Here is a 72,089-nt window from a genome sequence, read left to right as displayed (position 1 = left end):
TATATATATCTTATTAATGCTTCTATCTTCCTCACTAGCTGACCCTAAGAAATCACACCAGTCAACTCTAGTCAACAGTCCACTGTCAACTCGACTGGACTCGGCGAGTTCCCAGGCGACTCGGCGAGTCTGGTCGTCCTTCATTCCTCTAACATTCTCTTCTACTCGTCGAACACTCTCTCTGACTCAACGAGTTACTCCTGGAAGAATCGCGGGGCCACCCCGACTCTACTCGCCGAGTCTGAAGAACAAACTCGGCGAGTCCCAGTGAATCTTCAAGCTACTCGCCGAGTCTGATCATCCGACTCGGCGAGTCCACGCCATGCAGTCGATCGAACTGCTTCCTGAGATACATAGTTTCCCGAATATACAAACATGGATCCTTCTGGACCTCTAAGGGTCCTAATACAAGGTTATAAACATTGAATAACAACACCGCAATCCATCTAATCTCTAAATGGGTTTCACAACCCTAAATCCATATACACATCAATTACAGGAGGATGTAATCCGAGTTATTACCTGTATGATGCACCTTCCACGTCCCCAAACTCCAGAACTCGAACTCCCTGCAATTCCTTAAGTTAAAACCCTTCTCCTCCTTGCACAACAATTCCCTCAAGTTCACCAATGGACTTCAAGCTTGCTCTAACCGCCACAGCCGCCTGAAATCCTTCCCAATCGATCCAAAAGTCGTGCAACGACGACATAGTAACCCTTAAATACGACCCCATACGAAACGGCTAGGGTTTCCGCTGAACAGCGTCGACTCGCCGAGTCCATACCTGGACTCGTCGAGTCCAGTCGCGAACCCGCGACCAAATCTGCGACCCTACTCGGCGAGTCTGGCTCCAACTCGCCGAGTCTCTCCTTTAAAACACCCCAAAATGCAATTTAACAATACTTTGAGATTTTGGGCTGTTACAATTCTCCCCCACTAGAATTAGACTTCGCCCTCGAAGTCTCACTCTGAAAATAGTTCTGGATGCTGCTCCCGCATCACACGTTACGGCTTCCCTAAACACTTCCGATATCTTCCGAGGTTGTCACTGAATCAATACCAGAGGTACCTCCTTGTTCCTCAGAACTTGATCTTCCGATCCTTGATGGCCACTGGCCTCTCGGCGTAACACAGGCTCGCCTCCACCTATTCGTTCTCTAGTAGAACCACTGCTGACTCATCTACTACACACCTCTTCAATTGCGACACATAAAAGTGTCATGGATCCATCCCACTTCCGTTGGCAGCTCCAACCGATAGACCGCCTTTCCTACCTTCGCACCCTCACGCAAAGACCCAACATACCGGGGCCCCCATTTACCCCTCTTCCTGGAATACGAGTCGCCGACCTGAAACACATGCTCGCGACGGCGTCTGTCTGCATAACCTTCCTGTCAACTCTAAACGGTCTTTAACCTCTGGTTAACCTGATGCATCCGCTCTGTCGACCAAAACACGATCGATGCACTCCACCACTTCCTGCAACCGAGAATTACCCAAGACGCGACTCTGCTCTAAATCTCAATGATCACACAACCCCCAAGGGTTAGGAACCATAACTTACCGAATCCTCGATCTAAAGCCCATTCTATCCATTTCGGAACGACTGCGAGACCTATTCTCACTCTCAAAGCAACTCTCACGAGTTCTCTCCTTGTAACCACATACCCTGGCTGCATTAGCCCCAACATACCTTTCCCTTCCCTCACTTTGTGAAATCCGCTTGACAACCTTATCACTACTCCCTATATCACACATGCACTGGATCTGCTCGCAAGGACTCTCGGGTCCATGCATTACCTTTCCTCAACGAACGAGATTCCGACATCACCTTCCATGCAACAGCTCAAAGGGCGGCATACTAATGCTCTAATGATGGCTGTCAATATGGAACAACTCAACCAATGGTAATTACGTACCGCGACTTCCTCCGTCAGCTAATACACATGCCCGAAGCATGTCTTCAAACGTTCGCATCGTTCGCCCTCTCTAAAGTGTCCTCAGACGTCATCATGATAAGTTCCTCTCCACCCCTGGGCCCCCAACGGTCACCCATATCGCGATCCAACTACTCCACTGACTTTTCCCCCCGTAGCCGCTATCCCGACCCAGTGACACGTAAGTCACAAAATCTCCTTTTCCTCGAGAGAGAAAATACAATCCCACCGAGGATCGTCTCAACTCAAATCTCTGGTTTCTGCTGTGCCTCTTCCTTGCGTATCTCCCCGCATCTCCCGACAGAGACGCAGACCCCCGTCTCGCCCCGACTCAACATCCAAGCTCCAAAAACCCAATACCAGGACTACCCAAACTCGAAACTCTTCCACCTCATACGCTGCTCGAAAATATTCCAACATAAAAATTCTCTTGTCACCCAGTGAGTACTGCATCTCCACGCAGTATCGCAACACCCTCTGACTAGTGCGTACGCGACTCGAACATCCACCACAGACTATGGAGGCAATCAACATAACGAACGCCCATCTTGCGAAAATCCATCCTCTCAAATAATCTCCCTGAATGCCCATACCCGAAGACTCCTCCTAAATCCGCAGATACCTGATATGCCACACGTCAATTCAATTCGGGACTCCCGAATAACTCCAAAATAGAGATAACATACTCGACTATCCTCGAATACTGCCACCACCACTGATCTCCTGTCCCAAACATCATGTAAACACAAAGTACGCTCCTCCTGAACCCCATAATAAAATCTATATTTTCCCCCGCCTTACCACCTTGGTGTATCTAATTTCTCGATTGGAATACGAGATAACGTTGACGTACGAAATGCGCTGATAATTCTCCAATCCCTTTTTCCCCACACTCAAAATCCAAACAAAGATACGTATACCGACTCCAGGAGTTGACTGCCCAATCATTCTCTATCTTCTTGCAACAACACCAATCACCTGTCATGAATACGTTCGTTCTCCTCTTCAAGTACTTCCCGCATTAACTCACTCTGACCCCTTAACTCGATCATCGACACCTCTGGTCTCATGATTTCTTACTGCATATCTCTATACTCCGTTTATAACTACTCTTGCCAACACTTTGTTTTCCACATACCGCACCCGGTTCTCCCCCACTAGGGTTCGAACCGTCACTAGTTAGCATACCATCAACCCACAACTATCTTTCACCAGCGAAATTGTACCTGCTCCAGGAAAATGCTATGCAACGCCCAATAGTACCTCCCCTTGTGAAGTCAATCCACCCCTTATACTCTGAACCTCTGGTTAACTCCCAAGAACTTCTCATCACGGCTGTCTCTAATCGTTCCAAATCCCATACTAATCCAACATTAAGCATCTGCTCCGCTCGATAACATCTTTGACTCGTAGACTGCACCGCAAAATCATCGTTCCTCTCAGTTCAACTCATCAACCCATATCCAACGCCGAATTTGTCCCAAGAACAGGGACTCACTCTCAGCATAGACGAAACTCTCTACACTGCAAGACTCGACTGAACTCTTCACTGCTACCACTTTAACACAACCTGTCATTCTCAATTAGGTGTGGTGTGGTTCTCGACTACCTCAGTCCCAACTGACTGTCTGCTCACGGTAAATCACTGTCTCGCGGCACACCCGCTACCTGATGCTCTGAGGGAAGTCATTATCGATAACAACCTGCAGGGTGTACTCCCAAATCCAAAGCTGAAACACCAGACCTCTCGTGTCTTGCACACGAACATAAATGACGCCACCCACCTAGAAGGTGACCTCTCCTCTATCGACCGATTTCTCGACTCAGACCGAAATTTCCTCTCCCTTTAACCCCTACCACCATACTCCGATAGGTACTCGCCTTTCCCCTCAAGGAACGCCTCTCCATCCTCAATCATGGTTTACAGGCCTAGAACCCATAGCGTCCGATCTCTACCTCATCAATCCTAACCGGATAACAAGATAGTCACCAACATCATCCACTACGAACTATGATACTCATCCCATGACATCTCTTCTCAATTTGCTTCGGTGCATGGTGCCTGAACCATAGTATTACTCCTCAATCTATTCCGACGTATGGTACACGAACCATAACATCACTCCTCAATCTATCCCGATGTATGGTACCCGGACCATAACATCGCTCCGCAGTCCGCTCCGACGTATCGTATTCGAACCATAACATCACTCCTCAATCTGTTCCTTAGGACCTTCAGAATGCTCCCTGTATCAAGTATGGGTCCTCTGCTTTCAGTAGTACGGGCCCATACTACCTGCCACATCTACCCATACTTTCCACACGGACCATCCCAGAGTTCCTAAGTAGCTGATCGACCTGCTCTTTTCACCAATCCCATCTTGCATGCTCGCTCCCCAGCGAAATCCTCTACTCTACCCGCGCACCCATCTTGGCTAGGTTTAGTCCCTAGCCCCTTCCGCCGTCCTCCCACTTCTTTGCTATCAGCTGCTGAAGAGCTCCTAATGATGCCAAACATCTACCTCCTGAGTATCGTCATACTCACTTAGTAGCTGTCTCCCATCATCGAGAACTCCACAAAGCACGAAGCAAGCAGCATTCGAGCATCGAAGCATACATAGGACTCCCTAGCTGTGATAACTCCTCCTTCTCGGCTCATCCTCGGAAGTACCACGGTACTCTGTAGCTCTACCCCTCGTGCGTTCTAACTAGATACCCTCACTCGTCACATACACACAAAAGCATAACGCACATATAACAACAAACTCTAGGCTAAGGCATCACAAATCAGGCCACTCTAGTCCTAAGATATGAAATACCTAGCCTATCTTTAACATGCAATAATATCTCATAAGTGCATAATAAATATTTCATAACACAAAAGTAAGGGTATTTTGGGAAATCACCGTTTGGCTCTGGCTGATTGTACACACTGCTCTTTCTTGCTTCCTCTTTGAACTCTTATTCACTTTTAGAAAACTATTTTATTTGAAAACTTTTTCTTACCTCCTCAGTTTGAGTCCAGATTCACCCGTAGGCGCGTCCGAATCCCTCAAACCAAGGCTCTGATACCAATTTGTAACACCGTGATTTTCAAGACAAAAAAAAAATTCATTTTAAATAATCAATTTAATATTAAAACACTTGTGTAACATCTTATTCCCATTCGAATTACAAAACATAGATTCAGTTTCCTTATAATAGAAGACCAGGATCCTCCAAAATATAACTCTTTCTTCGGTGTGTACAATCGAACCGTTGCCATCCCGCGTTACTGTAGGAACCTGAAACAACAAACATAAACAACGTAAGCACGAAGCTTAGTGAGTTCCCCAATATACACCTTACGCACGTACGCCTTTCCAGGCCCTGACCTTCCGGTCCCCTGTACAATGCCTTCCGGCCCATGAGATAATCGCCTTCCGGCCCATAAGATATTTGCCTTCCGGCCCATAAGATAGTTGCCTTCCGGCCCATAAAATAATTGCCTTCCGGCCCATAAAATAATTGCCTTCCGGCCCATAAGATGTTTGCCTTCCGGCCCATAAATAATTGCCTTCCGGCCCATACACATATATAACACATAACTCAAATACTTTAACACATAAAGCACATATATCATATATCAACCTGCCTTCCGGCCCGTAACATACTCTAACACATAAAACTCATACAGCATATAACATACCTGACCTTTCTGTCACATAATACTTGTCACATAATACTTTGCCTTCCGGCCATACACAAACATGTAAATCGCACATAGCAGCTAACTTTCCATTTATAGCATATAAACATAGCACATAACATACTTGACCTTCCGGTCACACAATCAAACCCTTCCGGGTACAGTATAGTGAGAAAACTCACCTCGCGGTCTCTGGAAGATAGCAACTCCTGCAATCCCTTGCACTTGATCCTCCGAGCTACAAGCTCCCTGTAACATCATATATATATATCTTATTAATGCTTCTATCTTCCTCACTAGCTGACCCTAAGAAATCACACCAGTCAACTCTAGTCAACAGTCCACTGTCAACTCGACTGGACTCGGCGAGTTCCCAGGCGACTCGGCGAGTCTGGTCGTCCTTCATTCCTCTAACATTCTCTTCTACTCGTCGAACACTCTCTCTGACTCAACGAGTTACTCCTGGAAGAATCGCGGGGCCACCCCGACTCTACTCGCCGAGTCTGAAGAACAAACTCGGCGAGTCCCAGTGAATCTTCAAGCTACTCGCCGAGTCTGATCATCCGACTCGGCGAGTCCACGCCATGCAGTCGATCGAACTGCTTCCTGAGATACATAGTTTCCCGAATATACAAACATGGATCCTTCTGGACCTCTAAGGGTCCTAATACAAGGTTATAAACATTGAATAACAACACCGCAATCCATCTAATCTCTAAATGGGTTTCACAACCCTAAATCCATATACACATCAATTACAGGAGGATGTAATCCGAGTTATTACCTGTATGATGCACCTTCCACGTCCCCAAACTCCAGAACTCGAACTCCCTGCAATTCCTTAAGTTAAAACCCTTCTCCTCCTTGCACAACAATTCCCTCAAGTTCACCAATGGACTTCAAGCTTGCTCTAACCGCCACAGCCGCCTGAAATCCTTCCCAATCGATCCAAAAGTCGTGCAACGACGACATAGTAACCCTTAAATACGACCCCATACGAAACGGCTAGGGTTTCCGCTGAACAGCGTCGACTCGCCGAGTCCATACCTGGACTCGTCGAGTCCAGTCGCGAACCCGCGACCAAATCTGCGACCCTACTCGGCGAGTCTGGCTCCAACTCGCCGAGTCTCTCCTTTAAAACACCCCAAAATGCAATTTAACAATACTTTGAGATTTTGGGCTGTTACATGAACTCAGTATTTATGACTTCTAGAGTCTGACAGACGCAGGTTGTGATGACGCACCTGATAACTATTGAACTCACGACGTGAATATTGAGATTCACAACGTGAATCCAGAAAAATGGCCCTATAAATAAAATTCAAGGGGCAGCCGAGTTTGGTTGCTTAATCCCTTCTCTCCCACTCCCGATACCCTCTCTAAGCCCGTTACTAGTTATTGTCATTTGGATTCCTTTACTTTATTTGTCCGATGAGAAATGTGAAATGAAAGAAGGATCCTCCTGCTGGGATATTAGATCCTACTCTTTATCCACAGAAAATGGAGAGAGGAATTGATGTCTTTTTTGAATTCGGCGTCGGGACTGACGGGGCTCGAACCCGCAACTTCCACCTTGACCCCCCCCCCCCCGAAGCCCCGGTATCATCCCGAGACCCGAAGCCCGAAGATCGCTAGAAGAAAAGAATTTCTGAGCCGAAGCTTTGTTTGCGAGAAGCCCGGTGTGTGAAGATCTTCCAGATCTACCGAAGAATACTTTTTTTACAAGCCGTAGTGCTGTCCAAGCATCGTCTAATTAGGTGAGTGTATAGTCCCTTTCATAAACACAATTTTAATACAAGTATTGTTTTAATGTATTAAGTATATGTTTGGAGTGAGTGTGAAGTTACTTTCTTCTAACACATAGATATGAAGTATTTGCTATGAAATATGTGTTATGTGTTTATATATTGTTTGTTTATTTGAGATGGATGTTGGATGAATGTTTTATACAGGTTTGTATATGACTTAAACAATATATATAATTTATATCTACAAATATGTTGGGTAGAACATGGGTAGATGGAATAGTTGGTGGGTGATGAGAGATGGTATGAGTAAACCCTGGTGACTATAAGACGTAGTGCCTATTAGATAAACCCTGGCAACGATGTGAATTCGTGCCTGTTAAAGTGAACCTTGGTGACTATGGAGTTAGCGCATGTTAAGTGAACCTTGGTGACTATGGAGTTAGCGCCTATTAAAGTAAACCTTGGCGACTATGGAGTTAGCGCATGTTGAGTAAACCTTGGAGACCATGGAGTTAGCGCTTGTTGAGTAAACCTTGGTGACTATGGAGTTAGCGCATGTTGAGTAAACCTTGGCGACTATGGAGTTAGCACTTGTTGAGTAAACCTTGGTGACTATGGAGTTAGCGCCTGATAGCTATGGATTTAGTACCTGATAGATAAACTTTGGCAGCAATGGACTTCGTGCGAATTCCTTAGGTAAATCCTTAGGAACAAATGAATAAAGGATAGTTGATTCTTAGGGTAAAACCTTAAGAAATAAAGAATATAATGGGTATGGGTAATTGGGTTGATTGTTTGATGATTAAATATAATAATTATATTATTGTGGTTTGAAAACCCTATATGCTCACCAGGCTTCCAAGCCTGACCCAATCAGTTTTCTTTGCATTACAGGTAATGGTACAAGTGTTTAAGTTGGTGGACTTGACGAGAGATTTTGGATGATAGATCAGTAGTTATAAATAACTGTTGTAAGGTCTATTTTATACTGTTTATGATTTTGGTCTGTATCGGAACATGACATCCTGAGATTTTGCTATTTAATGAAAATGCATTTCTTTAAAGAAATGCTTTGATAAATTCTTATCACATTTTGTTTTGGGAACAAATTCCGCAATTGTTTTTTGTAAACGATTACTCTGATTTTAAAACAAAGCATAAACAAATCGGTTTTTTCTGGCCGTGAAAATGGGGATGTCACAATAAATCATAAAAAAATCAGTCTTTACTGACCATGAAAATGGGGATGTCACACATGTGTCAAGCACCCACGAGTTAGTATGTGATGAGTTTTTAGATATAATAGTGTAAATACATGCATGGGTGGGTTTGACCTTCCCATCCTTAACATCCTTCAAGTACTTGGGGCAGCTTCGCTTCCAGCGCCCCTTTTCATGGCAATAGAAACACTCTGCTTCTTTTGGGATGGTCGAGGGAGTAGTATAACCTCCTTTGGTTCCACATGAAGAGGATCCATTAAGAGACTTTCCCTTTGTGGATCTTGGAAGGAGTCTTCCTCTTCTTCCCCTTACCTTGCCTAATTTCCAGAACAGGTGCATTAGCAGTAGGAGTGGTTACAACGGATTTACCTTTCCGACCACTTTCGGCAGTCCTAAAAAGGCCCTGAAGCTTGCTCAGAGTGACTTCCTCCTTGTTCATATGATAGGTCGTGCAGAACTGATCATAACATGGAGGTAAGGAGTGTAGAATAATATCTATAGCCATGTCCTCATCAAATTTCACATTCAGTTTGAGCAGACGGTCCACAAACCTTTACATTTATTGCAAGTGGCCCGTGATGGGTTCACCATCCTTCATCTTTGTTGTAATCATGGAGCAGATGATTTCATACCGCTCTTGAAGAGCACTCTGATGGTATCTTTCCAACAGGTCCTGGTGCATCTCAAAAGGGTACAAGTCCTCATAGGACTTTTGGAGTTCAGGAGACATGGTAGCAAGCATGGTACAAGCTACCTTGGTGGCATCTTTCTCACATGCCCTGAAATCAACAATCTCCTGAGGAGTAGCAGTAGACTCATCGATTTCCTCAAGATCCTTTTTAAGGACATATTCCTTGTCCTCGTAGCGAGTGACCATCCTGATGTTCCTAATCTAATCATAGAAATTATTCCCATCAAAGATGATTCTCCCACAAAGCTTCATGAGAGAGAAGGAGCCGGTAGGGTTTAAGCCAAAAGCATTGTTGGAAGACATCTGAAAAGAAAGAAAGACAAAGTTTAGATTAGGTAAAGAGTCCTTAATATAACACCAAAAATGAAATATTAAGGCTATGACCCAACAAAATATTTTACAATTTGGAAGAGGTATGTCGTAATCTAACTTGCAAAATATTCAAAGGTAGGTAAATGACGATTTACCAACATCCACCATGAAAACGAAATTTGTTAATTAAGTTTTAATTGGATTTGAAACTCCTAGATCCTTTGAGATTCATTGAACAATTCAATGGTATGTTTAAATCTCGATTATGCCCTTCAGTTTTGTGACTGAGATACCGATGATCACAAACAAGGTGTGAATAACCATGTAAATGTACTTGGTACTCTCAATTTCAATTATCACCTTAATCAATGTGCCGGTTAACCACACACGCTCCATTGACCTTATGATAAACATTAAGCTACCTTTTTCCACCCTTACTGGTCCAAGTTAATGTGCCAGTTAACCACACATGCTCCGTTAACGACTTGATAAGGTGCAAAGTGTAATTTCATGGATTAGCATCAATTTCACATTTAATCAATTTCACATTTTCCTAAAGTAACTAAGAAAGGGAATTTATAAAAGGTTTAGTTACTTTATTAATATCATTATACTTTTAATGAGAATTATAGTCTTTGTCCTACCCGTTCGAATAACGACCCTCCACCAATCAAGGAAGCGGTGGGTGAGAGTGGATACCCATTAAACCACTATTTTATAGGTTGTAACCTTATACCCCCCCCCCCTTTTATAGATTGGTTTCGTGAATGAGGCCTACTAACAGTAAAACCGACTTGTCTTTATATATATATATATATATATATATATATATATATATATATATATATATATTAAACATATAATATTATAATAGTATAAGGGTTGGATTTTAACTTTTAAAATTCTAAGTGTTTGGATTAAAAGTTTCATTTAGTGAGACTTTACAAATTCCAAAACTTGATGGCAAGTTTTGAAACTTGTCAAAAATCTTCAAGTCCATAACATATGTGTTTAATGACATCTTTATTAAAAAAAAACCTTTCATGTTCCATAACATCCATCACTTGAGGACCAGTTATGGAGTCCATTAAAATCATTTAAAATATTATTTAACTAACACAATAAGCAAATAATTCATAGAAGATTCAATCAAACTCAAATGAACAAGACAATTCAAATCAAAACAAATTTCATGTAATTAGCCTAACCAAGTAAACTGATACAAAACATGAAACTTTTGACAATTATCTTTTAAATTGGATTAGCATGATCATTACCACATCAAAAATAGGTTTATAAGTTCAAAAACAGTTTAGGGTAATGATCCTAGTCAAATTCCAGTCTTAAAACTCGAAAATTTGAACTCTAGAGCACCAACTCGTCGACTGCATGAACAAACTCGGCGAGTTGGTCAGAATTGTGAGGGGACTCGGCGAGCCCACTGTCCAAAAAGCTGAAATCTAATTTTAAAAAATTTCCAAGCAAGTAGCGTCAAGTATATTGGAAGACAATCCTAGGATCTGATACCACTGATGAGTTTTGAGCATTCTAACACTCCTATGGTGTACATGCAACCCTAGATGCTTTGGATCTATGTTTTCTCTAATTAGCATACAATGGAGTAACTATACTACAAAATTCTAGTTAGATGACATACCTTTTATTGTAGTTGAAACCTTGAAGCTTTAAGAGTCTAGCACCAATAGTGTGAATGTCTCAAGTGGAATTACAATTGGAAGAACTTGAGAGGAGATAATATGCACTCAAAATCGGCTAGCACTCTTATAAGAACTATAGGTGCTAATTTCATGAACCAAACGGATTCTTATATAGTGTGGCTACATTAGGGTTACACCATGCAAACCCTAATGTGCATGACTTTCCACATTCCTCATGCTTCGTGGGTTTTAACCTCCATGGAGTATCCATGGGTCACCACATGGGTTTAGCCCAACATAAGGAATCATGGATCATTAGCCCACTTTATAAGAATGAATGATTTACACAATCAATCCATATATATTTAATTAGTCTCTTTTGATCACAAAATTAATTCCAAATTAATTCTTGATCAATACTAATTATATAATATGATTTCATATTAATATATTAGAACTTATAGTATATTAATAAATCATAATTATCCTCTTCTCAAAAGTCCATCCTTCAAATTGTCCTGGTGAAGTGCAACCCAAATGGACCATGCTACTCTCGGGTCAAGTACATACCAAATATAGTTATGGACTAAGACACCTTATCCAACACAACCAACCATGGTTACCACTCATGGTCTTACCACACTCAAACCATCACAATACCATGCATCCTGAGTCGAATCTTGCAACCAATCAGCAGTTCGGGTCACATATTCAAATCCCACGACCTAATATGAATAATAATGGAGATGTCGACGTGCGGTTGGGGAGTTTCCTGAACTCCCACCAACACAACCTCAATCTGAGCAACCCCTTAATTATCCCCTCAATTAGACTCGACGATAGTCTCTCACCTCTTAATCCTTATAGATCTCCAACCCATCTCCTTTAAACATAATGAAGTACCCATACCCTATGCTAAACAATACTAGTGTTCCATTGTTAGAAAACTCCATGATCACCCCACTCTTGAAACCCTGAAGGATACTCTTGAAATCTCAACCAACCTGATAATTTAGATCGCCTCTCATGACACCATTCCTGAATTCATATGTTGGCGATTAAAACTATAACTATTGCCCCGAATCGAAAAATCTTTAACCCCAATTCCATATCAAAGAATCATTGAATTCAAACTGATGACAACCCATGCGAATATAAAGCCCCTCTGACACTTCCGTTGACCAAACAACTCATGCAACTGACACTACCATCTTCCTGCTACGGCTCCCCTCCTAATAACAACAGTGCTTGAACCCCAAAAGTTCTTCCATAAGCAACTGTTGCTCCTACTAAAACAAATACTAGAACCACTGAACCTTGATGATTACTGGAGAACTAACTCACTGAATTCTGACCATAACAACAATGCTTTGAATCACACACCAATTTCATTCCTTCATAATGGGAAGTCAGCCGAAACTGTTCTATTTCATTTAGGATTCAAAAGTTTATTATTTATTCCACCAACATTCAAAAGTGATAACTAGAATTGGATAAGAAATCTAATTCCTTTTCCAGTTTTCTTGCTTTGGTTAAGCATTAATAATATCATCAACGTTTTTTCCATACTATTCATATGTTAAATCATGTCAAAATTTTCATAAGAACTAATGAAAGATCCAAGCATAAGATCTATAGCAAGACTCTTGTCAAGGGTAACATTTAGATTCTCGAGTTTGTCTATGTAACTTTCATTGATTACATACAAAACTCCCTTCTTCAATTTGAATGCAACTATGAACTTTTGATGATTTTCAAATCACTCTTGTCTTGCCTTTTGGGTGAAACATTTCACTCAAATGTAAATTCATTTCATATGTTCACATGTTCACAAAAGGTCATTTTGGAACATCAAGGACATAGACATACTGATGAAACTGAATTCAAGTTGACAAATCTACATTTTATGGGAATAACAACTTATCTAAATTTGACGCATTATTGATTATAAGATATATGCTCATTATAGACATCCTTCCCGATATAAAAATCAAGGAAGATCTCATAACAAATGAGCAATTCATAATAAGGAATAAAGAGAGGTTAGAACGTTAGTAAGGAGGTGGGAGAGGATTCCAACTAACCTAAAGGAGAAAGTTTAAATTAGTTGATTTTATCCTTAGTTATTAACCCGGTTTTAAATTAAGGCTAGGATCCATAAATACGATTCATAATATAAAGGTGGATGTTGTAATCACATTAAAAAACTATTTTAGGTAGGTAAAACATTTTACCAACTTCGATCAAAATGAAACTCTTATATCTTTTGAGATCATTGAACAATCAATGGCGTGTTAATCTAGGATTATGTTCTTCGATTTGTGTCTGGATTGCCGATGATCACAAATAAGATGTGAATAACCATGCAAACCCACGTGACATCCTCAAGCTCGTTTATGATCTCACATTGATGTGCCGGTTAGCCACATACGATCCATCAACGATCACAATTTTCGAGAATGTGCCACATTTCAACTTTGTAGCCCCACATTAGTGTGTTGGTTAACCACACACACTCAACTAACGACCTACAAATAAATAATGTGTATAGGGTGTATTTTAAAACTTTTGATATTACAAGGTTCGAATCATATTAATTCAATTAAAGTGTAATAATTAATATTTGAATATGATTTAACAATTATCGATTAATTAGAGTTTTATTTAATTTTCTTAATTCATATTAGGATAATTATTTTATCTTATAATTAATAATTTTCTTATTTATTTTCCTTTCATATTCGAATTAGGATTTCAAATTTCCTAGTTGATATATTCAGATTGTATACATTTAAATATCATGGATTAACTAGTAAGTATCCTACCTTTTGAATTAAGGCAAGAAAATCCAAAAATCGCAATCCAGATTGTCTTCACGTCGTGACAGAGCACTAGTCACAATGTGATAAAAATGTTTTGTCAAATTATCATTTGGTGCAATTTCATCTATTATGTACCATTAATGTGAAAATCAAGACTATGATACCACGGATAGGTCTTCTATGTTACAATAACATTGTACTTATAGAATTTCACTTAACACTTAAGGGTACATGCAAACTAAATTAGATCTATTTCTTTTTCACGTCTAATAGCAATATACTTATGAAAACACAAACTAAAACCCTATAAATCAAAATTCATGGTTAGGGATACATACCATTTGTTGATTCCAATCAAGCTAATCCAAGTCTTCTTGTGTCCTTGGAAAACCTAGCTCCAATAGTATACGAGTCTCTAACGGTTCACACTTAAAACTCAAGAAACCCTAAGATTAAAGGAGATAGGGGAGAGAGGATGAGAATTTTGTTCTCCCCTTTTAGGTATGTGAGAGCCACTAAATGAAGTGCCCTAAGGGTCTTATTTACAATTTAGGTAACTTAGGGAAAAAAATATTTTGGATGTTAGTCCCAATCCAAATCATTTCCTTATCTACTACCAAGAGGCTTCTGGAAACCCTAAAAGAGCTCCCAAAACCATCCATATGATGGTAGGTGCTAGAATTGCTTCTTATTTTCAACTATTAAACAATTAGAATTCACCCCTTACACATTTAATTAATTTTAATTAATCCCGAATTAATTCAAGATTAATTCTGAATAATCAACTCTAACTATTTCTAATTAATTTATTATCCATATAATAAATTAACAAATCATCAATTGACTATTTCGATTATTATATTAATCACATAATATATTAACAAATCATTTATCTCTCTCATTTGATCAATCCAAGCTATTTCCTATTTACGATGGCAACCCAAAAAAGGATTTTACGTTTATTCATCAACAGTATGCCAATTTAGTTAGGACCTTAGACACTTAATCCAACAACTACGACTCAAAACCTCTGCACAAATACTAAAAGGAGCATGCTAGAAGTCCACATCAACGCTTTATCAACGTCGTGGAATAAGTAGAGCCAAAACGGAAGTACCCAAATCAACTCATAATATGATGGTTGTAGCTAGCAACCGTTGGTGGGGATGGCTACCCATATAAATCTATGCAACCGGTCTTATACATGTCATTCCTCGTTCCATACGGATTAACGGTTATAACGCATAAGGTTTTTACTAAGATTTACAGTCTTAGTTTAAGAAATGAACATAACATTTATAGGAAAACACGTGCGTAATGGATCTTAACAATGTGTCTAGGCATCCTAGTCCTAAACTTTTTGTTTTAAGTTTATTAGATAATTATAATTCTTTATCATTTAGGAACAAGTATTGCTTGAAGTATTTTAATATTTCAGATTCACAAGACTTATCATATTTCAAAATTTTATTGTTTGTTGTGATAAAATTTGGGCAGCATGACAACTGCATTAGAATAATTTTCAGGTTTCAACCAACATGAAACCAACAATTTCCATAAAGTCGATAAGTTACATATTCAATAAGATGCATAATTTATGACAATACAATTCTTGAATTCGGAAGTCAATCATGCTATAATATGTAACAAAATTCATAATAACCATTAAGAGCTTATTTCGGATTTTTGGGTCCCTGAGGAGTACATTGGGCATAAGTAAGTGTACGCTCTGCGTAATGCTGATTTTGTGCGTAATGGGCTTGTACCTTGTGCTTCGGGGGTGTTGTAACGCCCCGATTCTGGTATGTTATTTAATATTATTATTTATTCAAGTTTCAAGAGGGACTCGACGAGTCAGTAGCCCGACTCGTCGAGTAGAGACGGGATTTCGAGCACGTTTGAGTTGGCGACTCGGTAAGTCCATTAGTCTGAATGAAACCCTAAATCCCCGGGTTTTGCACTATTTTTAAGCCATGTTATGAACCCCAACCTCGCCCCCCTTCACCCTCAGAGCATCATTTAGCAACCCTAACCTTTCCTTGAGCATTTTGAGCACTTATTGTGTGAATCTTGAAGTTTTGGAAGAGAAGAAGTAGCTAGATCCAAGGGAGTAGAAGAAGGTCCAAGATCTTGCATCTATTTCAGAGTTATTGAGGTAAAACCGGATCCCCTCTGTTGCTATGATTATTTCTCCTTTGTTGAATCATGTTTAGACCATTTTATCCATTCCTTAGCTTATTTATGGTAGAGAAATCACATTAGGGTGATTGGACTCTGGGTCTAGCCATGTTTCAGTCCCAAAGTTGTGGATCTAACACCTTTATGGAGCCTTTTTGTTTGAAAGCCCTAGATCTATTTCATCAAGTGTCTTGTTAGCCTTTAAATCCATTTTCATGCATTTGTACACGTAAAGTTGGAAACTTTACGTGGTAGCCAGGCTTTATGAACCCAGATCTATAAGTTGTACGCATTAGATTTGAGCATAATCATCAAAGTAGTATTACATGCAACCAACTCGACGAGTTGTTCATCAGACTCGGCGAGTCGAGTCGTGAGTCCCCGAGTTCTTCCTTTTTATGTGTTATGCCGAGTGGAATCAGTGAGTTATGGGAGGACTCAGTGAGTCGGAGATCGGACTCATTCATGTAGGGACTTGGCGAGTCAACGCCCTGACTCGGCGAGTCCAAGGCAATCTTTATACCTCAAGAACAGACTCGATGAGTTGTTCATACAACTCGGCGAGTCACAGCCAAAGTATTCATGTGTTGAAGGAGGACTCGACGAGTTGTTCATACAACTCGGCACGTCGGATGTAGATTGACTGAGTGTTAGTATCGAAGAGGAACTCGTCGAGTTTATGCCAAACTTGACGTGTAGTAGCGAGCAGAAGCAAGAAAGTGAGAGTAAGGACTCGACGAGTTGGTGACCCAACTCGACGAGTCAGGTCAACTGAATGTTGACTTTGAACCATCGGTTGACTTTGACCAGTGGTAAAATAGTCATTTTACCCTCAGTATAGTTATCAGTGATTGATTGAGTGTACTTATGGAAATTGTAGCCGGGGAGATACCGGAGCAGCAACAGATAGTTTCCCGAGCAGTTCATTCAGTAGCCAGATTACGAGGTGAGTTTCCTTCCAGTAGGAACGGGTCTAAGGCCACAATGCCGATCCCTTTAGCTAGCATTAATTTCTGGACTTCGGTCCGATGCAGTAGTTAGTATGTTTGGTGCCTTCGTGGCTCAGACAGGATTTATATGTTATGTGTTCCGGGCTACGGCGTGATGCAGTATGCAGTATATGTGTTGATGCTAGATGATATGTGTTATGCTAGTTGATATGTGTTTATACTATGCTATGATCAGTTAGTTCCGGACTTCGGTCTGATGCAGTCAATTTCCCGAGTAGTTCATTTAGCAGCCAGATTACGAGGTGAGTTTCCTTCAAGTAGGAACGGGTCTAAGGCCACAATGCCGGCTCGTTTAGCTAGCAGTAGTTTCCGGACTTCGGTCCGATGCAGTAGTTAGTATGTTTGGTGCCTTTGTGGCTCAGATAGGACTTATGTGTTATGTGTTCCGGGCTACGACCTGATGCAGTATGCAGTATATGTGTTTATGCTAGATGATATGTGTTATCCTAGTTGATATGTGTTTATGCTATGCTATGATCAGTTAGTTCTGGACTGTGGTCCGATGCAGTCAGTTCCGGACTTCGGTCCGATGCACCGAGTTTCGGACACTGGGCCGATGCAGGGGACAAGGTCCCAGACAGTTCCGGACTTCGGTCCGATGCAGTTTTCGAACTTCGGTCCGATGCAGTGGGCAAGGCCTAGTATGTGATTTATATGTGTTGTATGGTATGTGGTAGTTTGGGGGATCTCACTAAGCTTCGTGCTTACAGTTTCAGTTTTGGTTTCAGGTACGTCTGCAAATAAAGTGAAGAGCTCGGGTTGATGGCATCGCACACACTACAGCTTCAGTCTTTGTCATGTGAGTTTGTTTTGATTCATAGTCTGATTTGATATAGTTGTTTCACAACATTTTATTATGATTTGAGATATTTGACGTATGGTTTTATGATATGACGTTCAGTATATGATTTTTATTATTATTAAAACAAAAAAAAAATTTGGGTCGTATTTTTGGATGTTACAAGTTGGGATCAGAGCCTTGGTTTGAGGGATTCAGATACACTCTTTGGTGTGTCTGAACTCAAACTAAGGAAATGGTAAAAGGTTTTAAAAGAAAAACATTTTTGAAAAGAACTTAGAAAGAAAAGAGTTTGATAAAGAGAAAAGTGTGTGGTGCATGCGATCAGCCAAGCTCAAATAAGTACTCTCAAATTACCCATACAATTTTATGATTATCATTTTTAGTTTCAATTTTAGTTCCAGTTCCAGTTTCAGTAGAACAACATGCTAGTATAGGACTAAGGATCTAGGAGGATGCCTTATGTGTCTGCTTTATGTGTTTCAGCCTTATGAGAATTTCATGCTAGAAGTTGAGTAGACAGCAGTAGGATAGCTTGTTTAGGTTATGCATGATAGCATGAGCTTAGCATTGTATGCTAATACAGTTTCTCATTATGAGGATAAAATTGCTTGAGTAGTTTTCCGTGTCTGAATGTTGTTTGCTTCGTGCTTTGTGGGACTCTGAGTGATGGGAGTTAGCCATTAGGTGAATATGCCACATCACATGTGAACAGGGTTAAATAATCTCAGAGTGTTGGATTTGTCCCTGTTGCACAGCTCTTGTTTGAGTCTAACCGTTGTGGGGACGAGTCTTTTACTCGAAGGATTATCTGAGCCTCGCCACATGTGATGGTATTCAGGTAATGGCTAATTGGCATTACAAGGAGGCCTTCAGCAGTTGAGGACTAGTTGGGTTGAGTCAGAGATTTCCCTAAGGCGAGCCTAGGATGAGAGCAGTAGAGATCAGCAACAGTAGTAGTGGCTAGGTGGAGTCGAGGCAGTTCTTGAGGAAAGTACGGATAGAAGTCGAAGGTAGTAGGGGCCCATACTACTAGAAGCAGAGGATCCGTACTTGAATCGAGGAAGGATGATATGAGACCGAAAAGCCAGTAGTAGTAATGATCCCTCGAGTCATATCTGTGTTCTGACGGTTATTGTGATGTATTTTCAGAATGGTGGTTCTACGCCCTAGACCAGCAGGCGGCAGTTCAGGTGCCGAAGAGGGATCGGGATCAGGCACGGGAGCCGAGCAGTTGGATGAGCAGACTAGAGAAATCTTCACTTCAGAGGTTACTCGTATCATTCTTGAGCAGACTCCAGTGATCCTTGGTTCGATCAAGGAGGGTATATTAGAGCTGATGGAAGAGAAGCTAGGCGCATTTCGTGCTGAGGTGGCAGCCATGGTGGGGGCGCGCACACTTACTTTCAAGGAGTTCCGGGCATGTGGAGCTCCAGATTACCATGGGGCGCGGGACCCCATAGCGAGTACCAGATGGTTGGCGGACGTGGCCAATGCTTTCCGCACAAGCAGGTGTCCCGAGGGGGACAAGGTCAAGTTGGCATCCTGTCTTCTGAAGGACAGAGCACGGGATTGGTGGGAGGAGATTGGTCATGCCATTGGGAGTGACGTAGCTTTGGATGCCATGACCTGGGCGGAGTTTACCACCAGGTTCGTAGCTGAGTTCGCACCCGTTATTGAGTTGTAGAAGTTAGCACGTGAGTTCCAGGATTTGACCCAGACTATAGAGACAGTGGCGGAGATTACTGCCAAGTTTAGGGAGAGGGCACTTCTCGTTCCTCAGTACGCAGCAGATGAGAAAATGAAGATAGCCCATTATCATGAGATGCTGCAGTGTGATATCCGCCAGTTTGTGAGTCGATCCAGCTGTAAAACGCTGGATGATATGATTTCCAGAGAGAGAGAGAGAGATTGACCTTGAGATGGAGAGGAAGAGGAAGCTGGAGGCGGCTTTGGGTACAGGGAGCTCAGGCAAAAAGCCCAAGGTTTCAGATCATAGATCCAGGAGTCAGCAGAGCTACAGTCGATGTGGCAAGTGTGGGAGATTGCACGGCGGGGTGTGCAAGGCAAGAAGTTCCGGCTGCTACAAGTGTGGCCGGACTGGGCATATTAGCAAGGATTGTACTGCCACTACCACCGCCACTATGGCATCAGATCTGATTTTCTTTCAGTGAAATCAGAGGGGACATAAAAAGTCCTAGTATCCGAGTTTAGCAGCTGCAGGGAAGGTGTTAGCACCTGCCACTGCTACTTTGAGGATTACAGATGGCCGCCAGGGCCGAGTTGAGATACCGGTGGCGAAGAGTAGGGCTTTTCAGCTGACAGTAGAGGAGGCGCGAGCAACTCCTGACGTGGTGACGGGTATGTATTTCTCCCTTATCTTTGCATTTATTATTGACTGTTTCTTATGGTTATATGTTTTGTATAGGGTCGTTCTCAGTGAACAACATTTTAGCTATAGTATTGTTTGATTCGGGGGCTACCCGATCATTCGTCTCTCTTGCTCTTAGCAGAGCTCCAGGGGAGCTATATTGTCCACTTGAGGTTGAGATAGCAGCTGATAGGACCGTTAGGGTTGCAAGGGTACACAGAGGATGTTCTCTACAGTTATTTGATGAGCAGTTTCCAGTGGACTTAGTCCCTATTCCCCTACGAGGGAATAAGGTTATAGTAGGCATGGATAGGCTGAGCCCCAATGGGGCGGTGATAGATTATGAGCTGCAGTTAGTGAGAGTTCGCACTCCCAGTGGGGGAGAGTTAGTGATTCAGGGCGAGAGGCCACAGCGCAGACCAGTTCTGTGTTCAGCAGTGAGAGCGAGACGCCATTTTCAGCAGGGTTGCATCGGTTATATTGCCTATGTTTTAGATGCCCGTGAGAAGGGCAAGCCGACGGTTGATGATGTTCCGGTAGTGAGAGACTACCCATATGTATTTCTAGAGGATTTTCCTGGAATACCTCCAGAGAGGTAGGTCGAGTTCAGGATTGACCTAATCCCTGGTGCGGCTCCGATAGCCAAGGCACCGTATCGATTGGCTCCCCCATAGATGCAGGAGTTATCTACGCAGCTGCAAGAGCTGCTAGACAAGGCTTTTATCAGGCCGAGTAGTTCGCCCTAGGGTGCACCGATTTTGTTTGTGAATAAAAAGGATGGGTTGCACCGTATGTGTATAGATTACCGGGAGCTGAATAAGGTGACGATGAAGAACCGTTAACCGCTTCCGAGGATAGATGATTTGTTTGATCAGCTGCAGGGAGCGTCTTGGTTTTCCAAGATTGATTTACGCTCCGGGTATCATCAGATGCGAGTCAGAGGCGAGGATGTGCAGAAGACTGCTTTCAGGACCAGGTATGGACATTATGAGTTTGTGGTGATTCCATTTGGGCTCACCAATGCCCCAGCCGCGTTCATGGATCTCATGAACCGCGTGTGCAGGCCGATGCTAGATCGGTTTGTGATAGTTTTCATAGATGATATTTTGGTGTATTCCAAGACTCAGGGGAAGCATGAGGAGCACTTGAGGGAGGTGCTGGAGATCTTGAGGAGGGGGAAACTTTTCGTAGAGTTTTCCAAGTGCGAGTTCTGGTTGCGTGAGGTGCAGTTTCTTGGACACCTCGTCAACCAGAAGGGTATTTTGGTAGATCCGGCCAAGATAGAGGTTGTGATGCAGTGGGAGGTCCCGGAGTCTCCATCTGAGATTCAGAGCTTCCTAGGTTTGGCGGGTACTACAAGAGATTCATACAGGATTTCTCCAAGATAGCAGTACCGCTCACCCGACTGACCAAGAAGTCGGTGGCGTTTCGTTGGGGGCCAGAGCAGCAGGAAGACTTTGAGACCCTCAAACAGAGATTGTGTGAGGCACTAATTCTTACCCTACCGAAGGGAATAAAATATTTTGTAGTCTACTGTGATGCCTCGATCACAGGTATGGGAGCAGTGTTGATGCAGCGAGGTCGTGTGATAGCTTACGCCTCGAGACAGTTGAAGCCTCATGAGGCTAACTATCTCACGCATGATTTGGAGTTGGGGGCAGTGGTGTTTGCCCTTAAGATTTGGATACATTACCTCTATGGGGTCCAATGTACCATTTACATGGATCACAAGAGCTTGAGGTACCTTATGGATCAGCCGAATCTGAACATGAGGCAGAGGCGATGGTTGGATGTGTTGAAGGATTACGATTGTGAGATCCTTTATCACCCAGGGAAGGCCAACGTAGTGGCCGACGCCCTGAGCCGCAAGGCAGCAGCGGCCCCGATCAGAGATATTTGTTTGAGGATGATAGTGATTACTCCATTGTTGGAGCAAATCAAAGAGGCACAGGGCGAGGGCCTCAAGGAGGAGAGGCAGAAGTGTGAGAGAATTGTGGGCCGAGTAGCTTCTTTTGATTATGACAGCTGAGGATTGTTGACCCTTCATGGGAGAGTGTGGGTACCATACTGGGGTGGAGTACGGAAGGTGTTGATGGACGAGGCCCATAAGTCTTGATTTTCCATCCATCTAGGGGAAACGAAGATGTATAGGGATCTTCGACCCGACTATTAGTGGACGTGTATGAAGCGGGATGTTGTCTAGTATGTGGAAAGATGCTTGACCTGCAGGAAGGTTAAGGCGGAGCATAAGAGGCCTCACGACAAGATGCATCCATTGGACATTCCAGTGTGGAAATAGGAGGATATCACTATGGATTTTATCACTAAGCTTCCCAGGACCACACGTGGAGTGGATTCGATTTGGGTTATAGTGGATCGGTTGACTAAGAGTGCTCATTTTATACCGATCAGGAGAGCATATCGGCTGAGAAGCTAGCCGATATATATGTACGAGAGGTTGAGGCACAGCATGGAGTGCCTGTATCAGTGGTGTCAGACAGATATGTCCGTTTTACTTCCAGATTTTGGAAGCGGTTTCACAACGAGATAGGTATTCGTCTCCATTTCAGAACCGCTTTCCACCCTCAGACGGACGGGCAGAGCGAGAGGACGATTCAGACTCTTGAGGACATGCTCCGGGCATGCGTCCTAGATTTCGGTGGCAGTTGGGATACGTATCTTCCATTAGCAGAATTTTCGTATAACAACAGTTATCATGCGAGTATTGACCGCCCTCCCTTCGAGATGCTTTATGGGAGAAAGTGCAGGACCCCTATTTGTTGGGGCGAGGTCGGTCAGCGCGTCATTGGGAGCACCGAAGTGATGCTCAAGATGACAGAGTTATGCTAGTTGATATGTGTTTATGCTATGCTATGATCAGTTAGTTCTGGACTTCGGTCCGATGCAGTCAGTTCCGGACTTCGGTCTGATGCAGCTAGTTCTGGATACCGGTCCGATGCAGTGGACAAGGTCCCAGTCAGTTCCGGACTTCGGTCCGATGCAGTTTCCGAACTTCGGTCCGATGCAGTGGGCAAGGCCCAGTATGTGATTTATATGTGTTGTATGGTATGTGGTAGTTTGGGGGAGCTCACTAAGCTTCGTGCTTACAGTTTCAGTTTTGGTTTCAGGTACTTCCACAAATAAAGTGAAGAGCTCGGGTTGATGGCATCGCACACACCACAACTTCAGTCTTTGTCCTGAGAGTTTGTTTTGATTTATAATCTGATTTGATACAGTTGTTTCACGACATTTTATTATGAATTGAGATATTTAACGTATGGTTTTATGATATGACGTTCAGTATATGATTTTTATTATTATTAAAACAAAAATTTTTTGGTCGTATTTTTGAACGTTACAAGTGTGTGTGTGTGTATATATATATATATATATATATATATATATATATATATATATATATATATACACACACGATTTAATAATAGTTAAAAAATGGACGGTAAAACCGTGACTCACCTTATACCGCACCCTTTTTATGGGTTCAATATGGTGTTTACTGTATATTGTACTATACTACAATATACAATATAGTACACATTGTATGGTCTTAAATTAAGAATATTCTATATATAGCAAAATATTTTATTTGTTCCAAAATTTTTGTCTACATACAAAAAAACATACATATTAAAAAAACATTAATTATCATTAACTTTATTAAATAAAATAACAATTACAATATTTTGTTGCATTTAATTTTATGATAGTTGCATTTAATTTCATTATAATTTAACTAATAATAAATAATATTTTGGTAAAAATGATATTTATTTTTAGAATGAACAATTATTTTGGGACAAAAAAAATGTGTACTTATTATTTTGGGATAGAGGGAGAATAAAAGTTTCTTACAAAATCCATATATTTTGTAACCAAAATAATCTGTAACCAAAATTTTACAAATAGTATCTATAAAAATTATAGCTATTTTGATAAACCATTAAAGATTTTATTGAATTTTAAAAAATAATAAACAATTAACGATTTGCTTTTATAATTATTTATGATGTAAATGAATTTTAAAAAAAATAACATATTAAATATGAGAAATTAAATATTTAGAGAAGAAAGACGGAGAAAATAATGAAAGTAGTCGCCGTCAATGCCGTCCTTTGACAGAAGGAAGACACCTTTCCTTTGGTGGTAATAAATGTGACCGCCAATAACCACCGTTGGATCTCATCATTACATATTCCTCTTTTATTTAATTTTTATTTTAAATTAAACTCTCAGCCACCGTTTCTGTTTCTGCTAGGATTGCCTTCTTTTACTCCAGCAGTCGGCGCCTCCCATGTTCCAACCCACCCAAATAAATTACTGCTACACGTGCCTTCCTCTCAATCCATTCTCTTTAATTCAAAAATATTAATATTCAATGACCTCTTGTTCTCAACAACACACCAACAACAACAAAAATATATCCATACTAAACTATTTTTACAAAATTTCAAGGTATGTATTTAATGTATTCTCTCGAAATTTGTAGCAATTTATGTACAACAACGAACAGTTACATACTTATTTAAAAGGATAAATGTTTAATAAAAGGGTTGGCTAAAAAGACACCCTATATTTCAATATGGATACCCTAATTAATTTTTAAAATATTTTTATTGGCTGAAATTACATTGTTTTCCCGAAAAACTGATTATAAATACCTAATTATTGGTTGACTTTTTAAAAAAATGGTCAATAAGGTGTTCAAGGGGTGTCTTATTAGCAATACCCTTAATAAAAATACAAAAAGAGTTTCTAAAACGTTTGACTTTTAGAATTTTTATAAAGTCAAGTCAAAGAATTTTTTTTCATGGATTTTGAACTTTTATTTTTTTGGAAAAAACTGTAATTGAAAAATATGTTTCAAATAATTTTTAAAAAGTTCACTTTTAAAGTTTTTTGATTTTTTTATGATTTTATATATTTAAAAACTAACAGTTATTTTTTTCAAATACTTCTACACTAATAAAAGATATAACTAGCAACTTTTATCTTTAATTTTAGGTTTCGGCTACCAACTAGTTATAAAAAAACTGATTTGTACATAATAAGTTTTTTTTATACGTAACAATTTATGTTTTATAAAGTTGTATAATAAAACATTTTAAAAACACAAATTGTTGTGTAGGAAGAAAATTTAATGTATACAAATAAGTTCCCCTAATTTTGACATGCACTATCGAAAATATAATTCTCTATAATTTCACTACACACAAAAGCTGTTAAACACTAAAACTTTATATTAAAGTTTTTATCACCTAGTCTTATTATTTCATACACGAAACCTTAAATTTAAAAATAATAGAAAAATAAAAATCTATCATAGGTACATTATCGAAAAAAAAAAAAAACTCTAAGAACTCAAAATTATTTAAAAATATTGAGTTTCTTATGTTTATGTGGGCAGGCGGTTCAGATGATATATTTTATCATTTTTAATAGCTATTAAGTTAAAGTTGTAAATTTTATATGTATAATATTTGATAAATGTTTTTTTGCAAGCTCTTAAAAGATATCGAAGGTCTTCACAAAATAGTGCCGTTTTACCCTTTCGAGATATGTTTGACAAAATAGTTGTTAGCTTGAGAATTGTTCTTTTCATATTCGCAAATAAATTTAACAAAAATACGTGTTACCTTTTGAAAAACGTAGAGGTTTTAAGGCATGCTTGATAAAAAGCTAGTAGCTTTGAGTTGTAGATGGAAACTGTAGTATTTGCTTATATACAAGTGCTCTATAAAATAATTATAAACTTAAATAAAAACTTTAAACTTATATTAACTATTTGATTTTTTCTTTTAATTAAGGGTTATTTAAAAAAAAAAAAAATCATTTTAAAAGCATGTTGTCAAACACATCTTAAATAAACGCAAAATTAATGTAATAGTACTATTTTAGTCAATTGACCTAAAAAATTGTGTTTATCAGTCAATTAACCTATGATAAGTTTTTGTTTTCTATATCGAATATAATAAAGAATGTCAAATTATACTCTTACAAAATACAATAGCAATGCACATTCGACTCTTTCCCAACAATAGCAATCTAGTTTTTGACTCTTTCCCCAAACCGATGTTATTTTTTGTAATTTACCTCAATATTATTCTCATTATTTTATTATATTTTAATTTTAAAATTAAAATAATAATAAAAGTTGGTGTTGTTTTTTTGGGGGCGGAGGAAGCATCAGTTATCGTAACGCCATACGCCTACACTTGGCTGCACAACTGGAAAATAAATGGAATTTAGCAGTACAACAAGCAATGCGAATGGTACAATCAGTTCATCACCATCATCCTAAATTTACGAGATCGATTCAACAAAATTCCGATTGCACAAATATGGAAATTGAAGAACGAAAGATTGCAGAGATATGTTTGTTTGTTGTTCTTTTGATATCTGTACAAACGGAAGAAAAGATTTAACATTATCAGCGCATTGAAACATTATCAGGCTGCTTTAATCCTATTACATTTTCATTTTTATCTAATTCTCTAGGTTTGATCTGCTCTGCGATGAAAAAAAAAAAGGGAAACCAGGGGCGGAGGGTGGCGGAGGACCGGAGATTGCTAAAAAAAGAAAATTACATCAGGCAATTTCCGACGGGGGGAAATTAAGATCAAAATCAAGAGCGAAGGTTTTTTCTGGATGTGGACGATCGGTAGGATGACTGAAATTCACGACGGAAGAGGAGTCGGAGTCGCTTTGAGCGTTGTTGCCGGCGGCGATAGTCAGGTTGGGTGCAGGAAGAACGGATCCGTCCAATCTGAACATGTCCAAACGGTTGTTGTGTTTGGCGGTGTTGTTGATCTGCGAATGGTACAGGAACAAGGAATGAGCCATCGGGAAACCAACAGGAAAGTGCGACAGGGTGAGATCGAGAGCCGACGGTGGAAGAGGAGCGGCGGTGATCGGAACGGCGGAGTTACCCGACTCAACAGTGCTGCTCTCACCGCTAGGGCTTTTAGTCACAGCCTTAGGCTTCCCACCAACGGCGACCATCGGGAGCGACAATTCGGTGGATGTAGGAAAGTTGGTCTTCGCCTTATCGCCACGGAACTCCCGTGCGGCGGAATCGTAAGCACGCGCCGCCTCCTCCGCAGTATCAAATGTGCCTAGCCAAACACGGCTCTTCTTTCCAGGATCCCTGATCTCAGCTGCGTAACGTCCCCATGGCCTCTTTCTGACACCGCGGTAGCGAGTCTCGGAGCCGCCATTGCCGCCGCCGGTGTTGCCGTCAGGTTTCCCGCGAGGAGCCATGGTGTAAGAAATGGAGAAAGATTGGACATGAGAGAAAAGGGGGAGAGGATGTGGTCTGTTTTTATAGTGGGTGGAGAGTCGTAGAAAAACGGAGCTCCGCACCACTCTCATGACATGGGGCGCGTGTGGATGAAATGTTAGGCTCCTCCTCCGTGGCCTAGGGCTAAATTCAAGAGGTTTTACCACCCACCCATACTTTCCTAAATTAAGGGTGTTAGAATTTTCACACTTTAATATTTTTGTTCTTTTTTTTTTTTTAATCATAATAGGAAGCTCATCACTATTACAAGATATGTGTATTTGGATATTCGTATAAAAAGCACTATAACCAAATATAAATATCAAAATAAATAAAAGGAAAAAAATATGATAGTTCAAACGGTTATATAAGGTCTGGTGTATAAGATTTTAAAACATAGTTGTGTATATTGTCGATATGTTGTTCATGTTGAAGATTGTATGCGTGCAGTAAATGTTACAAATACGATAAGCAACATTAAAACAGATGTCTGTCGGCAGCTTGACATACGTAATTCGATATTTGACGTTTTGTTATCCTTTATGGTGTTATTGGTTTGCAAGGTATAGGGATGTCAGACTCTCATGTTAGGGAGATTTGGCGTCCGACATAATTTTTTGTATGTTTTTATTTTGATCCACGGTGCCAACCGATTGTGTAACAGATTACCAGACTAGTAAAAGTCACATCTGAATTGGTACTTGATGACATAACTAATAGAACATGTATACGTGTAACTAAGCATCTCGGTAAGTGGTAGCGTCATTATAACCATGTAGGTAGTTGCATACATTGTCGTTATATTGTTGACATTGAAGATTGTCTGCGTGCAGTAAATGTTACAAAATAGGATAAACAACATTAAAGTGAATGTTTTTCGGCGGCTGGACATACGTAATATGATACTTGTTATTTTTTGTATTCTTGTTATGTCAATGGTTTGCAAGGTATATGGATGTCAGACTCTCAAGTCAGATAGGATTGGCGTCCGATAAAATATATTTAAATATATGGTTTGTATGTCTATATATTGATCTATGAAGCTAATTGGCTGCTGTGTAATTGATTATCAAACTAGTAATGGTCATATTTGAATTAATACTTGATGAATTAATTAATAGAACATGTGTTGGTGATTTTAGTGTCACCATATCATTTTATATAATTGGAACTAACATATAAGCTAAAGGGCTTCATAATTTATACTGTAATATATGTATAGGTATGTGTGGAGTGCACACATGTATAAGATCGAATTAGAAACCGGTTTGACGACTAGTTGGGGGTCCGGGGGCAGCGCCCATGGGTCTGAGGTTTTCAAAGGGTTCACTCCCATTTGGCGGGGTTTAAGGGCAGCGCCACTAGCACGGTCCAAGGGGTAAAGCCCTTGGCTGGGACCATGGTGGGAAAATCGAAATTTTGAGGGTGATTATGATAAAACTGACGAAATTCGTCATATTTGGAAACCATTGATTTCCTTATTAAATTTTGGATTTCCCTGACTTGTTTCCAAAGCAACCCATGACGGCCAACCATAACAGGCAAACTATAAATCTCATTTATTATATAAATGACTCTTCTCTTTGGGAAGAGATACACAACTATTAACTCTCTTTTCTTTTGACGAACATATAATTCTTCTAGCAATTTGGCATACGATTTCTGTCTCTAGATTCGTAAGTGTCATCTTGGATTATCCTAGGCTAAATTTCTTGCAACCCAGACATAAGATAGAAATATTAGCTCAAAAAGTGTTCACACGATCCAAGGGGTATCCAGATCTCCAACATAAACCCTAATTCCTCCAAAAACATGTACACGTGTAACTAAACATCTAGGTAAGTGGTAGTGGCACTATACTCATGCAGTGTGGTGCATGTTTTTGTTAGGCTATCTAAATAGAAATATTATAATCATGCATTTATAATAAAATCAGAAATCACAATATCTAGATGGTCCACATTAGATCTATCTTAATTACCGCCACACGTGGATAAATCACAAAACCAGTAATATTTTTGGAGTGACATGGTTCATATCATGGATATACGTATAAAATTTCTTACCTCGACCACTAGGATCTCATCGCAAAAACTACGGTAAAACGATAATTGTCATGAGGTCTATGAACTTAACTTGCATTTGTAAATTCATCAAAGCTTTATAATTTATCAAATTGAAGCACATAGGATTTGTTTGGTAAAACTAGCTAGAAACTGGTAGCTAGTAGTTTTGAGTTTTAACTTTATCATGTACCACTCCGCCGGTTCGTAGTATGAAACTTGCATGAATCCTAGCTCCAAGTCTCTTTCATGGAATTATAGCAATTTTTCTCGCTCCTCGAAAACCCATAGGAACAAAGTTGATGCTCCCATATCCATAGCATGACTTGTTAAAGCAAGTGAATGATTTGCTATTTGTGCATAAACGTTTGACAAAAATAATTGTTAGCTTTTAAATGTGTAAAAGATAAAAATTAAAAATTAAAGATTACAAACTCTAAAAACAATTTTAAATCGGCATGCCAAACACATCCTATAATTAGTATTCAATATTGTTCTTGGTTTTAGTAATTCAATTTTATTGAAATTCGGTAACATAGATTTGTATATGATTGCATATGACCAGTTTCACAATTAACCTTTTGGCTTCGCAAACTATGGCTTTAATAACTATATCTGAAGAATTCATCACATATGGTAATTATTTACAATCCAATGTCGTAAAATCATTTGAATTTATCTTTGAATATTGACAAATACATATAATGAATGTATCCTTTTTAAGTAGCTAGTAGATAACAAAATAAGTTTAATAGCTCTAAAATGGATGGTAATTATAACTTCCTAATTCAAGTTGAATTTGATGGCAACAATCACACAACAACCCTTTTTAAATGTCTCCCTTTTTTGCTATTTTGATTGTTCAATTTGGTTATAACATTTAATTTTTTATTATAGCTTTTCTGACTACTTTATTATTTATGTTATTACGTAACAACTAATGATGATGCTTTGTATCATGAACTTGAAATATGCAAATTATTGGTTTTTGTAAGCTAACTTCCTTAACGAGGGTTTTCAGATCAGCTTTCACGCACCGACTAATTGCGCGCTGTAAACATAATGTTATTGTTCATGTCTTGGAGTCATTGTAGGCGAATTTTCATGGCCATAGAAACTGTTAGGATTTGAACATATAGGTTAATATGTTATCCACCATGTACAAACCATTATTGAAAAGAAAAATATTGCTAATGAGAACATACAAGGATAATTAGGTTAATTTGATACACAAATATTCAAGGCTTATTTAACATACACATAAATTGCTACATAAGAATAGAACGTCAATAAGACTTAGAGGAGATGAACTATTCAAGATGATTTCGTGTACTCTTTTGTCCATGTTAGTTTTGGGGGTTTATTTATAATATTATTTGTCGTTTAAAAAAAAATGAACTATTCAAAATGAACCTAATATTATAACATAGTTAATAATATCATTCTAAGTAAATAACCTAATATAAATATTTAATATATTTATATTCAAAGAAGTTTAAAAAAAAATTAAAACATTTAATCTGTTATTTCAAAATAGAAAAATAGGCATTCAAGAAAGTAAGACTATAAAATCTTGTTTTAAAAATTCAATACACCTAACGAAAGGATATGACAATCGAACCCCCACCTCAAGTAATAAATTTATTTAAAACATATCTTATTAATATCAAAATACATGCAAGTTCAGAAAAGGGATATAATTCAATAAATATTTATATTATCTATACCTTTTTAAACATTCTTAAAAACGGAAAACTAAGTAATATTATTGAAAATTTTTAATTGGTATAAAAATAATCTTGAAATAATCTATGCTATGTGTTGTTAAACTGTAACATTCTAGAGTTACATAATAATTTGACAAATATCATGAAAAAAAATGCATTTTATCACTTCATTTTAAAAAGCAACATTATTATTTATAAAATCCATCTAAAAGACAACCACGAAAACCGTATAAGGCTATATTAGGTCGAATAATTAAAAAATTAGCTGCTAATTAGAAAGTTAGCTATTAACTAACAGAAAATAATATTAAATAAAATTAATTGAATTATATAAAATAATATGATATGTAAAATATTAAGTTTTTTTTATAATTTATAAATAGGCGTATCGAGAAAATGTAAAAATTAAACTAAATTAACAAGTTAAAAATATAAACTATTTGTGACGTGTCAATAACATGAAATTCTACACTATTTATTTTTAATAAAAAAATCATCCAATAAATCATGTTTGTTATTTCGATATCAATAATAAGTTGGTTATTGTGTTTTAAAAATTTATTATTACAGTTATATGATAAATTTATCACTACAGTTAATATGATAAAATATAACATCTTATTTATGTTATATTTTTAAGATTATTTTTATATGATAGAATATAACGTCATATTTATATTATATTTTTAAGCACATTTTAAAACATTTTGCTGAATAACAATAGATTTTTTTATATTTTAATATTATTTTATTTTCAATATATTGAAATGCAATAAAATTCAATAAATTAAAATTTATCTGTTTCCCGAATAAAATTTTATTCAAAAGAAAATAATTACCCAAATAAAACACACGTTTTAATTTTTATAAAAATACGTAAGAAAATAAACAAACGTTTACTACTTATTTTAGGACACAAACTACAAAAACTGGTTTATGTTTTATGTAAAGCAGCGCGTGTACTCAAGCGCAAAAGGGACGCGTAGACACGCTGTAGCGGTGAGTTTGATTAAGTGAGGAAAATATTCAGCGTAGTCAATCTCAAGTTTGACTATGTGAATAGGATTAGTAGGAGTAGTAAACCCCACCTCCCTCGTGACGTTTGCCTCCTTAAATGCTTATTCTTTTGCATTGTACTCCTTAAAGTTCATCTTAAGTTTCACTTTGGTCCCTACACTTCATTTTTTTGCCAATTGTTTTTTCTCTTTAGTAGAATTCTGTTATTTATACATTTGTAATAAAAAATAATAATTATTATTATTATTTTTTTTTTAAATCAAGGTTCAAAGTCTTTTAAAAAAATAGATAGATTTAAGAGTAAAATAGATTTATCGTTAAAAAAATACATTATAATAAAAATAATAGAAAAAAATTAAATTGATTAAAATATGAAATTTAATGAAATATTTATATAACTTAAAATAAAAAGGATTGCGTTATTTCAATTTTCATTCTTTAAGTTATCTAAATTGTGAAATTTCATTAATCAAACGTTATAAATTAAATAGTTGACGAGTTTTTATTTAAATGATAAAGTTTGCTCGATAAAATTTCAACAAAAGTGTGACATTTCGTATATTTAATGTGGGTTCGATAACGGTTGAAATATTTGGTTCATATTTTAAATGATATAGGTTTTTTATAATGAATTTCACATTCTAGATAATTTGGATAAAAAAACATATACAAATAAATGTTAACGATATAATCCAACTTATTTGTATTAAAACCTTTTTTCCACGGTGGAATATGTTAAAAAATCACATTGGCAAGAAGATATAAAGAACACGACATCATAATATTTTAAATTGAATTTAAAGGCATACATTCTAATGAATTTAATATTTTATATTTTCTATATACATCTGATAATAAGGAAAAGCAACAATATCATAAAAAAAAATCCAACATATTTTGGTTCAGTCCTATCAAGACACATTATTTCAGAAATTTCAAAGACACGACAACGTTATAGAAATGATCACATTCAACATCGTTTTTGGGCCAAAGACCAACGAACCGACTACACCTCCTCTTCAAAATCTAGAATTGTGAGTAAAGAAGTAAGGTTCACATCACAACACCGCCCTAACTTCACTATCACCACTTTCACAACTTCATATTCCAGAAAGACATGATCCACATTTTCTACATAATTGTTACAAATTTGCACATCAAAAAAAGGAACATAAATACCACAATAAGCAAAATTATCTTTTGTTGGCAGACAATTCAAAAGCAACTTCTAATGAAAGTTCAACATTCGGTTTCGAGATGTTTCTTTATTTGGAAAGTCGGACGTTAACTAATAAAGAGAAGGCCTCTGGCTTCATGGGATGAAGTTTTGGACATAGAGAAATAGGGTTTGTGGGCTAAGAAGATAAGAATTCGGATTATAAGGTTTAGTATTGGGTTAGAAGTAGTTTGGGCTTAAGCTGAATTGGGCCTTGTTGGATCAGGACTTTCATGACGCAACATCTAAGGTGTAATGGTGTGACTCCCGCTATTTGGGCTTAGGCCTTAGGCCTATTTAAGCATACTGTTCACTGGGGTTCATCATTTTGACAACCCCCATCTCTAGAGAAACACTCCCAACTAAACCTTGGGCTCTTTTGTGCCTTATAAACTCATTCGCTTCTTTGGTGTGAAGTTTTGAAGAAAAGTGTGCTCTTTGTGATTATTAAAAGCAAGGAACTAAAGTTTCTACCCTCCTTAAAATCTTATCTGGCTCTGTAAGTTTCCAAGATTCAACCTTTTTGGCTATTACATGTTAGATCTAGGCTTGTGGTGGTTTTGGTGTCATTTTGGTCCCTTAAACTTAGTGTTCTTGGAGTTTGAAGAACTCCAGAACTCATTGGTGATATTGTGATGCTTATGGACTTTACAAATTTGGAAAAGGGTCATGCATGTGCTAATCTTAAGCCATACACTTGGTTTTGGCTTTCTTGGATTTAGGGTTTAGAGTTATGGTTGATTAAGAATTGATGATGGATAGAGTTGGAAACTTTATCCATTAGGACCATTAGGGGTTTCCTATATGAGAATTAGAACCTTTGTAATTAAGGATTAAGAGCTTAATGAGTTAAGTTGTCTAAACGAAAATCATGGCGCGGCTTGCTAAGTGTCATAGAGCGGTTTTTGAGTGTTCCTGACTATTTTGTTGTTTAGTGGATCATGACGCAACTTGTTAAGGGTCATGACATGTAGGTCATTTACTGTTGACTTTGACCTTGACTGTTGACTTTTTGACCAGTTTGACTTTTGGGTTAAACTAGGAGGTTTTTAGCTATAGACTGAGGTTTAGTCTATGATTAATTTAGGCGGTTCATGTAGCCGATTCTTTGGGACTTCAGCTAGTCGGATTCAACTCTAAGATTTTATGTAAGTTTTCTCACTATATTACATATGACATGGTGGTTATGACATGATCGTATACTTAGCTAGACTTGTAGGTTATTGTTTGTCTACTTGCATGCTATGTTGGTTGAAAAAGACATATTAGTTGAAATAAGTATGTCAGTTGAAACATACATGTTGGTTGAAATACATGTTGGTTGGATTATGGTTTATGAAAAAATGGTTTTGTCTTGATTATAAATTTATGAAAATGGGTATTTATTCTAATGTAAAACTAAAAATTCTAGGTTGAAAAATAGGATGTTACAGAAAGATATTGGCCTTAATTAGGATCAATTTGTTCCATATCGTATGACTAGGAGAATGAGGTAAGTTACTTCATCTATAAAAAGACGAGTATCTTTAACCATATAATCTACCCTGCTAGCCAAATCCGAAGCCCACCTATCTGAATTATCACACCTCCTTGCTTCTCTTCTCCATCTCCATATTCATTCATTAGCCTCTTATTTATCTGCAACAGAGCATTGTGGATCAATATCCAAATCCACAATGAGGAGTGGTTGCCTTGACAAAGGAACCAAGAGATCATGGTAGATCAAGACATATCGACCGAAAATACCATTTCATCAGACATAGAGTAGAAGAAGGTCACCTTATTGTGACGATTGTATCATCTGAACAGAATTCTATAGATCCAATCACAAAGGGTATGAGTAGAGCTAAACACATTCAACATGCCAGGAGCATTGGTTTGAAAGTTGATATTACTTTTAGTAGTTAGATAGTTGGTTTTAAACTTGTAACAAAGTAAATGTAATTGACTTTTGGTAATTAATTAATAGAGAATTATTTATGATTTTGTTTACTACCTTTTGTCAATTGTTTATTCCTGTGTTCATTTTTTTTGCATGTTTTACTTCCCGAATTATTTGATTATTCAAAATCCACAGTCGATCATACTTTTAGAAGTAAGTAGTGAATAAAGATTGTCATAAATTGGATTGTAGATTACCTAAAAGGTTTTATACATAGCAATAGTATTGCTACAATGTTCATGAGTACTTTGAAATGGAGATTTAATTATTGGATTAACCAACGCTCAAAGAGTTGCTTCATGGAACTTATCATAAGTAGTTATGATAAGGTAATATCTTATCATCTTAAAGTAGAGATATATGAGTTGTGGTATAGAAGTTAATTGTCCATTGATAATATGTAAACGCATCAATAACTTGATGTTATTATTGTGATTGATTTGATGAGTAATTGGTTCTAGAAGATAAGTCAAAGTTTATTTGTTCCTTTTTCCATAATGGGAAAATCGATATCTTTGGGCACCTCGTTGAGTTGGTGCTGACTTAAAGTATCGTGCCCGACCAGGACTTAATTGATGTGTTTGATTATAAGTTCTATGTCATTACAAATCAGAAATTAGGAAACAAAGTCTTGGACAATGAGATTGATTTTATTCCATGTCTCTTTTCTGAATGATATCTTGTAGAACGGAGTATTATATGATCACTTATCTTTGGACACGTAGTTAACTAGGTTAGACTTCGACAACGACTTTTAGGAGCTGCAATTTACTGATCAATTCAAAAGTTGTACTGACAATTATAGTTACAAACTTATCTAAGTGGGAGACTATTGGATTAGGTGTCTAAACTCATAACTATAATTTGTATAAACTTGAATTGATAGTAGCACAATCCTTTTGGGTTGTTCTCAATCCTAGCAGTTGGATGTAATGATTTTTAGAGAGAGGTTGATTTATTATTTGATTAATAAACTGAAATAAATAATTTATTAATATATTATGAAAATAATATATTAATCGGAAATAGTAATATTTAAGTAGTAATAATTAGAAATCAATTGGAGTTAATTTTTGGATTAATGGAATTAACTAAAAGTGTAGGGTTTGAAGTGAAATTGTTCAATAGTTGAACAAAAGGCTCCAGAACCTTCCACTAGGAGAGTGAATAATTTCTAGAATTATCCTTGGCAGATAATAAGGAAGCTAGATAATTACTAATTCAAGATAATATTATTATATTGGTTTTGGGTTTATCTAGGGTTTCCTAGTTGCACTATATAAGGGCCCTTAGGCTTTTATTTTCGATTATCACTTCCTCCCAAGGCTTGGCCGAAATTTTGCTCTCCTATATCCTCTATCTATTATCTCTTTCTTGTTAGCTTGGGTGTGAACCAGTAGAGGCACTCCATTTGTGTTGCTTGCTTCCAAAGGTTCTACAAGTCAATGATAATTGTTATTTACTGTAATAACGATAAGGTATGTAGTCCTAAATCCTTTCGTGTGTTTTTGGAAAATTACCTAGGGTTTCTAAGGTTCTTATTTTGATGTTCTTTGTTATACATTTAATAGAGAAAACTGTCACACGTCTAAACCGGAACGACGGAAACGTTAAGGGGTGGAGGAGTCATGCTCAGTATCATAACACATGCATCATAGTAATCAAAGTAACAAAAACCATTGCATTAATATAAAAGTGTTTACATTGTATTTGATTCACAAAAGATTAACTCCAAAAGTAAATAGCAAAACAAGACATGAAGCTACTATGCTCCATCTTCTGAATCCCTAAGCATGTACCTGTCTACTAGTTTCCTGAGAATACAAGTGATTTTGAAAGTGTATCAACATTTAAGTGGGTGAGTTCATAAGTATTTTTGTTATAAAAAGTATATTCCTTGTTCTTTGGAAAAGTTCACCTGTTCCTCTGTAAAAATAGTAACCATAATAGTTCCTTTTACAATTACTTAGTTTATACTAGCTATATATAACCTAATGTCGAACAGACAGTTGAATGTGTGAATCTAACCTAAGCCCACAACCAAACAAGGAACAGGAAGTAAGGTGGAAGTCTCGCATTCCACTGCCTACTGAATATTATTTATATATACATTTGAGGTATAAACTAAGGAATTATAGAATTAACCACTAGAGGTCCTTTATGTTATATTAGTTGTTAACAAGTGCTGAATCTTGTGTAAAAAGAAAGATTCTTAATTTCATGTAAAATGTTGTTTATGGAATAATTGATATTGTTTTCGGAAAGTTCTAATGAAAGCTGGTTACCTTTGAAAATGATGTTTACCATAGAAAGTCCTATATTTTCTATAAAGCTGATTTGTAGTATTACTTGTTTCAATATCGAAAAGCACTGGCATAATTACTATACTCACTTTAAAGATATTTAGTTCTGTTGATAATTTAAACTGGCTAAAGACATGGTTGTTCTGAAAATTTGATACAACGATACTACCCTCCTATGATCACTTAATACACACTGAATGTTTAAATTATGCTTTTAAAAATGAAAATTTTATACTATAATTTTTGGGACGTTACAAGTTGGTATTAGAGCCTTGGTTTGAGGGATTCAGGCATAATCTTGGGTATGCCTGGACTCAAACTGAGGGTTTGGAGAAAATTTTCATAAAGTAAATGTTTTATTAAAAAGGGTTTCTAATCAAAGAAAGGGGTGTGATGTGTGCCATCAGTCGAGCTCATGTAAGTGGTTCCCATAATATAAATACATGTTTAGTTTGATATATGATATGATTATGTGAATTGCATGCTAGATTAAGGCTAAGGATCTGCTTAGGATTTCATGATAGGAGAGATGCTTTTATATGCGTAATCGCAAGAGCTTTTACAATTGCATGCTAGTTTGGTTTCCAGATAAGTGGATAGTATGACATGCTTAGTGTATGATGGTTAGATTTTCCATTGTCTGAATGTTGCTTGCTTTGTTCTTTGCGGGACTCTTAGTGATGTGAATTGGCTGCTAAGTTTCATGTGGTACAGGTTAAATAATCTCAGAGTGGTGGATTTGGCCCTATTGCGTAGCTCTTGTTTGAGTCCAACCATTCTAGAATTGAGTCTTTTACTCGAAGGATTATTTGATTTATGTTGCATGTGACTATATTCATAAGGTAGTTAGTTGACATTGGTAGGAATCTTTAGCAGCTGAGGGCTGGGTGAGGTCAGGAACCTTGGAAAACCTAGGATATGCTTTTGTGAGTTTAGTGGTATTGTTTAAGGAGTTTTTGGTGCATTACTTTGGGTAGATGACTTAGAGTAATTCCCATGTAAGGGTTTGGGCCTAATTTGGAAAATTGGGCCATAAGTGGGTATTGGATGCTTTTTGGTTCGTAGGCCTTTGCAATTGGGAGTTTGGGCCTTAGTCTTGGACCAAACTAGGTGGGGGTAAAATCTTCTTTTTACCCCATATTTGGATTATTGGATTTGGTTTAAAACCCAATTGTTAATTGGGTGTTATTGGTTTGATAACGTGGGGATTTTTGTAGATCAGTAGTCAAAGACTTATTCGTGGTATCAACTTTCGACATGAGTCTTCTCTTGGTGCTCGTGAGTCGAAGGCACCAACGCTGGCTTACTAAATTATGTATGTAGGATGCTAGCTGTCTTTGTGACTCTAGCATGTTTGTATGTGCCAGTGTGGGAGAATTGTTATATTTGTGATGACCAGTTGGGTCTAGCTGTTATTATTGTGTTATGTTGTTTATATGTGATTGAGACTGTTGATAGTCTCCAGGGTTGTTGATAACCCACTGGGCATGCTTTTATCCACTAGAACTGCTGATAGTCCATAGGGTTGTTGATAATCCATAATTGCCTATTTGTATCATAATGTATGTGGAATTACATGCACTAAGCCTATTAGTGACTTGTAATTCTCCACCAAGGATCTTTAAGTATAACATCAATAACAACATTAGGCATGTGGGCTTTCATTATCATCCCTGGGTCTGTTTAGCTCATGACACTATGTTGCTCTCACTATCACCCTAAATGAAATGACTAGACTCACGATATTACAATACCAAACTTGTCTTCATTCCATCAAGGCAAACATAATAATAAAATTATTATCCGGTCTGTTTAGCTCATGGTGTTGTAATGCTGATCTAGCTATCACCCAAACAAAGTTGTTTGGCTCATAGTGTTGCAGCACCGATCTCACTCTCACTCACAAAATATATAATCACACAATTCTCATCGTACCTTTTTAACCAATTGATACTCATTTAATTTCATTATTATTAATTAAAATTTCATTAATGATCAAGATCTAAACTAATTTAGTTGTCATTTTAACCTTTAAATTTTTATAATAGTTATATCTATGCCTGCTACTATCCAATCCCATAATATTTCTTCAATAGGCTTATAACTATGAAATCTACTATTATTCTCTAATATCAATCTTACAAGTATAACATTATGAACACCAAGCTCACTTTTAACCTATATTTTTACAAACAATGATATTACAACCATGAAGGATACCATCATAATCTAAAAACAATGGTGTTACAGTCATCAAGGCTACGACAATGTTAATTGATTCCAACACAGTGGTGTCACGGTCACCCAAACCACCACAATATTAGTCCATCATATTACAGTCAACAAGACTATCATGACTAATAATATTCCATTATAATAGTATTGTCAGCACTAAGCATACAAGTTCAATCAACACTTGCACCAAAATAGAACAGTGGTAATTACATCACTAAGCATACCACTAACAACCAAATCCCCCACAATGGTATTTACAACACCTAGCATACCACTACAATCAATATTGACATTCAAGATATTATTATCACTAAGACTATCTCAAAATACAAATTGATTTCAAACTTCAACATTTCAGACAACAAGTTTGCTAAGTTCACTTCACTTTTACCATCAAATCGCCATATCTTTTAACATCGATCCACATTTAAGACCTAAGTGTCTTTACCCATATATCTTTAATATTCCAGTTTACTTCACTATTCCTTTTTCCCAATTCATAACTTTCACTAAATTCATTTTTCTATTCTTCCAATTACATTGTGTATATATAAGGACTTGGAAGTTCACCTTTCTATACATTCACTACTCATCTTATTAGTTTCCATCAATTTTCAGATCCTCACATTCAATATTGTAGTTAGTACATTAACAATACATAATTCTTTACAAGTCCTTCACATAATGAATCATACGTTCTAAAATTTTCAGATCCTCTCTTTCTTACTTGTTGTATATTTCACGAATGAATAGGACTCTACAGTTCCCTTTTTACCATCTCTCGTTACTATCATAAGATTAAATATAAACTCTCCACTACGCATCTATCATGACACTAGTTGCATCGGTGTCTTTTTTTCTACATACATTTAGTTTTCTCAAAAACATTTCATAATTAAGGGTATTACTGCCATGTCAAATAGCATAAGATTTCTTTCAAACTTTTTTCAAAAAATACATTTCGACAACTTATTTCTACCACTAAATACATAGTGACAGCACCTCCAAAGCTTCCAAATGTCCAACACTCTATTCAATTTCAGCTTTACCATAAAACAATATACTTTTCTATTTATCGTAACACCTCTTTCTCACTATTAAATATCCATTGCCACTTCTATTGAATATGTCAGTCATCCATTAACTAGATCTTTAACTTTAGACTTTATAGTCTAATAAGTTTTAATCGTTCAACACAATTATCTTTTAGACCAATTCATCTAGACCTCAAATAACTAATTCGTATAACAACGTACTAATAAAAATTCTAGTGATCAATAATCATCCAAATTACTACATTTCTCATCTCTCAATTGAGTTTAGGTAGAAAATATCCCAAGAGTGAGCCTTTAACAAAGTTATATATTTTCTAACTTGGTAACCGTGCCATGGCAATCATGCCACTGTGCTGCGGTACCATTCCATTCTAACATTTTTTTTCATTTTCCAAATCATGGTAACATACTACCACGCCACAGTTTAAAGTGCATTATCCTTACTATTGACCATATGTAACATTCAAAATTATTGGTATGTTCCCGTTAATCCTTAATGTAATTTTTTTCCTTCATTTTAGTCCTTGGCTAGTATGCGGGGCATACTCTATGAGTACGCTTAACATACTAGCTCATTGATGGATCACGGATGCACCCACGTACATGGGGCGTATCTAATGCAGGGGAAAACCCTAATTTTTAGGGTTTGTGCCCTATTTAAATAACTTAAGACACCCTTGGACCTCCTAATGAACAACCTTTATCTCTCTATACCATAGAATCAAAAATCCTAAGTGCCTTTTATGATTTTTGAGCTTGGAAGTATGTTTTGGTAGTGTTTTTGGTGAAGTAGAAGAAGAAGAACACTTGGAGGTTGCTTGAGAGTGGCGTGGGCTTGTAGATCTAGAGTTATCTTCATCTTAGCAAGACATTTGAGGTAAAAATCTCTCATCTTGATGGTTCCTTATACTAAATCCAACTTAGGGTGTTATTTGTGTATTTTGGGTCCTTTTAGCCATATTTGAGATTATAGTCAACTCCAGAAGCCATGGATGTTAGATCTTAGTGTTGGATTAATGTCTAAGTCCATAACTATAATTGGTAAGACTTGACCCGACCCGGCATGGTCCATTTGGGTTGCATGGCATCATGCACTTGGATAGACTATAATGAGAGAAATAAGACACTTACGGTTATTAATATATTATAAGTTCTAGTATATTAATAATAAGAATAATGAGATTATTTAATTAGTATTGATCAAGAATTAATCTAGTATTAATTAAGTGATCAAAAGAAGACTAATTAAATATATGGGTTGATTGTGTAAATCATTCATTCTTATATATGTGGGCTTGTGATCCAAGATTCCTTATGTTGGACTAAGTCCATGGGGTGACCCATGGATACTCCATGGAGGTTAAAACCCATGGAGCATAAGGAATGGGTAAAGTCATGAGTTACATGGTGTAACCCTAATAGCCACCATATAAAAGAAACCCATGGCTCAAGAAATCGTGACTATGACTAACACTATGTGTATGTATGAGGGCTACACGATTTCATGAAGTGTTCTTATTTCTCTCTAAGTTATTCCAAGTGCTTATGGTGTTGTGTGAACCATTTGAGGTGTCACACTTGGGGCACTAAGCACTCAAGCTTCATGAAGACAAGCACCATTGAAGAGGTATGTATTCTATCTTGTTATATTGATATTTTGTATGCTAGTTTAGGATAATACCTTGGATGTTCATATTTGCATGTATAATAGAGAAAACATAGATCCAAGGTATTTAGGGTTGCATGTACACTTAGGAGTGTTAGAATGCTCAAAATTAAGACTAATTACTTGTTCACATGGATGTGTGAGTCAAGTAATGGACTAAGGGATCGAGTACATAGTCATGTGCACTGATTAAGTCCACCACAAAAGATATAAGGCTATTCATCATATTTTACTAGAGTTTAGTAAATATGATTATACTTACAAGCTTAAGTGTAACTCTGAGACATTGGAAAAGGTTCCAATGCATAGCAGAGCGGATAAGAAGAATCAAATTAGGCAGAAGGATAAAAGTTTCTCAAATCTGAAAAGATGGGAGAGTACTTTAGTATCAGTTTTGTGATCATCTTAATGATTAAGAAACCATATCAAAATTAGTTCTCTAAGGAAGTCTTAGTTCATTCTTATGACTAAGAAGAAGGGATCTTGAATTGTTGAAATGGTTAAATCAAGAAGATGAGTCATACTTCGTTTCAATACAAGTCTTAGAGTCATACTCCAAGATTGTAATTTGAGTGACATGTCTTAAAGAAGGTTTAAAACACTTGACAAATGTAAGAGTAAAAGTTTTCTACTCTTGTACATTTGAAATTGGTAAGTTGTGATGTTTTGGATAAAACAAAGACCAACTTCGGCCAATTGTGTGAAGTGTTTGTCTTGATTAGAATCCACACTATCTCTTGGATGTTTGACAAGGAAGTCTTATAGGTCAAGAGGACAGTGGGAGTCTTAAAGGTCTTGAAATTCTCAAGAACTAATCAAGAATGAAACCTGAAGTTCTTCACTAGCACACGACTTGAGGTTTATAACCTATCGTGTTGACATATTCTGTGCCCATTCCAGTTAAAGTTGGCTTTACATATGAGTTCTTAGAGTTCTCAATGTGTTGCACAACAACTTGGAAGCAATGGTAGGCCCTTGAGCTGCCAGGTGGCAAGAAATTAAGATTGAGTTCAGTCCATATGAGTTTGGATTTGTCCTATGACAATTCACATGGATAAGAACACATACACCATTAAATCTAAGTGTCATAAGGTTTCTCTCCGATTCATGAAAATGATGGTGAGGAAACACTTCCACTAAGTAGATTTTAGCTAGATAGCAATTGTGATCTCAAAGTCGTTAGTGGAGCGTGTGTGGTTTACCGGCACACTAACTTGGACTTGTGAGAAATGGCAAAGGTCAAAACGATCAAGACTATGATTACGACATCCCTTTTCATAGTTCTTAAAATTGTTTTGACACACCCATGAGCTATCTAAGGGAAGGTGTATGTTTTTGATAAAGTCTTATCAAAACAATCTAGTATCAGAAATCTGAACTTTGGTAAGAAAGTCAATAAAGTATTGATTTCTAGAAGTCCAGCCTTTTTTGAGTATATGTCAAAGCTAGTGGGAGCATAAGTGTTATGCTAATAATCATCATGTTAGTGGGAGCATGATAATTACGATAAGTATTGCAAGTTAGCAATGTTAATTATAGAAAACAAAATGTTTCAATTGGGAAAAAGTTGTTTTGCTATAATTAAGGGAGAGGAAATTATACTTCATCTCAAATCTATAAGCTTAGATCGTGAGGTTTTAATCATTTAGTCAAGGATATATATGAATTTCATGTTGGAATGGCTCAACATAAGGAAATTCTGTATATGGGTCCATTATTTGCGTTCTTAAATTCGATTATGATTACGGCATACCTTTTCATAATCTGAATTATGAGAACTTGGCAAATAGAAATGGAAATGTTATAGCAAAAGACTGGTTTAGTCTTTATGTGAGACATCATGAATCGTGTCCCATATGCTTCGGATATAGGATCGATTACATGTGCTATATATTCATCCGTTCTAAAATTTTCCAAATGCCTAGGGCATTAAGAAGGGAAAAGGTTTAGAACTGGATATGACTAAAAGGATTAAACAATTGTCGAGGACAATCTAAGGTTTACCAAAGATTGGTTGCTCAAGGACAGTTGGAAGTATAGTAATAATTCTGGAAGGACCATATTGACATAATCTGTAAGGAGGCAACTCTTGTTAAGAAGTGATAGTCGAAATGGAATCTGGAAATGTTTCAAAGTTAGGATTTTCAATCTGTGTAAGATTAAGGAAACTTAATGCAAGAAGGATGGTTCCAAGGACTTGATCTCCTTTGGAATGCTCTGTAATGATTGTTGTTAAGTCTTTCTGACTTTGTGCATAATCATTACAAGAGGATCGATGCATATAAGTTTAGAATCTAACAGATTTCAGTAAATGACATGAATTTGGAATTCTTGCATTTGCAGTAAGGATTTGGGAGTGTGAAAAGAGAATCATTGAAGTTATGTTCAATTGATCTAGTTCACAAGGTAAAGATCATAGACAAACATAGTATGCATACTTGGTGTATGGCATGACTAGTGTTTAGAAAACATAGTGTGCATGCTTGGAGCATGGGACAACTATTGTTTTAAATTCAAGAATAATGTTGATAGCTGAAACAATATACAATAAATAATGTGTAATCATATGGTGATAAATAAAAAGTGTTTTATTTATATTCATAAGTTCTGAGACCATATTGGATTCAATTATTATTGTGTTTCACTTTGCATGTTTTGACTTCCCGAATAAACTAGGTTATTCTTCCGGAATGACTAAGTTATTCAAACCATCCACAGTCGGTCATATGTTGGAAGTAGATATGAATTAAGACTGTCATGGGTTGGCTTGTAGAGGTCTAAGCTGTTGGACAAAGGGCTACAACACTCATGAGTGCTCATAAGTTCTGAGTATTGGATTCAACCCGCGCTCATTGGAATCACTTCATGGATTTTATCACGAGTGATCATGAGACGATAATATCTTATATTCTTCAAACCTAGAGATATGAGTTGTTACTATGAGTTGGTTGTACATTGATTGCACGAAACTGCATTTGGTAACTCGGTGCTATAAAACGTGCCTTTGTGTATGATTCAACAAGTAGTAGAACAAGCCATATGAGTCGAAGTTTATCCATTCCTTTTACCTTCGGGATAAAAGCGATATCTGTGGGCCCCTCGATGATTTCATGATGACAAATGGAAGTGCTCGGCCGGGCCAGGACTGATTTGATTTGTTCAATTAGTCAGTCGTCATAAATCGGAAATCGGGAAACAACTAATGGACAGATAGAATGATTATAATCCATGTCTCAGTCCATATGATATCTAGAATGGAGGAATATATGATCCCTTATCTAATGGACAAGTCGTTGACAAAGATCAGAGTTCATCTACAAGGTCAGAGTTCGACAGAAGCTTTTGAGAGCTACGATTGCTAGTTGGTTCCTGAAGTCATACGCAATAATAGTTTTAGACTTATCCAAGTGGGAGACTGTTGGATTAATGTCTAAGTCCATAACTATAATTGGTAAGACTTGACCCGACCCGGCATGGTCCATTTGGGTTGCATGGCATCATGCACTTGGATAGACTATAATGAGAGAAATAAGACACTTACGGTTATTAATATATTATAAGTTCTAGTATATTAATAATAAGAATAATGAGATTATTTAATTAGTATTGATCAAGAATTAATCTAGTATTAATTAAGTGATCAAAAGAAGACTAATTAAATATATGGGTTGATTGTGTAAATCATTCATTCTTATATATGTGGGCTTGTGATCCAAGATTCCTTATGTTGGACTAAGTCCATGGGGTGACCCATGGATACTCCATGGAGGTTAAAACCCATGGAGCATAAGGAATGGGTAAAGTCATGAGTTACATGGTGTAACCCTAATAGCCACCATATAAAAGAAACCCATGGCTCAAGAAATCGTGACTATGACTAACACTATGTGTATGTATGAGGGCTACACGATTTCATGAAGTGTTCTTATTTCTCTCTAAGTTATTCCAAGTGCTTATGGTGTTGTGTGAACCATTTGAGGTGTCACACTTGGGGCACTAAGCACTCAAGCTTCATGAAGACAAGCACCATTGAAGAGGTATGTATTCTATCTTGTTATATTGATATTTTGTATGCTAGTTTAGGATAATACCTTGGATGTTCATATTTGCATGTATAATAGAGAAAACATAGATCCAAGGTATTTAGGGTTGCATGTACACTTAGGAGTGTTAGAATGCTCAAAACCCAACACTTAGCTCCTTTGAGGTACCTTGTTCATAACAATGTAATATTTAGGAGTTATTTTGGTCCATGCATGTATTAGGTTCCTTGTTATGGTTCTTGTTTAGTTTTGGGTCCCACTAAGTCATGCGTGGGAGTAAAGTTGCCAACTTTACGTGTTAAGTCACCATTTAGGATCAAATATGAGAGTTTGTATTAATAGATTAACTGATTAAGTGCTTAATGTGTTGTACCCAACTTCCCACTAAGTCAGGGCATAATTAGCTCATACACTACCCATACTGGCCCAGAAGAAGTATGCTAAGCGTAAGTCTTGAGTATGCCCAACGTACTCAACAGTTGGCCCATCGGTTGACTTTCATGGGTATGGGCTATATTTTGGAATTTTAGGGTTTGGTCCTTGTTGGGCCATTGGACTTCTTAATTTGGGCTATTTCTAGGCTATAGGATTTCTTGGAATTAGGCCCATGATGAGTATTAGGTCCAACTAGGAAGTTGGGCCATTTTGGGCTTTGGGATGCCATTTAGGAATTTAGGTTTTTTGAGAAAATGGGTTGGGTCTTTGTTTTGGGCCAAGTAAGAGAAGAGTAAAATGGTATTTTACCCTGGTTGTTGGACAAGTACTTTAGATTCTTGAATATGGGTCAAGATCCAATTATTAATTAGATATTATTTGATGGTGTTAGCACGTGGATTTTCCAAATTAGTAGACCGAGATCTTATCTGAGAGATTCAGCAGCTTGAGGTGAGTTTCCTCACTATGTTTGGTGAGTCGAAGGCACCAATTCCAGCCTATGGTTTGTTATGATTAAGATGCTAGTTGTTTGTATGCCTCTTGATGTATGTTTTCTAATATGTTTACCTGGCGGGCCTGATGTCGGGCAGGTCCTGATGATTATATTGTATGATATTTATCTTTGTGATTCTTGAATGTGTTTATATTTTTGTTTGTATACTGGGCATGGCCCAAGGCCAGGTGGGGCCTGATGACTAACGGGTTTGTTTCGAGCGAGGCTATATGTTGGTTGGGGCCTGATGACTGGCGGGGCCCATTATATGTTTGATATGTATGATATGTGGTATTTTGGGAAACTCACTAAGCTTTGTGCTTAAAGTTTTCGGTTTATGTTTCATGTACTCTGGGTTCGAAGGGGAAGAGCTCGAGATGACTGCATTGCACACACCACATTGTTATGCAATTTATATTACTCTGATGTACTTAGATGTCCATTGATACACTCTGATTCACTATGGTTTTATGATACTGTTTTAGATAATGGTTTCATTATTATAAAATTCAAAATTTTTGGTCTTAATTTTTGGGACGTTACAAGTTAGTATTAGAGCCTTAGTTTGACGGATTCAGGCATACTCTCGGGTGTGTCTGAACTCAAACTAAGGGTTTGGTAGTTTTTTTTAAAAAGAAATGTTTTCTAAAAGGGTTTTCTAATAAAAGAAAAGGGGTGTGGTGCATGCAATCAACCAAGCTCAAGTAAGTTTTCCCAAAATACTCATACATGTTTTATGATATGCTTTGATTTGTGAATATATGAATTGCATGCTAGTTAGGGCTAAGGATCTACTCAGGATTTGCAAGATAGAATTCTAGGAGAGATTCCTTTATATGTCTATTGTATGACCTTGTAGACTTGCATGCTAGTATTGATCAGTCGGTGATAAGATGGCTTGTTTAGGTGATGCTTGTTTCGATTACTCGATGCTCAAATGCTTCTTGCTTTGTGCTTTTAGGAGTTTCCATTAACATCAGCTAACTACTAAGCATGTATACTAAGTTACATATTGTTGAGACAAAATAATTTTAGAAGGTTACATTTTTACTCTATTGCACAACTCTTTTTTGAGTCCAACATTGTAGTGTGAGACCGTTCATTTGAATAATTATTTGGCGTCGACAATATGTAATTGTATTCATGAGCTAGTTAAAGGTTTCTAGGGGATTTCCTTCTGCAGCTGATGGTGGGAAGTGGTGTGGCGGTTGCCCTAGGAAAATCTACGAATAGATTTAGTATTGGGAGCCGTGTCTTGTTGAGGACTATATGTATGGATACAGAGTGACATAGAGGATTCAAAGCAACCTCTGAGGAAAATACGAATAGATGTAGAAGGTAGCATGGGCCCATACTATTGGAATCACATGATTCGTACTCGACTGAAGGGGATCTGCGATGATACTAGGAAACTTGTAGAGTCTGAGACTCCTTGATATATATATATATATATATATATATATATATATATATATATATACACATATATATACATATGCATGTCCTGATGGTTTGAATGGTCTATTTCGGTATGGTGACCCTTCGAGGAAGACCGAGTAGTGGTTCCGATGCTGATCATGGTTCATGTTCGGGTTTTAGAGCCGAAAAGTTGGATGATCAGATGTGGAAGTTCATTTTGTCTGAGATTAACTATGGCATACTTGAGCAGACTCCTATGATCTTTGGCATGGTCAAGGAGGGTATCATGGAGGTTTTAGAGGAGCGTTTGTGCTTGTTTCGTTGTAAGATGGTAGCGATGATAGGAGCATGCACTTTGACATTTTGTAAGTTCTGGGCATGTAGAGCCCCAAATTTCTTCGGGAAGAAGGACCCGATCGCGAGCAGACATTGGGTAGCAGATGTTTCTAATGCCTTCCATACTAGCAGTTGTCCTGATGTGGAAAATTTTAGACATGCTTCTTGTCTTCTGAAAGATAGAGCTCGAGACTAGTGGGAGGATGTAGGACATGCCTTGGGTGGCAAGGTGATTGAGTCCGTGAATTGGGAAGATTTTGTGACGAGATTTCGAGCCAATTTCACACCTGCGATTGAGGTCTAGCAATTGGCACGGGAGGTTCAGAATCTACCCTAAACTAGAGAGACGGTGGCTGAGATCACCACTATGTTTCACGAGAGGGTGTTGCTGGTTCCGTAGCATGTGGCAGACAAGGAGATGAAAAAGGTGAGATACCATGAGATTTTAATTAGTGATATTCGGTAGTTTGTGAGCCAATCCAGTTGCAAGAAACTAGATGATATGATGTGAGGGCTAGGTAGAGAGAGAGAGAGAGAGAGAGAAAGAAAGAAAGAGAGAGAGAGAGAGAGAGAGATTGATTTGGAGCTGGAGAGGAAGAAGAATCTGAATCAGGTTCAGGGTTCAGGAAAGAGGCCCAAGGTTTTTGATTCGATATTGAGAGGTAAGCATGGACGGAGCTGCTGTGGAAAGTGCGGCAAAACGCACTACAAGACTTAAAGGGTGGCTGGTTTTGGCTGCTTCAAGTGCGGTCGGTCGGGTCATATTAGCAAGGATTGTACTGCTACTACCACTACCCATATATATGATCTGATTTGCTTCCATTGCAATCAGAATGGCCATAAGAAGGTCAATTATCCAAGTTAGTAGCAGGAGGACCAATGGTAGCACAATACTCCAGCAACTATGTGGATTACTGATGGCCTCCAGGTCAAGGCGTATGCGCCTGTTGTGAGGAGCAGGGCTTTTCAACTGATAGCCGAGGAGGCTCATATAGCACCTGATGTGGTGACATGTATGTATCTTCTCCTTATCTCTTTATTTATATTGACTGTTTTCTTATATTTGTGTGTTTTATTTTAAGATTGTTTCTCGTGAACGGTATATTTGCATTGATATTGTTTGATTCAAGGGCTACCCGATCTTTTGTATCGCTTGTGGTTAGTAAGAAGTTTGTTGGAGCTTTGGGGGAGCTGGATTTTTCCTTAGAGGTTGTTGCCTATGTTCTAGATACCTAGGAGAAGGGTAAGACGACTGTGGATAGCATGCAGGTTCCCCGGGAATACCAGGATGTGTTCCCGGAGGATTTTGCTAGAGTGTCTCCAGAAAGGCAGGTGGATTTGAAGATTGACTTGGTTTCGGGTGCGAATCCAATAGCCAAAGCACCATATCAGTTAGCTCCTTCAAAGATGTAGGAGTTGTCTACACAGATGCAAGATTTATTAGACAAGGGGTTCATTCGACCGAGCAGTTCACCATAGGGAGCATCCATCCTGTTTGTAAAGAAGAAGGATGGGTAGCATTGGATGTGTATTGACTAGCTTTAGGGTGAACTTAGTTTTCCAAGGTCGATCGAAGTTCAGGTTATCATCAGATTAGGGTATAGAGGAGGATATGCATAATACAAACTTCCTGACTCATTATGGTGATTACGAGTCCGTGTTGATGCCCTTTGGGTTCACCAATTCTCTAGCCGTGTTCATGGACCTCGTGAACCACGTGTTGGGTTTTAGTTCAAGAATAGTTTCATAAACTAATTTTTTTTGGCAATAGAAGACTTCAAATTTTGAAATAACATAAAGATTTTATACCCACCAATGATCTTCTTCCAAGTTATAGAAAGATTTAAATACCAACCAAAGAAAGGATGAAGAAATAACAACCTTTGTAGTTCTTTGGGTCGTCTTGGGAGGCTTGGAAGTTGATGAAGAATATGGAACCTTTGAGTTACCAACACCGACTCAACTTGATGTACATGCTAGTCTATAAACTCTAAAACCCTTAAGCTTTAAGTTCATAACAAATATGAACTTCAAGAGGGCTTTTAGATCGAAGTAACCTAAAGTGTTCTTAACTAATTAAGAGAGAATGAGAGGGAGAGAAGAGGTTTTAGCAATTGCATCAAGAGAAGGATGACCATTCTAGCCAAATGCAAGCCCTCTTATTTATACGCATAACGTGAAGGTATTAAGCATTAGGTACTTCCACTTTAGACAAGCTTATCCCCATGTCATAAGAGTGTTCCCCATGCTTCTAAAGACATGGATAATTTTGAATAAACTAAGAAGAAAGCCATACATTTATCTTCTTTTTATGTAAATTTTGAAAATTGTATAAAAAAGAGGAAAGTTAGTTTAAATTTTATAAACTCAAGGTTTATAAAATATAAACTTTTTAGTAAAAAACAAAAGGTTTTCAACTAGTCCAAATAGTTGTGCATGACTTATTAATTCATACAATATGAAATACTATAATATTACTTGCTAATGAAAATTATTATTTCCATGAAACAAATAATTTCCAATTTAATTATAAGATTTCATTGAATATTTATTAAAATCAATTTCTAATAAAAATCGATTGTATCAAATTATTGTTAGTGTGAACCATTAGTATCATATGTTATTTAGCAATACCACTTTAATATGACTCTTGAGCATACTAGACCTTTCAATCTCCCACTTGCGCAAGACTTATATTAGATTGATATAGACAGTGGTGAACGTCTAGCAACATTTCACTGCCCCCAAGACAATATGATTTTTTTGTGACATTCTATCAACGCCCAATTCCAAAAAATCTCAAAGCTACAATTGGTGTATAAGGTAAGTTTATCAATTTTCCCTTTGCTACAAACATCAAGTTGAAGATGAGATTCGGATCGCAATCAATCTCATTACTTGTTCAACTTTTGGTAAGGATCCTTATATGTCTAACTCTCAAAATATAAGAGGAACAAATCCCATCTTGACTACATAAGCCTCTTGTATAGATCACATCATACCTGAAAATAGCTTTTATAACTGCCCGTTTATGGAACAACATTTGACCATATCAAGCATAGTACTCCCTACACTTAAGTCCCACTATGTATCTTAGGTGTTAAGGATACAAAGATAGTACCTTTTAATCAAGTATCATTCACGATAGTGATCCATGTGATGATCTTGATGCGAGTTAGTTCAATACTAGTTCTCTAACAAGTGCCTATGAAACTTCGTTACAACCACTTGCCTACTTTCACCTAGTAAGATTCAACTAATCCAATTCATATTAATCTTACTTCATAATTGCTCCTATAATTATAACTGACTATGAACTTTTAGAATAATAATATTATTGATGGATTAAACATGTTAAGATAGAACACAACAAGTATTAATGTGATGACTATATCCCAATATATCATAACATTATCTAATAGTTGCTGTTATAATGTTCTAATATCTAAATACTAAATCCAAATTAAAATCCCATTTCTAGAATAATAAAGTCTTATTGTTGAAGTGTGACCATTCATACTTAGCTCAAAAGAATGATGTTATCAATTGATCTGACAAAATTTAATTTGTGTGAATTATGTGAATACTATCATCTCCATACTTAACTTTACTCTAAGTATAGTAAAATATCTTGGAGAATATGATTGGTGTTCTTTTGTGACATATAGTCTCTTAGCTTGATTAAGTATACTCTCAAAGTCACCAAGATTTCTATGTGATCCTTGAATGGTAGAAATCAACATAGTTTTTCAATGATTCCATTCATCTAATCATATTTGAATTCAACTTCTAAAGTAGTGTATTCTTATTTTGTAGTAGATTATGTCATTATGTTTTGCTTGGACCTCATTCCAACAAAACTTACCCTTCATTCCATAATGAAGTCAAAATCCAATTATAATTCATAATTATTCATATCAGTTTAGAAATTAACATCTTATGTAGCTCTTTCATGAAGATCCTTTCTAAACTGATTGTCTCATATACATTCTCTTAGTTCTTCTAAAGTACTCTTAAGATGCTCTCTTAGTCATCCAATAACTTAACCATGTATTCAATTAGTATCCTATGCCATGCTTACAACATGATCAAATACCATGTCCTATGCATAATATGGCACAAATCATAAATTTATTTGCCAAGCAAATAGAATATAAATCATTTCATCTAGTTCAGGCCTATAAGCTATGTACTTCTGAGGCTAGCTCAAAATGGTACCATATGACAGTGCCAAGAATTCTCCAAAAGAATATAGTCTCTTGATCCCTTTCAATATATTGCCAATATATCTATAAGGAAATAAACGTTAACATTCATTTTATCTATCGCTTATAGATTTTACATTCCAAGAATTTATATTCTCGTTCCTAACTCTTTCATTTTAGAAACGCTTTCCGAGTCAAGGTGAAAACGACCTTGCATAGTCAGAATGTGATTTCAAATGATTAAGTATGTCACATTCATACAAGATTAGGAATTTCACTATGCTCCCACCAGTTCTTAGTTAACACCCATGTTCTATTTATTTTGTTTTAAAAACATACCTTATGGTTTTATATAAAATGATGAATGCAACATTGAGATGTTTGCCTTATATCCACAAGTGGATCTCAAGCTCTACACATTTTTTTTGGATAACATGGATCAAGGAAGCCTCCAGGCTAATCTATGTATATATCTTCTAGTAGATGTCTATTAAGAAAAGTGTCTTTTCTTGAAATCTATTTATTACATCTCATATTAAGAATATGAGTTTATGGCAAATAATATCCTCGTTGATCTAATCATAGCTACTTGTGGAAATTTTTTTAATCATAGTCAATGTCATGAGTACAATGAGGATCATAGTTAATGATATGAGTAAAAGAAAAACCTTTTACAACAAGTACTGCTTTAAATGTGTATGATTATCCATGTAAGTTATTCTTTTTAGAAGAATCATTTTCTCCTTCTAGCCTTGCTATAAGGAAATTTTTTAATGAAGCCTATACTTGATTCTCATACATGGATTACATCTAATGTTCATAACTCTAAGTTATTTATCAGATTCGAGATCTGAGATAACATCCTGGTATTTGATGGATTTTCCAGAAACCATCAATAAAAGCTCATCACTGAGAGATTCCACATTTCTCAAGTCATATATGATTTCTACCATTAATGCAAACAATTTGTGTTTGTGAATAGCTATTATTCAAGTTTAACAATCCTTGTTAAACCTAGTGCCAACTATTACTACATAAGGTTATAGTTCTTCAGCTGCTTCAAGTTCCATGTACCTCACTCGCTTTGTCATTAGAAGCTTACTTTCTACTAACACAGCTTTCAATAGAATAAGAGGACTTATTCTTGGCAGGTATGCATATAACAATTTAAGTCACATTTAGAGTATTATACATATATGTGTTTAGCATATTTTGGGTTTAGAAGCTTTAGTCCAACATCCAATTTCAAATCCACCAAACATTAAGTAAGATGGGGATGAAGCCTTTCCATACTAAATCTTATTAAGTGTTTAATCTACTTATTACTTGGTATTTGTATTCGATATATAATTAATAGTGATATAAGTATTATCCCAAAAAGATTAAAGGTGGATATTTTTACCGATTAGAAAGTAAATCATACCAAGCAAGATTTAATTCATCCTTTATTATCATTAAGGCCTCAGATGGTTCTTACCGGTTTGCATCTCAACTTTTGAAACCTTCAACAAAGATTTCACAATTAATTTTTTACCACGTAAAATATAACTATAACTACTATAGTTGTTAAAAAAGTTGATTTGGTATCTTGTCCGTAATCTCAGACATTCATTAGAAAGGAAGTCATACACCAAAGTGTATGTCACACCCCTAAACTTGAATGGCGGAAACATTCGGGGGCGTAGGACATCATGTGCAGTATCAAACAATTGAATAGTAATGAAAGGAAACACAACCATCATATACATAACTGAAAAAGTTACATCATTATATGCATTACATGTTTTAAAATGTCAATTACAATATGATGTCAAGAATTTGTGTAACACCTTAGCGTCAAATCTTCAAAGTTGTCGATAACCTGTTTTACTGGTTTCTTGAGAATACAAGTTATTTGAGAAAAAGTGTCAACATTTAAGTTGGTGAGTTCATAAATATTTGTATGAATGAAAGTATGCCATAAATTGAGATGAAATCACGTTTATTTCTAGAAAATCTGATATTTTCTATAAAATGAGTTGTAAGTCGTTTGTTTACAAGATAAGAGTGTTTAAATACCGGAAAATCCTATATTATCCATAAAGTTGAATTGTACAGTTTGTTTGTAAAGTAATTGTGTTTATCCCGGAAAATCCTATATTTTCCATAAAGTTGAATTGTAAACGGTTTGTTTGTAAAGTAACTATGTTTATCCCGGAAAATCCTATATTTTCCATAAAACCGAACTGTAGTCTTTTACGTTAGACCGAAAAGTACAACTATATATGTCATACTTAGTTTAGTAACATGTAGTTTTATTTGTAAATAAAACCGTTTGAAGAGATGTGTATTTACGTAAAATAAGCGTACTATCAATTTCATGTAAAAAATAATGTATTGTCGTTTATCGTGTGAGTTTTCATAACTGTGTTGAAAATGAATTGTCTGCCTTGATGTTCTTCAGGAGTCAAAAAGATATGACATTTGTCACCCATAACCTGCCGGTCATGCTGTAGCTAACAACCAGGGTGCAGGATCATCCGTCCTGTATAAATCTATACACAAGTATCACGCTCTCCGGGAGGAGACTCTGGCTATAAAACAGGACTTCCATGGATATCTTTGGTAGTTACGATGAAGACGAATGACTCACAAATTTCCAACAATATAAGTGTTATGTAATGAAAATAACCCTGCATGAAATTGTTACCCATTTCATCATATTTAATATGTATATAAAAATAACCGTATTTTTATATAATCGTTTCTTTTTCCCGGAAAGGGTAAACTAATGTGAATGTTTCTCAAACTACACCTATTATATTTTAACATGTACTGTTTTGTTACAAATAATAACCGTTTCATTTCAACGTGTTTCGGATGTACCTGTTTGTAAATTTTGTAATAACGTTATCTCGCATGTTTAATATTACTACGTAAATGACATTTAAACGTATTAAAACATAAAACAATGGTTTGTATATTAACACAAGTTTCTTGTGTTTTACTTGTATTCCCCCTTAAAACATAGAAAAAGTTATGAAAATGTAGGGGCATGAACTCACCTCGAGTGTGATAACAGCTTTGATAACGGGATAGGAAACGATGAAATGTGATTTAAAACATGAAATGATATCCATATCCTAATGTTTAAACACATATTAATGTGTGATTAAGATGATAGTAAGCATAATATGGTTGTGCAAACACATGAGTTCCATAGGAACTTACCAAAAATTATAGATATATATGGAAGCAAATGATCTTCTAGAGTTGTTTGAATCTTGTAAGTGAAAGAAATGAGTTTGATATTTGGAATAGTATTGTGAGTGTTTTCGTTACTGAGTATGTCAAAAAATGACAGATGAACTCTAATATGTATCTTCTATATGAATTAAATATGAAGAGGTTAAGTTGACGTTTGCATTGGTAAATGGAATTATCACGTAGGGAAGTTGAATTAGGATAAGATATTAAGATATTTTAGGGGGGGGTTCACTGTCTGAATGAAAGTGTTGACTCCCAAAATAATGAGTTTACTCCTAACCATGAAGGGTTTACGGCTAAGAGGTAGTGTTTACTACCCATATGACAGAAATCACACATGTACACTCTTAAAAGAGTTTTTTCAATCATAGTTGTTGTGTTTTCGGCCACAATGATCTTCTATGGGTTGTTTTCAGTCAAATACATGTGTCATCAGGTGGTTTTCGGTCCTACGTGGCCGAAAACTCAAGGATAAGGGCCTAGAAGTCGAATTCCTTAAAATAATGTAATTCCTTTACCTCTTGTTTACCACTTTGGCCCCTGAAGTATTGAGTTTTGTATTTACTTATTTCCTCATGGTTTTTAATGTGTAATCATGTATATATAACTATATAAACATGGATTTCAATTTATATTAACATATACGAGTTTGTCTCCTTGACATCCAAAGTTCTTATTGTATCATTGTTATGGTGATACTTCACTTGTACATAGTGTTAGTTTAAACTTTTATTTGAACATGTCTGATTTACATTGATTTGAAATAACAGGTTGTTACATTATCCCCCCGTTAGAGGGAATTTAGTCCCATATTTGTTTCTAATGTGGTACTCATGTACTAGGGAAAAGGTGTGGGTACTTTTATTTCATTTGACCTTCCCATTCCCAAGTTACTTTAGGTCCTCGTACGGCATTCTATCAGACCTTTACTATTGGTATGCGACTCTCTTTCGTTCTCTTGACTTCTCTATCGAAGACTTCTATGGGTTCTTCCATGAAGTGTAAAATCTCGTTAATATTGATTTCGTTGAGTGGAATAACTAGAGTTTCATCTGACAAACATTTCTTAAGATTGGATACGTGAAAGGTAGGGTGTTTGTTATGAAGTTCTTCTGGAAGTTGGAGTTTATAAGCTACCGGACCCATCCTTGCGAGGATCTCAAATGGTATGATGTACCTTGGATTTAGTTTTCCATGCTTTCCAAAGTGTATCATGCCCTTCCAGGGTGAGAACTTTAACATAACTCAGTCACCAACCTGAAATTCCAAGGGTTTTCGTCTCTTGTCTGCGTAACTCTTTTGTCTGTCTCTAGAGGCTTTCAATTGTTCACAGATTTGTACAATGTTCTTGCTCATTTACTTGATGATTTCCGGAACAGTAAGAGTGTTGTAAGGAACTTGTCATTTAGCTAACTGTGTATCACCCACTTCCGCCCAACACAGAGGTGATCTGCACTTGCGGCCATAGAGGGATTTAAATGGAATAGCCTTGATGATAGTGTGAAAACTGTTGTTATATGAGAACTCGACAAGTGGTAAATATGTATCCCATGCTTTACCATAGTCAATCACACATACTTTCAACATGTCTTCTAGTGTCTAGATAGTTCTCTCACTCTGCCCGTATGTTTGTGGGTGGTAGGCTATACTCATGTCTAACCTAGTTCCCAGGGATTTTTGAAGTGACTGCCAAAATCGAGAGGTGAATCGACTGCCTCTGTCATAGATAATAGATATTGGTAATCCATGTAATCGTACTATTTATCTGATGTATGTTCTGGTCAATTTTTCCATCTTGTTTGTTTCTTTGATTGGTAGGAAATGTGCGGATTTGGTTAACCTGTCTACGATCACCTAGATCGTATTGAGACCACCTATTGTATTGGGTAACATGGTTATGAAACCCATTGTAATCTGTTCCCACTTTCACTCAAGTATATCTGGTTGTTGTAGTAAACCTGAGGGCTTTTGGTATTCTACCTTGACTTTGGCGCAAGTTAGACACTTTCCCACGAAGGTAGCAATTTATGCTTTCATGTTCGGCCACTAATACAATTTCTTGAAGTCCAGATACATCTTGTTTGAATTCTGATGAACCATGTATCAAGTCTTGTTTGCTTTGTTCATGACAACTTCTCTGAATCCACCAAAGTTCAGTGTCCAAATATGATTCATGAGATAACGAACTCCATCACCCTTGATTTCTAAATTTTTATCCTTTCCTCTAAGGGCTTCACCGATCACGTTTTCTGGTTTCAGGGCCTCCAATGGAGCTTATTTGAATTTTGTTGATAGGTGTGAATGGATAGTCATGGGTAGTGCTTTTACCATGCGGCCTGAGTACTCTTTATGACTGAGGGTATATGCTACTACATTGTCATTTCTAGGATGATAATGAATTCCGAATTCATAATCATTGAATAGTTTTACCCATCGCCGTTGTCTCATATTTAGCTCCTTCTGATTAAATATGTGTTGAAGACTTTTGTGGTCTGTAAAGATGGTGCACTTTGTACCGTAAATGTAGTGTCTCTAGATCTTTAGAGCAAACACTACCGCTCCCAATTCAAGGTCATGAGTAGTGTAGTTGACCTCGTATGTCCTCAGTTGTCGTTAGGCATAGGCGATAACCATTCCTCGCTGCATAAGTACACATCCCAATCCTTGATTGGATGCATCACAGTATACTATGGAATCTTCTGTCCCTTCTAGGAGGGACAAAATAGGTGCGCTGCACATGGCTTGCTTTAGAGTTTGGAATGCAGTGTCTTGTTTTTCTTCCCAACTGAAAAGTTACACCCTTCTGAGTTAGGGCAGTAAGTGGTTTAGAGATCCTTGAGAAGTTTTGTATGAATCTAAGGTAATAGCCAGCAAGGCCTAAGAATTGGCGGATTTCCGTTGGCATTTTTGGTGCCGACCAGTTCTTTATTGCCTTAATTTTGGAAGGGTCCATGTGAATTCCCTCTTCGCTAACCACATCACCTAGAAAATCTACCTTCCATGTCCAAAATTCTCACTTTGAGAATTACACATAAAGCTTTTCCGCTCGCAGTGTTTCCAAGAACTGGCGAAGGTGCTGACTATGCTCATCCTCGCCTACGAGTAGAAGAGTATATCGCCTATGAACACAATCATGAATTTGTCTAGGAAAGGATGACATACCTTGTTCACTAAGTCCATGAACACTGAGGGTGCATTAATTAGTCTGAAGGGCATTACTACAAATTCGTAGTGACCATAACATGTTCGGAATGTCGTTTTGGGAACATCACTTTCATGGATTGTAATTGGTGATATCCAGATCTCAGATCGATCTTTGAAAAGTAGTTTGATCCTTGGAGTTGATCGAAGAAGTCGTTTATTCATGGTAGAGGGTATCGGTTTTTAATGATATGTTTATTTAGCTCGCGGTAGTTGATGCACATTCGGAACGATCCATCCTTCTTCTTTACGAATAATATTGGTGCTCCCCAGTGTGAGAAGCTCGGTCTGATGAATCCTTTGTTGAGTAGTTTGTTTAGTTGGCTGGATAACTCCTGGATCTCTGCTAGGGCTAGACGATATGGTGATTTGGCTACTGGGTATCTCCAGGAATAATGTCGATTCGAAATTCGACCTGTCGCGTAGGTGGGACCTCTGGAAGATCTTCAGGAAATACGTCAAGAAAATTACAGACTTCAGGAATGCTCTTGTGGTCTTTCACCTCTTGCTTATAATTCATGACATATGCCAAACATACTTGGTATTCCTAGCATAGGTATTTCCGAGCTTTGACGCAAGAAATGATGTGAAGGTTCGTACTGGACTTATCACCGTAAATAATGAGGGTTTCTCCATTTGGCAGATTAAGACGAACGACCTTTTTGTAGCTTAGAATATTAGCACGATGGGCACATAGCCAATCCATGCTGATGATTACATCGAAACTTTTTATTGATACGGGTATAAGGTTGATTTAAAAAGAATGACTGTTTAGAGTGAGAGTACAGTCTGTGTATATGTTGTTAGTGTTTTCCGTCTTTCCATTTGCCTTTTCGACGGTAAATGTTTCATTTAATGATCTAGGTGTTTATTTGAGTAAATGTTTAAACTCTTGGCTCACGAAAGTCCTCTCTTCTCCACTATCAAACAATATGCATGCATAAAAGTAATTGAGGAGAAACGTACCCGTGACCACAGTTCGATCTTCTATTGCCTCCTCCTGTCCCATTGCCACTATTCTTCCTACTCCCCTTGCATTCATTGTTTTTGGGCAATGTCTCTTGATGTGCCCTATTTCTCTGCACCCGTAGCAAGTGCGACTCGCTCCTATATTCCCAGTTGGGGCAGCTTGTTGAGCTAGCTCTTTGCTGAAACAGACCGTGTGTAGCTTCTTGTTGCACTTCATGCAATACATTTCCTGACATGCACTAACATGGTGGTAGTTACATTTATTTCATTTTCGTAGATTCCCATCATATTGTTTTGTTGGTGTTGGGGCTGCTGTGACAGTGACGGCGTGAGCTGCCACCACTTGTTGTCTTTTGGAGGTTTCCTATGTTGTTTTTCTTTTTCTCTTGTTCCAAGGTCTTTTTTTGTTATCGCTTTCCTTCGGCTGTTCAGGAGCGGATGTTATCATGCCCTAACGGACTCCATGATCAATGAGTCGTTGTGCCAAGCATTTTGCGCTATCGAAGGTCGTAGGGTTGGATGTTATCGCATGCCCTAGAATTTAGGGTGACAATCCCCATGTGTATCTTTCAACCTTCGCCACTTCCGGGGTAACCATCCCAGGACACAATATGAAGAGATCACTGAATCTGGTCGTGTAGGCAGTGAGTTTAGATCCAGTCATTTTAAGGTTCTACGACTCGTGTTTCAATTTGTCTAGTTTGCCCCTTGGGCAATACTCCTCTAGCATTAGGATCTTTAGGTCTTCCCAGCTCATGGAATTTCCACTAGGAGGGTTAATGCTTTGACATGGCTCTTCCACCAAGTAAGAGCTCTGTCAGAGATGGTGCAAGCTGCATATTTGACTTTACTTGTTTCCGGACACGTGCATATTTTGAAGACTGATTCAGTCTTTTTGAACCATTGCATTAGTGCGATCACGCCTCCACTTCCGTTGAAGGTTTTAGGTTTTCTGTTGTTCAAGTCTTTATATGAGCATTCCCTAGGGTATCCATGACTTCCCCTCATGGTTTGAGTGGTTAGTACCATTTCCCCCTCCACTGGCACCGCTTACATTTATTTGTGTTAAGGTGGCTGCTATGGAAGCAGTTACCGTAGCGTGGAACATAGCAAAGTCATATTATGGAGGTGGCGGCGGTGATGGTGCATTGTTTTGTTTTCTGTTTGACTTCTTTGGGGGCATTTTTCTGCCATAGATTCAAAAGTGAAAAGATGGTAAGTCTTCGATGCATCATGTTTTTGTTGGATTAATGTCTAAGTCCATAACTATAATTGGTAAGACTTGACCCGACCCGGCATGGTCCATTTGGGTTGCATGGCATCATGCACTTGGATAGACTATAATGAGAGAAATAAGACACTTACGGTTATTAATATATTATAAGTTCTAGTATATTAATAATAAGAATAATGAGATTATTTAATTAGTATTGATCAAGAATTAATCTAGAATTAATTAAGTGATCAAAAGAAGACTAATTAAATATATGGGTTGATTGTGTAAATCATTCATTCTTATATATGTGGGCTTGTGATCCAAGATTCCTTGTGTTGGACTAAGTCCATGGGGTGACCCATGGATACTCCATGGAGGTTAAAATCCATGGAGCATAAGGAATGGGTAAAGTCATGAGTTACATGGTGTAACCCTAATAGCCACCATATAAAAGAAACCCATGGCTCAAGAAATCGTGACTAACACTAACACTATGTGTATGTATGAAGGGCTAGACGATTTCATGAAGTGTTCTTATTTCTCTCTAAGTTATTCCAAGTGCTTATGGTGTTGTGTGAACCATTTGAGGTGTCACACTTGGGGCACTAGGCACTCAAGCTTCATGAAGACAAGCACTATCAAATAGGTATGTATTCTATCTTGTTATATCCATTATTTTGTATGCTAGATTAGGATAATACCTTGGATGTTCATATTTGCATGTATAATAGAGAAAACATAGATCCAAGGTATTTAGGGTTGCATGTACACTTAGGAGTGTTAGAATGCTCATAACCCAATAGTTTTGACATCGAAATATGTTTAATAAAAATTTATATAAAAATAAATTTTATGAATTTCGATAGTAATACTCTCAATGAAGTAAAATGCTTGTCAATTTCTTGATATATTGACACATAATGTTTTGGAAAATTTGACCTTGACATGGTTCTATAATACATTAAAGTTTAAAGGAAAATCTTAACAACATTAAGATTCTCTGAATAGTGTAAAAGCCTAGTCACAAGGTTGAGTTTATATGTACATAGGAGTAATATTTAACGCATATCCGTAGTCCTAATCTATGTCAAAATTTAAGTAGTGTAAACACTACTCGTGTCTGGTCTTGCCACGCGTACTGGACTCTGCCACATGGTGCTCTGCTTCCATCAAACGCCTCTCTAATGTAGCCTGATGCTCCCGAAGTGGTCTTATTTCGGCTCAAGCAACAGCCATCTCTTCTTGACGAGCCTTAGTGTGGTTCTTGGTATGATCATGGTCTTCATCCATGCGATGAAGTCTAACTATGGTGACTTGGACGACAGCGTTAACATCCATGATTTGGTTGACCGATGATCGTGCTTGTTCCCCATTATGAGCGATGCGGCATACTATGATGAGAAGAGCCCTATCTGCTGAACCTCCTTTGGAGAGGTTATAGAAGCCTCTTTCCATCCCGTAAGGGGGATGCTGGCCTTGTTCTTGGCTCCACCTTCATAGGTCTACGACCCATCTTGGTATCGGTCCTTGATTATTTTGTCTTGCTGCGGGGTACTGTACTGCTTGCTGTGGATTGTAAACCTCTAGATCCGAGTAACTTCGTTATGAATCCTCATCATCTTCGACTTCCATTGGTTCTTCCTCTTCCGATTCCTCTTTGAAATTTTCTTCCGGTTCTTCTTCCATTATTTCTTTTGGATTCTCCTGCTTGGTGAAATCCTACCATTGTGTCTGTGCGACAATAGGGATATGAAGAATACATAAAAAACTTAAGGGTACTCAAAAAAAATATCGAACCTTAAATATAGTAGTTACGGTTATTATGGTATCATAAAATACTCTTATAGTATTTTAAATTTTATGTTTGGTTATAGAGTTTATGGTGTTGGTATGTTTTTAGATTTGTTACCTATTGCGACTATTCCCAAGCGTATGCTAGTCACCTCTCGAATAAATACAGTTGATCAGACTATATTCATTCCAGACTTGATTACATACTCTCAGGCGTACTCGTAGTGCTCAACGCATATTTAATACTTTTGTTTTGTTTTTATTACGACACTGTTCTAGTATGTATGTATACATGTATATTTTTTTATAAAAATATTATTATATTTTAAAATGTATAACTCCTCGTCAGAGTATTTTAGTCCCATTTTATTTATAGTTGTATATCATATGGTTCAATATACTTTGTTCACTATAAACAATGTTTTGATACCAATCTGTCACACCCCAAACCTGAATGGCAGAAACGTTCGGGGGCGGAGGACGTCATGTGCAGTATCATAACCATTGAATAGTAAAGAAAGCAAACACAACCATCATGTTCGTAATTGAAAATTTTACATCATTGTATGCATTGTAGTTTCAAAATTTCAATTACAATATGATGTCAAAAGATTCGTTTGATGCCTTAGCATCAAATCTTCAAAAGATGTTGATAACCCGTTTTACTGGTTTCTTGAGAATACAAGTTATTTGAGAAAAAGTGTCAACATTTAAGTTGATGGGTTCATAAGCATTTGTATGAATAAAAGTATGCCATTCATTGAGATGAAATCACATTTATTTCTAGAAAATCCGATATTTTCTATAAAATGAGTTGTAAGTCATTTGTTTACAAGATAAGAGTCTTTAAATCCTGAAAAATCCTGCATTTTCCATAAAGTTGAATTGTAAATAGTTTGTTTGTAAAGTAATTGAGTTTATCCCGGAAAATCCTATATTCTCCATAAAGTTGAATTGTAAACTGTTTGTTTGTAAAGTAACTGTGTTTATCCCGGAAAATCCTATATTTTCCATAAAACCAAACTGTAGTCTTTTACGTTTCCAAGACCGAAAAGTACAACTATATATGTCATACTTAGTTTACTAACATGTAGTTTTATTCGTAAATAAAACCGTTTGAAGAGATGTGTAAATACAATAAGCGTACTATCGATTTCATGTAAAAAAATAACGTATTGCCGTTTATCATGTGAGTTTTCATAACCGTGTTGAAAATGAATTATCTACCTCGACGTTCTTCAGGCATAAAAAAGATATGACATTTTTCACCCATAACCCACCGGTCGTGCTGTAGCTAACATCCATGGTGTGGGATCATTAGTCCTGTACAAATCTATACACAAGTATCATGCTCTCCGGGAGGAGGCTCTGGTTATAAAATAGGACTTCCGTGGATACCTTTGGTAGGTACGATGAAGACGAATGACTCACAAATTTCCAACGAGATACGTGTTTTGTAATGAAAGTATTTGTGCATGAAATTGCTACTCATTTCGTCATATTTAATATGTATATAAAAATAACCATATTTTTATATAATCGTTTCTTTTCCCTGAAAGGGTAAAATAATGTGAATATTTCTCAAACTATACGTATTATAATTTAACATGTATTGTTTCGTTAAAATGATAATCGTTTCATTTCAACATGTTTTTCTTGTAACCGTTTGTAAATTTTGTAATAATGTTGTGTCGTATGTTTGATATTTCTACTTAAACGTAATAAAACATAAAACAATGGTTTGTATATTAATACAAGTTTCTTGTGTTTTACTTGTATCCCCCCCCCCCCCCTTAATGTTTTTGCATATAATAATCTAAGCCAAATTTAGAGTATTATACAAATATTAATGTGTGATTAAGATGACGATAAGCATAAGATGGCTGTGCAAACACATGAGTTCCATATGAACTTACAAAAAGTTATAGATATATGGAAGCAAATGATCTCCTGGAGTTGTTTAAATCTTGTAAGTGAAAGCAATGAGTTTGATATTTGGAATAGAATTGTGAGTGTTTTCGTTACTGAGTATGTCAAAAATGAAGGATGAACTCTAATATGTATCTTATATATGAATTAAATATGAAGAGGTTGAGTTGTCGTTCACATTGGTAAATAGAATTATCACCCAGGGAAGTTGAATTAGGATAAGATATTTTAGGGGGTTTATTGTCTACATGAAAGTGTTTACTCCTAAAATAATGATTTTACTCCCAAGCATGAAGGGTTTACGGCCAAGAGGTAGTGTTTACGACCAATATTACCGAAATCACACATGTACACTCTTAAAAGAGTGTTTTCGGCCATAGCGGTTGTGTTTTCGGCCATGGTGATATTCTAGGGGTTGTTTTCGGTCAAATACATGTGTCATGGGGTGGTTTTCAGTCTTATGTGGACGAAAACTCAAGGATAGGGGCCTAGAAGTCGAATTCCTTAAAATAGTGTAATTCCTTTACCCCTTGTTTACCACTTTGGCCCCTGAAGTGTTGAGTTTTGTATTTACTTATTTCCTCATGGTTTTCAATGTGTAATCATGTATATATAACTATATAAACACGGATTTCAATTTATATTAACATATACGAGTTTGTATCCTTGACATCCAAAGTTCTTATTGTATCATTGTTATGGTGATACTTCACTTGTACACCGTGTTAGTTTAAACTTTTATTTGAACATGTGTGATTTACATTGATTTGAAATAACAGGTTGTTACAGTGTATAGTTCCTTAATTATTTTCTCTACACTTTAGTAAAAATATCATTAGGAATCCTTTTTCATATAAATACGGTTCACATATGTCAAATAAACTACATTATTTTCCTTCATAGGTCCCTTTCTTGAAATTGGAACATGCGAATGCTATTTATAAAGATAACAATGTCAAAGATGAGTTTGACTTAAAACAAGTTTAAGTCAAAAAGTGCTTTTATATAGAACTTAATTTTATCTATAAAAATGTTGATATTTACTTGATAATTTTATTAAGAGATCCAGTCTCATAAATATAAGATAATCATTTCAGAATATGAATATTATCATTATGAAAAATGATTAAGTAAATTATCAAACATTTGAATAAAATAACTGAGACATAAATTTAGACATGCTAAATTAAAACATATTTTGTTCCAAAACAAATAGTTTTTTACATTACAAGTAATTTATGCTCTAAGTATAAATAATAAACTAAACTCCAAGAGTGTAGTTACAACTTGATTGTGCTTAGCTGGTACTCTTCAGTAAATATTTGCAAATCATTTATAAATATGAGATTAACATTTAAGTACGAACTACTTAAGTGTTATATGAAATGTATGTTTTCTATTTAGTAGATATAAGAAGTACTAGACTCTTTTAGACTTTCTTTCCAAATAAGAGGAGTAAATCCTCTTCCATTGTCTAGTTTCTCCACAAAAGAAACAAGATCCATCTATGTGGGCTTTAGTAGATTTCTTGGGCTTAAAGGTATCCAGTCCATAAAACATGGGCCTACTGGATCACACAAGGTGATTGTTTTAGCCTTGTATTATTCCAATGTTTAAACTTGCTTTAAAAATATCACTGTATTTATTGGAATACTTCTTGACCTGCCATATCATCAAATATATGTTTAATTTATCCAATACTTCCTAGAAGTGATGAATAACTATTCCTAGCTTGATGTTAAAAGCATCTTTAGTATCATAGTGATGCATTTACTAGGTATCATTTTCCGGTTTATTTCTCAAAGCAAATAGTTTAGGACTAGGATCTTTTAGTGTATACAATTTCATATCTCTCACGAGATTGTCTCTGAAGAGATGAACTCATTCATTGAATTTGTACCGATTGAATGTTATTGTTTCATTAAGTCATTAAAGAAAATGACAATTCATGATAATGAGAATGGATTATATAACTACAAAATTTTAAACAAAATTCATTTAGTATTTTCAATTTTTAATCTTTAATAATTAATACCTTTTAGTTTCCAAATGTGATTTCAAATGATTAAGTATGTCTCACTCATACAAGTTTAGGAATTTTACTATGCTCCCACTAGTTCTTAGTAAACACACATGTTCTATTCATTTTGATATAAAAACATACCTTATGGTTTTACATAAAATGATGATTGCAACATTGAGATGTTTGCTTTATATGCACAAGTGGTTCTCAAGCTCTACACATTTTTTTAAGATAACTTGGATTAAGAAATTCTCCAAGCTAATCTATATAGATATCTTCCAGTAGATGTATATTAAAAAAAAGTGGTATTTCTTGAAATCTATTTACTATATCTCATATTAAGAATATGAATTTATAGTAAACAATATCCTTATTGATCATAGTCAATATCATGAGTATGATGAGGACCATAGTCAATAACATGAGTATGAGAAAATCCTTTTACTAAAAGTCTTACTTTAAATGTGTATGGTTATCCATGTAAGTTATTCTTTCTAGAAGAATCATTTACTCCTTCTAGCCTTGCTATAGAGATAAATTTTAATCAAGCCCATACTTGATTCTCATATATGGATTACATCTCATGTTCATGACTCTAAGTCATTTTTCAGATTCGAGATCTGACATAACATCTTGGTATTTGATGGATTTTTCAGAAACCGTCAATATAAGCTCATCAATGAGAGATTCCACATTTCTCAAGTCATAGCTGATTCCTACCACAAATGTAAACAATTTGTGTTTGTGAATAACTATTATTCAATTTTAACAATCCTTGTTAAAACTAGTGTAAACTATTATTACATAAGGTTATGGTTCTTGAGCTGCTTCAAGTTCCATGTACCCCCCACTCGCTTTGTCATTAGATGCTTGCTTTCTGCTAACTTAACTTTCACAAATATAAGAGAACCTATTCTTGGTGGGTTTGCATATAATAATCTAAGCCACACTTAGAGTGTTATACAAATATGTATTTAGTAGATTTTGGGTTTAGAAGCTTTAGTCCAACATCAGCTTCAAATCCATAAAACATTTAATAAGACATGGATGGAGCCCTTCCATACTAAATCTTATAAAGTCTTTAATCTACTTATTTGTTGGTATTTATATTCAAGATACATCTATTAGTGATTGAAGTATTATCCTAAAAAGATTAAAGGAGGATATTTCTACCGATTAGAAAGTAAATCATACCAAGTAAGATTTAATTCATCCTTTAGTATCATTAAGACATTAGATAGTTCTTACAGGTGTGTATCTCAACTTTTGAAACCTTAAATAAAGATTTCACAATTATATTTTACCACGTAAAATATAATTAAAACTACTATAGTTGTTAAAGTTGACTTGGTAATTTATGCTTAATCTCAAACATTCATTAGAAAGGAAGTCATACACCAAAATGCAAAATTCCTTAATTATTTTCTCTAAAACTTAGTGAAAATTTCATTAGGAATCCTTTACATATAAATAAGCTTCACATATGTCAAATAAACTACATTATTTACCTTCAAAGATCCCTTTCTTGAAGTTGGAATATGTGAACGCCATTTATATGATAAAGATAACAATGTCAAAGATAAGTTTGATTTAAAACAATTTTAAATCAAAAGTTTTTGCATATAGAACTTAATTTTATTTATAAAAATGTTGATATTTACTTTAAAATTCTATTAAGAGATCTAGTATCACAAACATAATTTAATCATTTCAGAATATGAATATTATCGTTATGAAAAACGATTATGTAAATGATCAAACATGTGAATAAAATAACCGAGACATAAATTTAGACATGCTAAATTAAAACATTTATTGTTCCAAAACAAATATTATTTTACATTACAAGTAATTTATGTTCTAAGCATAAATAATAAACTAAAATCTGTGAGTGTAATTCCTACTTGATTATGCTCAGCTTGGTTACTCTTTTGTAAATATTTGCAAGCCATTTTCAAATATTAGATTAACATTTAAATAGCAAGTACCTAAGTTGTAACACCAAAATTTTCAAAACAAAATTTTCATTTAAAAATAGTTTATCTCTTTAATACTTTTCATAAAAATCTCCTTTTTGTTTTAATTACAATACATGACTCTTTTGTTCAATCACTTAATAACCAGGATCCTCAAAACAAACTTTTCCTCTGGTGTGTACAATCGAGCCGGTGCCGTCCTGTGATCTTGAGAAAACTTAAAACACATAACACAAAACACTGTAAGCACGAAGCTTAGTGAGTTCCCCAAAATACCACACATATTACATACTAGCCACTCGAGGCTATAACTCTGCGGGCCCTTGGGCCCTAATGTGACAACGTGAAATTCGTACCATCGCCGAAACCCATTTCCGTCTATAAATTCCTCTTTTTCAAATCATTTCCGTTTACATTTTTAAAATTAAGTCATTTATTTCTAGACTTCTATTATGACTTAATTAGTATCCAAACCCATTAGAAACTCAAGAAAACACCCCATTATAATAATTAGATAAATTTTAGAAATTGTCCCGCCGGGTTACGACAACTTAATCGGGTGCGACCAAAAGCCCCGTTTAATGTCAGTATCGGGTAGAATTCCACCGTGTCCCAAAACCGAACCATATATAAAGTGGTTTAAGCCTTATTTGAAGCCTTTTAACTCTCTCTCTAACCTCTCTCCTCAAATCCACACTTTAAGTCCAAAAATCATTAAATTCAAGCCCCAAATCATCAAGGTAACTTCCCTAGCTCCTAGTATAACATCTTTAGCCTTCATTTTCGAGTTCAAATCATGAAATAGGACTATATTCATGAGTTTACGGCCCTAGAACAGTTCTAGTCCATGAACTCACATAGAATGGGTTTTGGAGCCCAAAAACCCTTCTAAACCACATTAATAGCTTAGATATGACTTAGGGGCTTACCAAAATGGACTTAGAACACCTTGAACTTAACTTTTGGAGAGTAAAAATGAATTTACTTCCCAAGAACATGCTTGGGGTGTAAACTCCATATCATGGAGAGTAAACTCATTTTAAAGTGTTAAAATGCCATTTAAACACACCAATAGCCTTGGAATAAAGTCTAGAAGCAACCACAAACGTGTTAGAGGCCTTGAACTTAATGAAAACCCCTCCTTTAGGATTTCATGGATGTAAACATCCCCCCCCCCCAGGATGGGTTCATGGGCCGTAAACTCCTATAACATAGTCAAATGATGCCCTAAATTCCATCCAAGGCTTGTAAAATGAGTTTAAATCACATGTGATTGTCCTAACACCACCAAAACACATAAGGAATGGGTATGGGGGAGCTTACGGCCATAAACACCTAGTTTACTTCCGTAAACTCCATTAAATGGTCCATAAGTGAGTTAACTCCATTCCTATGCCCTAAATTTGATCCTAGCTAATTTTCCCAAGTCATATAAGTCCATTTAGCACCATAAAACCCTCACCCATGAGTTCACGGCCATGAACTCATGTGGAGTTGGTATTAGGGCCGAAAACTTCATAAGTAGTTTACTCTGGAAGAGTAAACACATTATCCAAGCCATATACGTCCGTAGATGTCACCCGGGTCACTCCAAACACTTGATTTGAAGTGTTTTCACATCTTGGAGTGTATAATCATGTCTAATTAGTAATTTAAAGTCTAATTAAATACATTTGTATATCAGTTCATATTACATAGGAACCTCATGCGTTTTCAAGCCCAGAACCGACACTTAGCATCCAATCCGACAGGTTTCTCGACCGGTGAGTTCATACCCCTACCATTTTTCAAATGTTTTTCAAATGTTTTCAGGGGGGGGGGGGGGGGAATACAAGCAAGAGTACAAGGAAA

The 72,089-nt window shown here is 36.6% G+C and overlaps 1 pseudogene; it reads right to left on the bottom strand.

Annotated features, from left to right (window-relative positions):
• Positions 1–26,688: 26,688 nt before the first annotated feature.
• On the bottom strand, positions 26,689–27,756 carry LOC145006463 (ethylene-responsive transcription factor 4 pseudogene; annotated as a pseudogene).
• Between the last annotated feature and the right edge of the window lie 44,333 nt (positions 27,757–72,089).

The sequence above is a fragment of the Lactuca saligna genome, chromosome 7, assembly GCF_052625555.1.
Source record: "Lactuca saligna cultivar CGN05327 chromosome 7, ASM5262555v1, whole genome shotgun sequence".
In the NCBI taxonomy this organism is placed as follows: domain Eukaryota; kingdom Viridiplantae; phylum Streptophyta; class Magnoliopsida; order Asterales; family Asteraceae; genus Lactuca; species Lactuca saligna.
This window is presented reverse-complemented; position numbering and strand designations above follow the sequence as displayed.